Source organism: Camellia sinensis, chromosome 5 (genome assembly GCF_055761805.1).
Source record: "Camellia sinensis isolate YWXY chromosome 5, ASM5576180v1, whole genome shotgun sequence".
In the NCBI taxonomy this organism is placed as follows: domain Eukaryota; kingdom Viridiplantae; phylum Streptophyta; class Magnoliopsida; order Ericales; family Theaceae; genus Camellia; species Camellia sinensis.
The window spans coordinates 40,367,930-40,440,018 of NC_138965.1; the positions used below are offsets into that span (position 1 = coordinate 40,367,930).

The 72,089-nt window shown below is 36.5% G+C and overlaps 3 protein-coding genes and 1 long non-coding RNA gene across 7 annotated transcripts in view; 2 read left to right on the forward strand and 2 right to left on the reverse strand.

Annotated features, from left to right (window-relative positions):
* Positions 1 to 744: 744 nt before the first annotated feature.
* Positions 745 to 3,543, reverse strand: LOC145790090 (uncharacterized). Of its 2 annotated transcripts, XR_014328732.1 has the most exons (5): positions 3,170 to 3,543; positions 2,517 to 2,587; positions 2,290 to 2,327; positions 2,009 to 2,121; positions 745 to 1,428 (listed from the first exon to the last, which is right to left on the reverse strand). XR_014328732.1 is itself a non-coding variant. In XM_082867935.1 (4 exons), the coding sequence occupies exons 1-4, from the start codon at positions 3,398 to 3,400 to the stop codon at positions 2,111 to 2,113; spliced, it is 351 nt and encodes a 116-aa protein (XP_082724061.1). In that variant the 5' UTR covers positions 3,401 to 3,543; the 3' UTR covers positions 745 to 2,110. The 2 variants fall into 2 exon arrangements, 1 of the variants encoding a protein (XP_082724061.1); XM_082867935.1 differs by having other exon boundaries at positions 745 to 2,121.
* Positions 3,544 to 20,827: 17,284 nt separating this feature from the next.
* On the forward strand, positions 20,828 to 45,554 carry LOC114272978 (disease resistance protein RUN1). 3 transcript variants are annotated; one of them, XM_082868676.1, is made up of 6 exons: positions 20,828 to 21,029; positions 22,086 to 22,470; positions 42,059 to 43,160; positions 43,267 to 43,716; positions 43,830 to 44,750; positions 44,797 to 45,554. In XM_082868676.1, exons 1-6 carry the CDS (start codon positions 20,981 to 20,983, stop codon positions 45,466 to 45,468), a joined length of 3,579 nt encoding a protein of 1,192 aa, XP_082724802.1. In that variant the 5' UTR covers positions 20,828 to 20,980; the 3' UTR covers positions 45,469 to 45,554. The 3 variants fall into 3 exon arrangements, with proteins under 3 accessions (XP_082724802.1, XP_082724803.1, XP_082724801.1); XM_082868677.1 differs by having other exon boundaries at positions 20,844 to 21,029; positions 22,027 to 22,470; XM_082868675.1 differs by having other exon boundaries at positions 20,851 to 21,029; positions 21,920 to 22,470.
* A 3,111-nt stretch (positions 45,555 to 48,665) lies between these two features.
* LOC145791362 (uncharacterized) lies at positions 48,666 to 52,943 on the reverse strand. Its single transcript, XM_082871713.1, has 4 exons — positions 51,431 to 52,943; positions 50,562 to 50,893; positions 49,927 to 50,174; positions 48,666 to 48,948 (listed from the first exon to the last, which is right to left on the reverse strand). The coding sequence occupies exons 1-4, from the start codon at positions 52,941 to 52,943 to the stop codon at positions 48,666 to 48,668; spliced, it is 2,376 nt and encodes a 791-aa protein (XP_082727839.1).
* Positions 52,944 to 69,154: 16,211 nt separating this feature from the next.
* The window catches only part of LOC145790582 (uncharacterized), a 4,271-nt gene continuing 1,336 nt past the window's right edge, over positions 69,155 to 72,089 (forward strand). The window contains exon 1 of the long non-coding RNA XR_014329407.1: positions 69,155 to 69,743. This is a non-coding gene — a long non-coding RNA (uncharacterized LOC145790582). The remainder of the gene's footprint in view (positions 69,744 to 72,089) is intronic.

Below are 72,089 nucleotides of genomic sequence, written 5' to 3' on the forward strand. Positions count from 1 at the left end.
GCTAGCTGCTGAGGTGTGGCCTTGGTTGCTGGATTGTGGCCTTAACTGCTCTGCCTTATCACTGTAGCCTTGGCTGCAGCTGTCTAGTTTTCACTGCCTTGACTGCCGTGGCCTTGGCTGTAGCTGGCTGCTGTGGCTGATCTGTATCACACACAAGGATACCAAATAGCCATTCTCACTTTAATGAGATCACACAGCCACCCTAACCTTCACTACTTCACCCAAAAATGAGTTAGCCCATAAAACCACCCTAACCTTCACTACTTCACCCAACTCAACACAAGAAGGCTGCCCATTATTAAATACACAGTCATTCCTGAGTTTCCATCTCCTCTCTTCTCTCCCCAAAAACCTTCATCCAATGTTCCTAAATTGGAGACCATTGTTGAAGAAGGATCCAACAAGTTTGACCTTGATGTATCTTCTTCATGTGGTTCTTTCTATTGTTTCCTACATATTGATAGACAAATACATCATTGCTTGAATTGTAGTCCTTTTCAAACATATCATATCCCTCCTTTGATGGACGAAGAACCCCTTTGTTGTTCTGCCTCAAAGCAATCCTAACCGTTTGATCATTTGATGACCTGAAGACATGATCTAATTGCTATGAATATTTCGGGACAACAAGACAGATGAGGTGAGATATGTCTGTCTATGAATTTGGTTGAGATTGTATCGCCCTTTCAAATCTCTCCAAAGACATTCATTCTATAAAAATAGACACATTTATTGAGGAAAAGATCTAACTAGTTTGATGTTGCGCACATTATGTTTATGTGATCCCGTGTTTCTATCTTTTCTCTGTATAGCTAAATAGATATGTTCTTAATTGATGTCAACATGATTGTAAAAGGGATAAGAGAGATGTGAGCTGCAAGAAAATTAGATATGGAGAAGTGTACTAACAGATTATATGCCCCCACAAGGGTTAGGTGTTTCTAAAGATAGCATCATAAAAATAAAAATAAAAAATCCCATTCTATTCATAATATATATAGAAATAAAAGAACTCCAGTTTTAATAAAGTAGCATACAATTAATCATAAACACGATTAAACTAGAATAAGGCTGCAAAGATAAAATCAAAAACCTCTTGAGAGACGGGAAAGCTTAACAGCTTCTTTAGGCGCAAAAAATATTTTACACAAAATCAAGTTGTCAATGGAGTCTAAAATGCAATATGAAGCAAGGGATGATATCAACAAAGCTCACGTTTTCTTTCCTCCCATCAGCAAAACAAGATTAAGACAGTCAATATGTACGCAAATAGCATTCTATTGAAAAGCAATCCAAGCAAAGTCGAAAAGCACAAATTAGAGATGCTGGTTATCAAAGAAATATCACCCTAACACGCAACAAAAACAACCCAACTCCATAAGTTTTCAACCGTCCAAGAACCATTTACTCCATAATCTCTGAAGAAGCCTACAAAAAATGCAGCCATAATTAACAACATTACTTCATTCATTTATACGAGTAAATTTCCTTGCACCTTGAAGAAAAAAATTAGTATGTCTCTTTAATTAGGTTTGAGGGGATTGCTAAAATAAATTATCTTCATAGTTAAAAGTAACTTTTTCCGAGCAAATTTTTTTCAACAAAATAGAGTGTCAACTTGCCTATTTGCTACAAAGAGAAACCAAGAGGGCCAAGATATTGTGGGGGCATCGGCATGGATTCTCCTGTCATTGTGTGGTGTGTTGTCATCTATGAAAAGAGCAGTTTGAAGTCAAGTCAATGTTTCTTTTCCATTACTTCGGTGCATTCTCTAACAAAACAACATCCTGTTCTGTAGGATTTTGTTTTCCTTTCAAGATTCAATGATTGATTATAAACAAAATATGATTTAATAATTTCCACAACTAAAAAAAATACATGACAATGTGCATATAGTGCATCCAAGTTAGAAATGTTTCAACATAATTCTGCTAGCTCAATAAGCAAATTCATCCAATTGTAAATTAAAATATCCAAATAAGCATAATTTTCAATAGTAAATACTTACCAAATCATCATAATTAGGCCCAAAAAATAATTTTTTTATAGGAATCAGGCCGTCAATTTTCACCAAATCAACACCACCAAGTTCACATACTACTTCAATCTCTTAGTCATATCCTATAATCAAGTAACACACAAGTAGAACTCAGAATTTGCACGATCAATGCAAAAACGTGTGCACAGCAGTAGATATATAAACAATAAATGCACAGGTCACCAGTATAATCAACGCTGCAATAGCACGAACCGTCAATTTGCTGCCACAAGACAGAGTGGAACATATACCTTGTTTGCTGTGCTCTATAAAGGAACATATCCTATGTCTGATAGCAAAAGAAAAGCTAAGACAAACAGCATTTTCTAGTAAAATAAATTATGAATGGAAAAGAAAATTAAGGTAGGTTCTTTGAGAAGCAGATTAGCCAGTGATTAATGAAGAACACTACAGCAAACATCAATTGTGGGGCAAAAAACTGATTACAAAATATTATTATAAACAATATAAAGCATACCTGCAAGAGGGCAGTGATAGTACCAAAGTGTTCGACAACAGTGGATCCAAATCTTGAAATAATTCTCTCTTCTAAACATATAAACAAAGACAAACACAAGGCATGAGTAACAAGGCATAGTACAAAACAATTCTCTCTTCTTTCTAAATTTTTTCCCCTTCTTGGTAAAGTACAAGAGGAAGGGGAAAAGTTGACACAGTAAATGAGCTTTAGCTCCAATTTTAGAACCTGGTTCGAACCTTTAATCCAATTCTTTATCAAAACCCTCAAGCCTTGAATTCGGATACCCTGAATTGGTGTGAATTTGAAACTAAGATTTCATTGACTAAAAAGAAAAATTAACTTAATCAAATCAACAAATTGTCACAGTATTTGACCAAAATTTCGACCAATGAACCAGTGGATAACCCAATATGTGTGAGAATGAGGAAACATATCAAAAGGATCATTATCAAAGGTCAAAAAAAAACTTGATGTAGCACCAAAAGATCAGAAGAGAAAGAAACTATGGAATCAAATCCCAAATTAATATACCAATATTCAAAATCATATCCTAGTCCAATAAAACCCATTATATAATGCTACCAATGCCTTTTCGATCCCCTTAAGTAATAGAAAAAACATGAGAAAAAGAAATTAGGAGAGGGTCATACCCTTTCCAGTTTGATGCCAATAAAGCCCCAAATTCCCCTGTTTAATGTCAAATAGTGAGCAAAATGAAGAAAATAATTAGCCCCAAATCGAAGGAGACATAGAGAGGAAGACAGAGACACACACACACACACACAGAGAAAGAGAGAGAGGGTGAAATCCACGCCTAACAAACCCACGGCCACGCCCCTCCCTGCCTCATCTACGCCAAGCACCTCTACCGTTCTCGCCATTCGCTACCTAGCTCATGCTTGACAATCGTTTGGGTATGCTATTTGGACTCTTGAAGTCTACTATTTGGATGTTGAATGAGAAGAGAAGAGAATAGATGAGTGCGTACTGTTGATTGCCACCGCTGCCGAATCAGTTTCGCCGTACCGTCGAAGTGTGCACAAAGAGAGAGATTAAAACCCTACCCTTCCCTTCCATTCCCTTTTGAATCCTCTATTTTCTGCCTCTCTTCTCGTTTTCCTCTGAATACAATGAGATGAGGCTTGGGTGTGTTTATTCAGTAAAAGGGTCGGTCCAGACTTTAAAAGAAAAAAAAAAATTGAAAAATGCAAAACGACGTAGTTTCGTTTGCTAATTTATTGGCGACAAAAATTCTTCTGTCGCCATAAGTACCGTTCATCTTTTCCGCGACTATTTCATTTCTGTCGCCAAAACTTTACAATCGGCGACCAAAATTTCGTCGCTATATGTTCATTTGGTCGCGAAAATATTTTTGGCGCTCCCGCCTAAAAAATTAAGTTGGCGCCAAACTTTTTGGCGACTAAAAATATTAACTCGTCGCCAATAGTGTACTTTTGGCGACAAACAATTATATTGTCGCCGATTATGTAAAATTGGCGACTAATTTCAGTTTGGTTGCTAAAAAGCGTCGCCAAAGATGTTTTTTGTTGTAGTGGTGGTTATTTTTGTTGATTTTTTGGATGGTTATTATCATGTAATAGATTGTTGTATTTGTTGTTAACGGATATTTTGGATGGTTATCATATAATGGATGGTTATTAGAATTTTAATATGTAATTAATATGTTTAACATATGAAATATTTTTAGTTATGAATTTTTTTGATTTATTGTATTGGTTTAATAATGACATAAAAATTGTCGCAATATTTGACTTTTGAAAAAATAAAAACTAATTTAACATAAATAAATATTAAAAAAAATTAAAAATTATTTCTATCCTCCCAAAAGATAAAATTATATAAAAATGATGTATTTTTAATTTTTTTCACCAATTTAATTTTTAGTTTCTTAGAAAAAAAAATTGAAAACCAAACCAAATAGAATTTTATAACCAAGAAAGTTCTAGTATTATTTATTTAAAAAAAAGGCCATCACATTTCAAATAACATACAAGCTAACTAACACAAAATAAGTTATACGATGACTTTGCCCTTGAGACCGTTTGCAAATGAAATATCTTTTATTGTCCTTATTTGGAACAAGATTCAAAATCTAGAGTCTAATATATCACAATTGAAAAGTCATGAACCAAAGTGACTCAAATCCCAAACTACATTGACTATTAGTGTAATTCGTCCATAAATTATTGAAGCAAAGGTATCTCAATTTAATATTTAAATAAAAGTTGGGGATTCTCTCAAATTCAGAATTTAAACTTGACCGTTATGTTAGGTCGATCTGATAATTATAACATTTTTATTGCGTATGTTTTCAAAAAATGGATGATTTATTTTTAAAAACATAATTATCGTTCATTTTTTCAGAGACAAATGTGATAAAATGAAAGATTGCAATTATTAAATAGACTTAATTTTTTTCATAAATGATATACACGAAGTGTTTTTTATTAGAGGGTGTTTTATATGTACAGCGACTCCGATTTTGACCGTCATTTGTGGTGTTCCGGACTCGGGTTAGTATGGCTTTGAATGGTTATTCATGTCTTGTTTCCCTTGTCTTCCCCTTATGTTGGCTATTGGGATGTAGTTGTGCGTTTGGAACAGGTTAGTTGCTTGTTTTTCCAAACCTTAGTTGCCCAGAATTTGGCTCTTCCGCTCGAGCAGGCATTCTGGCGCTCGAGCGGGGACCTGGTCTACAAAAATACTGGAAACGTGTATTTCACGCTCGAGCAGAGATTTTCACGCTTGAGCGGGAGTCTGTGTCTGACGCTCGAGCGGGGCTTTCTACGCTCGAGCGGACCGTGTTATATCAGTTCGTGAAAGTGATATTTCATATCACTTTTTCAGTTTCTCTCTCTATAAAACTCTCCAGAATTTTAGATCTAGAGATTCTCTCACTAGAATACACATTCTCTCTAAGATTTCATGTAGATCCATTGTGTTCTTCACCCTAGTGTCTTGGAGAAAAAGGTAGAGCATCTCAAGAGCTTCATTTTGATCCAAGTAGAAGTGGGTTTCGTCAATTTCGGAGTTCAACCTTGCTTTGCTCGTCTTCTACACTTCAGGTAGGGATTTTCCACACTTTAATATGGTTTTTAGCTTAGTTATTTGCTATGGCGTACAAATGATGAGATTTGGTTGTGGTTTGGACAAATCTAAGATTTGGGTGTGAAATGAAAAGAGAAGTTTTTGATGAATATGAGATAAATGGGTTTGGAGTTTGAGTATGAGGTATTGTTGTGCCAAAATAGTTGATTTTGGTGTTTGGGTTGATATTTGAAAAAAAAAAAAGGGATTTTGCCCTAATTTTGGTTAAATCATTATTTTATATAAATAATTGAGATTAACATTGAAAATGTGAAATTGGATGGTTGCGGATGTAGATGATGAAATAGATATTTATTATCTTACATCTTTAAAAGTTTTGAATAAACTATTTATCTTGTGATTGAATATCTGTTTAGAGATAAATGTATTGGGGTATCGGAGGAGGATAATCATGATTGTTGTAGAAATTGCATGAGGTTTAAGTGATTTAATGCTAATCCGTTGTTGGTTGTCATTAAATATGACCATGATATAAATACATTGTATATGTATATTTGTTTGGGAGGAGAAAGGGGATGGACTCTATTTTAAGCAAGTTGGCCGAAGTGTTCAGGGTGAAAAACCCGAAATCATATATATACATGGGTGCCGGTTCCGGCGGATGAAATCTCCGTAAAATGGCAAGTTTGAAGTGTTGATGTGTATTTTGCATAAATTTGTATATTTTGCATAATTGGAAAACCAATGAGTTGTAATCTCAATTTGGTTGTTGAAAGAATGATGATTTAACTCATGAATTGAGTAGAATAAATGAATTGAAAGATAATGGTCTTGACTCATGAATTGGGATTACAGATGAACTTGAATGAATGGAAGGAAAATGGAATAAGGGTTGATCTTAGTATCATATGAGAATAGAAATTGGTGGATGTTTTAGTACCGGCATTGTTTATGCACATGGTACTTATATCTTTGCTAAGTCTCATATATTGTGCTAGACTATTTCTACTGGGCTATTGGCTCATCCTATATGGGAATATCATTTTCAGGTACAGGTGATATGCTTCCACCAAGGTAATAGCGTGGATGGATTTGTGTGAAGCAAGGCTTCTTTATTATGTTTTTTATTTGTAAAGCCAAGGGCTTAAGATGTAATGAGTGAGACTCTCTTTTGTGTAACCAAGTGACAACATGAGAATATGTAAGCCTACAGGGCATTTGGCAATATGTTAAGCTTTTATAACTAAACTCTGATGTATGAAAGTATGTTGTTTCTCATATTCTTCCGCATGACAGTTGGATTTATTCTATTATTTTGGGGGCATTACAACTTGGTATCAGAGCGTACCGGTTTTGAATACTTTGGGTACGTGGGAAGTGGTTAGTACCACAATGGGTTCGTCTCGCTTGATTGACGTCAGGATGTCTTGTATACTTACATGATAACATGTTTACATAACTATGTGGGTATGGAATTTAGTTCCTGAGATGTTGATTAAGTCTACGGGTTTGTGGAAGTCCTATTAGAAGAGCACTTGATCACTGTTATTTCTAATTGAAACTCTAGCAACGTCGTGAGATGGTCATTATCTAGGAAGGAAATTCGTATGCGTTTATGTGATTACATGCCTATGTGGAATGATTTGTTGTTGTCCTTTGTGTGAATACGTTAGTGAGTTAGCTTGGCATGTTTGAAAATGTGCTAATACTTGTTGTTACCTTTCTTAGGATGTCAGGACGTGGATGTGGTGGTGGTAGGCGTGGTAGGCCTAGAAGGCACGAGGTGCCCATACCGGATGATATTCTAGCACAAAAAGAAGGGGTTGGTCAGGCCAATGTAGCCGAACCAGTTGGTTAGCAGGCTATGGGCACCTTAGCGCGTGAAATAGCCAGAGCATTGAGGGAGCCTATGGACATTCTCCGAGCTGACCAGGCCCAAGTAGTTGAAGCAGGGCCATCTTTCTTAAAGAGGGAGTTTTTCTGGTCAAATCCGGATGAGTTTTTAGGTTATCCTAGGGAGCCATTGAAGGCAGACGAATGGCTAGAGTAGTTATTGAAAACATTCGAGATGCTTGGCATCGAGGATAACCAGTTGAGAGTGACCTTAGCATCTTTCCAGCTGAAGGGGGATGCGGGTCAGTGGTGGAAGTATGCGCATGGACGCATTGAGGTGACTTGGGAGGCTTTTGTCAATGCTTTCCAGGACAAGTTTCTACCTCCCACAATTAGGGAGAAGTTGAGAGATCAATTCTCTAAATTGGTGTAGTTGAATACACCAGTGGCTGAATTTGAGGCAACCTTTACTAGTTTGTCTAGGTTTGCACCAGAGTTGGTGGCGACAGAGGAGCGCCGTTGTTTGGAATTTGAGAAGCTGTTGAGGACCGGACTCAAGCTTCGAGTGGCCAGGTCCATGCTTAGAGATTTTAGACGCCTTGTGGAGGCAGCATCCCATCTCGAGACTATTATGCAAGAAGAGGATGAGAGAATGAGGGGCTCCAAGAGGAGTTAGCATAATCAAGGGGACAATAAGAGGCAGATGAATTTTAACCCTCAGCAGTCCTAGGGAGTTCAGTCAAGGTCTACTTTTTCAGTATCAAGTTCGGGTTCTAGGAAGGGTAGCTAGGGAGATTTCACCTATTTTAAGTATGGTCAGTTGGGCCACAAGTCTCCAGCTTGTCCTCAGAGAGGAGGAGGGCAGCGAGCAGCATCTTCTTCGGCTCGTTTTCAAAGCTAGAATCAGGGAAGAGGCCAGCCGCTCACTTGTTATCAGTGTGGGCAGGCGGGACATCTGAAGAGGTTTTGTCCACAGTTGGGTGGCACACCTGGTGCATCTGGTTCGAGGCAGACACAGAGTCACCAGCCAGTACAGTCAGCACAGGCCTCGAGGGCTAATCAGGGAGCCTCATCGGCTCAGTCAGTGCATCAGGCTTATGTTCCGAGGGGTAAGCAGGTTGAACAGAGGCCTACTGGACGTATGTATATAGTCATAGGGCCAGTCTTGTACCCGCTCCTTCTGTAGTAAGAGATACCTTTTTTTTTTTTGTAATTCAGTTGCTAATGTGTTGATTGATATGGGTGCATCTCATTCTTTTATTTCATCTACATTTGCATCGGTTTTGGGTTTGGAGTTGGCACAGTTAGCATCTCCTATTTGTGTAGAGTCACCTATTGGTGGTGAGGTTAACTTAAAACAGGGATGTCGGGGTTATGACATCGAGTTTGCTGGTCGTCGATTACCTTTTGCATTTGTATTACTTGACATGCCTAGTTTTGATGTCATATGGGGTATGGACTGGTTATCGTCATGCCAAGCTGTTACAAATTGTTACCGTCAGAAGGTTACTGTATGTACCTCGAGCAGTGATTGCTTTTATTTCTTGGGGGACCGAGTAAATAGAGACTTATCACAGGTGTATGATCCGCATGGGCGAAGTGAACTTAGTTGTCTTCTTGCTAGCTTTTTGGGTGGTGAGTGTGATGAAATTCGGATTGAGTTGCCAAGAGTGGTTTGTGAATACCCAGATGTCTTTCCTGAGGATCTTACTAGTTTACCACCTCATCGAGAGATTGAATTCTCTATTGATTTAGTGTCTGGTACGGCATCAATTTCTATGGCTCTATATAGATTTGCACCTGTTGAATTAACTGAGTTGAAGATTCAACTCCAAGAATTGCTAGATAAGGGTTTTATTCGCCCTAGTACTTCACTTTAGGGAGCACCGGCTCTTTTTGCCAAAAAGAAAGATGGAGCCTTGCGACTTTGTATTGATTACCGAAAGTTAAACCGGGTTACTGTTAAGAATAACTACCCAATGCCTCATATAGATGATCTGTTTGATCAGTTTAAGAGGTCTTATTGTTTCTCTAAGATAGACCTGAGATCGGGTGATCATCAGTTAAGGGTAAGGGAGGAGGATATCCCGAAAACGGCATTCCGTATGCGGTATGGCCATTACGAGTTTCTTGTGATGCCTTTTGGGTTAACCAATGCTCCAACAGTGTTTATGGATTTAATGAATCGGATCTTTCGTGAATTCTTAGATCGTTTTGTAGTCGTCTTTGTGGATGACATCTTGATTTATTCACCCTCCGAGGAGGAACACGAGGAACATTTGCGAGTAGTACTTGAGTTACTTAGAACTCACAAGCTGTATGCTAAGTTTGCGAAATGTGAATTCTGGCTGAGGAAAGTTAAGTTCTTAGGCCATGTGGTATCCAGGGAATTGGTGACTGTAGATTCATCCAAGATAGAGGCAGTGCAAGATTGGGCACAACCTAAGAATGCTTTCGAGATTCGTAGTTTCTTGGGGTTGGCTAGGTATTACCGTTGATTTGTGAAGGATTTCTCTACGTTAGCTTCACCTTTGACTAAGTTAACGAGGAAAGAAATCAAATTCGTGTGGAGTGAGACTTGTGAAAAGTCGTTCCAAGAACTTAAGGTTAGACTCACCACTGCTCCTGTATTGATTATACCGGAGAGGGGTCTGAGTTATGCAGTATATTGTGATGCTTCACGAGAAGGTTTGGGTTGTATATTGATTCAAGAGGGTAAAGTGGTAGCCTACGACTCACGGCAGTTGAAAACAAATGAGATGAATTATCCTACCCATGACTTAGAGTTAGCAGCAGTGATATTTGCCTTAAAAATTTGGAGGCACTATCTATATGGTGAGAAATTTGAGGTATTCTTTGATCGTAAAAGTCTGAAATATCTGTTTACACAGAAAGACTTAAATTTGAGACAGATGAGGTGGATGGAATTCATAGAGGACTATGATTTTGAGTTGCATTATCATCCGGGAAAGGCCAATGTTGTGGCCGATGCTTTGAGTAGAAAGTCGGTTAGCAGTGTAACTTCTATTGCCATTCGAGAATGGGAAATGTTAGGTACTCTTAATGAGTTTGACTTGCAACTGGACGAGTCTATTGAGTCTACAGCCTTGTTTTCAGTAGTTGCACAACCTACACTCATGAACCGAGTGTTAGAAGCGCAGAGGGGTGACCTTGAGGTAGAATCCTTTCGAGAGAAAATTTTCAATGGGAAGGTAAAGATAGGCTTGACTATGTATCCCGACCTAAGTATGAGATACCGTGACCGTTTGTTTGTGCCGGAGGCTTACCGAGAGGAAGTACTCTGAGAAGTTCACCATTCGCGCCTTACGGTGCATCCGGGAGGCACAAATATGTATAATGATCTTAGATGCCAGTTTTGGTAGAGAGGTATGAAAAAGGATGTAGCTGTGTTTGTATCGAAATGCCTTACATGTCAACAAGTGAAGGCCGAGCATTAGAGGCCAGCAGATTTGTTGCAACCTTTTCCTATAGCTGAGTGGAAGTGGGAACATGTTATGATGGACTTTGTTGTGGGCCTTCCAAGGACTCAATGGGGTAGTGATGCCATTTGGGTGGTTGTGGACCGGTTGACTAAGTTGGCGCATTTTATTCCTATGCGTGTAAATGATTCGGTAGAATATCTTGCCGACCTGTATATTAGGGACATAGTGAGATTGCACGGGGTCCCTATGACGATTATTTCGGATAGAGATCCGCGTTTCACTGCTCGGTTGTGGCAGAGTGCCTTGGGCACTATATTGACCTTTAGTATGGCGTATCATCCTCAGACTGACAGGCATTCCGAGCGTACTGTTAAGATCCTTGAGGATATGCTTCGAGGTTACGTCCTTGACTTTACGGGTTCGTGGGAGGGGCACTTTCCCTTAGTGGAGTTTGCTTATAATAATAGCTTCCAATCGAGTATTGGCATGGCACCATTTGAAGCCTTGTATGGTCAACTATGTAGATCCCATGTATGTTGAGCCGAGGCGGGTGATGCACCTTAGTTAGGTCCAGAGTTGGTTTGGGAAGCAATGGAGAAAGTGATACTTATCCGTAAAAGGCTAGCTACGACTTTGAGTCGCCAGAAAAGTTATGCCGACCGTAGGAGGAGACCTTTATTTTTTGAGGTGGGAGATCATATCTTTTTAAAGATATCAGCTAGATGAGGTTTGATGAGGTTTGGGAAGAGTGGGAAGTTGTCCCCTTGATTTATTGGCCCATTTGAGATCCTTGAGCGGATTGGGGAGGTTGCTTACCGTTTGGCGTTACTGCCACAACTTTTCGGGGTACATGACATATTTCATATTTGTATGCTTCGAAAATATGAGTCGGATCCATCACACGTGTTGGATTGGACCGACTTAGAGGTAGATGAGGATGTCTCGTATGAGGAGAGACCAGTGAGGGTCTTGGATAGACGGGACCAGGTCTTGCGAGGCAAGACAATTCCCTTGGTAAAGGTATTATGGAAACATCACAGAGTCGAGGAAGCGACTTAGGAACGTGAATTGGGAGTCCGAGAGAAATACTCGGATTTGTTTGTTGATGCATGAGCATGTATTGGGACTTTGATTATGTTAATGAAAAGTATAAGCATTGTATATGTTATAGTTGTTTGGGAAAAACATTGGTTCAATATAAACATTGTACATGTTCTGAGAATATGGAATATTGTGGGTATTGTAACACTTTTGGAAGCATTATATATGCTATGTAAAATTTTTGAAAATTTGGACTTTGATTAAACATTGTAAATGTTTTGGGAAATTGTAAAATGTATTTTAATATGGGACTTGTGAATCGAGTCGATGAAAATGAATGATCGGAGAATGGGTCATGGTGTTGAACTTGTGGAAATAACATTGTTATAAGTGACCTAAGTATAGTATTGAACTTGAATTGCAATTTCGGGGATGAAATTCTTTAAAGGGGGGAGGTTATAACATCTCCGGTTTTTAGCATCATTTGTGGTGTTCCGGACTCAGGTTAGTATGGCTTTGAATGGTTATTCATGTCTTGTTTCCCTTGTCTTTCCCTTATGTTGGCTGTTGGGTTGTAGTTGTGTGTTTGGAACAAGCTAGTTGCTTGTTTTTCCAAACCTTAGTTGCCCAAAATTTGGCTCTTCCGCTCGAGCGGCCATTCTTGTGCTCGAGCGGGCTTCTAAAATTTTGCTCCACACTCAAGCGGGCATTTTGGCGCTCAAGTGGGGATCTGGTCTACAAAAATACTGGAAGGGCGTATTTCACGCTCGAGCGGGTGTCTGTGTCTGACGCTCGAGCGGGGCTTTCCACGCTCGAGCGGACCATGTTATATTAGTTCGTGAAAGTGATATTTCGTATCACTTTTTCAGGTCTCTCTTTCTTAAAACTCTCCAGAATTTTAGATCTAGAGTTTTCTCTCTAGAATACACATTCTCTTTAAGATTTCATCTAGATCCATTCTGTTCTTCATCCTAGTGTCTTAGAGAAAAAGGTAGAGTATCTCAAAATCTTCGTTTTGATCCAAGTAGAAGTGGGTTTCGTCAATTTTGGAGTTCAACCTTGCTTTGCTCGTCTTCTACACTTGAGGTAGGGATTTTCCATACTCTAATATAGTTTTTAGCTTAGTTATTGGCTATGGCGTATAGATGATGAGATTTGGTTGTGGTTTAGACAAATCTAAGATTTGGGTGTGAAATGAAAAGAGAAGTTTTTGATGAATATGAGATAAATGGGTTTGGGGTTTGAGTATGAGGTATTGTTGTGCCAAAATAGTCGATTTTGGTGTTTGGGTTGATATTTGAAAAAAAGAGAGATTTTGCCCTAATTTTGGCTAATCATTATTTTGTATAAATAATTGAGATTAACATTGAAAATGTAAAATTGGATGGTTGCAGATGTAGATGATGAAATAGATATGTATTATCTTACATCTTTAAAAGTTTTGAATAATCTGTTTATCTTGTGATTGAATATCTGTTTGGAGATAAATGTATTGGGCTATCGGAGGAGGATAGTCATAATTGTTGTAAAAATTGCATGAGGATTAGGCGATTTAATGCTAATTCGTTGTTGGTTGTCATTAAATATGACCATGATATAAATACATTGTATATGTATATTTGTTGGGAGAAGAAATGGGATGCACTCCATATGTAATTTTGTTTATAAATACATTGCATATATATATTTGTTTGGGAGGAGAAAGGGGATGAACTCCATTTTAAGCAAGTTGGCCGAAGTGTTTAGGGTGAAAGACCCGAATCATATATATACATGGGTGCCGGTTCCCGCGGACGAAATCTCCGTAAAATGGCAGGTTTGAGTGTTGATGTGTATTTTGCATAATTGGAAAACCATTGAGTTGTAATCTTAGTTTGGTTGTTGAAAGAATGAGGATTTAACTCATGAATTGAGTAGAATAAATGAATTGAAAGATAATGGTCTTGACTCATGAATTGGGATTACAGATGAACTTGAATGAATTGAAGGAAAATGGAATAAGGGTTGATCTTAGTATCATATGAGAATAGAAATTGGTGGATGTTTTAGTACCGGCATTGTTTATGCACGTGGTACTTATATCTTTGCTGAGTCTCATATATTGCGTTAGACTATTTCTACTGGGCTGTTGGCTCACCCTATATGAGAATATCATTTTCAGGTACAGGTTATATGCTTTCACTAAGGCAATAGCGTGGATGGATTTGTGTGAAGCAAGGCTTCTTTATTATGTTTGTTATTTGTAAAACCAAGGGCTTAAGATGTAATGAGTGAGACTCTCTTTTGTGTAACCAAGCAACAGCTTGAGAATATGTAAGCCTACAGGGCATTTGGCAGTATATTAAGCTTTTATAACTAAACTCTGATATATGAAAGTATGTTGTTTCTCATATTCTTCCGCATGATAGTTGGATTTATTCTTTTATTTTGGGGGCGTTACAATATGAGTTTCCTTGGTGTATAGAAGGTGATCGATTGATCAACGAACTGCAGGTTGTCAAACATTAAGGGTTGCTCTTATTCTTTTGTTCAAAAAGAGAGAAGCATTCTTCGGTGGATTCTGGGGAACATGGGCCTGAAGCTTTGGTAGCATCCGGAGTGGCTTTTCGTCGTGGATTCAACATCAGCGTTGTGGATTCAGCATTGGGCACGACAATTCCGAGGTGAAGACGGTGGTGGAAGAGACACATTGGGGTCGGTTCAATTCAGACATGGATTTGCTAGGTAATTGAGAGTACACATGTGTAATTCCTTTTTGTCTTCTTAGTAGATTGTTTTGTAGGTTTGGTTTGTGGTTATGCTTATCACAATTTAAAGAGCTCCAATTGTGGTTTTTCCATATTAAATCGTTGTGTCAATTTGTCTTTGATTGTTTGATTAGGATTGTTATTTACTGTTTAAAATTGATACATAATCACAAATCAATATCTCAGGAGTTTTAGATTTTTCAATTGGTATCAGAGCAAGTCGCTCTATTTTTATTTTTTCAAAACTAATGGAGTAAGATCTTGTTTGATTTGTGACAATGGATTCAATTCGTGAGAGGAATTCTACGGTTCGACCACCCCAACTTGACGGATCTAATTATTCTTTTTGGAAAGCTCGGATGAGAGCGTTTTTAAAATATATTGATGAAAAAGTTTGGCAATCCATCATGTGTGGGTGGACTGAACCAGCGATTACCATTGATGGAGTAACTTTCCCCAAACCAATTGATAAGTTAGACACAATTGATTACCAAAATACTAGCTGGAATAGTAAAACTATCAATTCTCTCTTTTGCGCCGTCACACCAGAAGAGTTTAGTCGTATTTGCAATTGTGAAGTCGCAAAAGAGGCTTGGGATATCTTATAAACTATTCATGAGGGCACTCCTTTGGTTAAACACTCAAAACTTTGAAGGCTCACGTCTAGTTTCAAAAACCTTTCATTGAAAAATAGTGAGACCTTTGATGAATTTTATGCGAAGTTGAGTGACATTGGAAATTCCAGCTTCAATTTAGGTGGCAAAATACCATAATCCAAGTTTGTAGGAAAAATTTTGAGGTCCTTGTTCGATCGGTTCCAACCAAAAGTTACGGCTATTAAGGAGGCTCAAGATGTTGACAACCTCAAGATGGATCATTTGGTTGGAAATCTCCAAACCTATAAAGCACATATGAATTTTAAAAAGAAACAAAAAGATGATATTGCTTTTAGTAGTGCTCATAGAGTTGGAAAGGATTCAGATGATGATTGTGAGATTGATTCCAAAATTACAGATACTTTTGTAAAACAATTTAAAAAGTTGTTCCTAAAAAAGAAGCCTAATCTTTTTGAATCAACTCATAAATCGAAAGGCAAAGAAAAACTTAAAATTGATTCTAAAACCAAGAAGAAAAAAGGAAAGATACAAGAGAACTCTGAAAAAGTCCAATGTTATGAATGCCAAAGATTTGGCTACTTTGCTCAAGAATACCCTAATCATTTGAGGAAGAAGAAAGCCTTCGATATCTCTTGGGGTGATGAATCAGAGTCTGATAAAGATGAAAGTGACAACGAAGCTCAAGGCGAAGAGGGGCATGAAAAAGTTCTTGCTTTTATGGCTTGAAGGACAAATGGAGTATCCTAAGAGGCCGATTTAAGAATATCATTGATGATGAATCCTCGGAGAATGAGGATGATGTAGATGCTGAAGAGCTTCAACAAGCTTATGAAAAGTTGTACAAGAAATCTCTTAACTTGTCCAAATTGAATGACAAGCTCACTGTCAAACTCAAAGCCTATAAAAGTGAGAATGTCAAACTAAAGGAAAAGATTTTTCAAGACCAGGAATGATGCCATCAAGATCTTTAATAATCGACAAGCTCTTTGTACAAAACTCTTGACTTGTGAGACAGAGAAGAATGAGCTGCAACAAATCTATGCAATATATGAAGAAAAGATTAAAACTTTTGAGATGTCTCAAGTTTCCTTGGAAGAGCTAGTCATCAAGAAAGAGGAAGAGCTCAAGTGTGCTATGGCTACCATTAGTCTTTGAAACAAAGGATCAAAGACTTTGGACAATATCATTGGGTCTCAACAAATGTGTTATGACAAGCGTGGCATTAGCTTTTGTGGTGAAAAAGAGCAAAAATGGAGTGCATCTACATCTCATGATACCAGAACTCAAGGAAAGAAAGAGCAAACAATTCAACATGAGGATGGACTTCTCAATTTTCCTAGAGTTGGTATGGTCAAAGAAAAGAAGGTACACCCTGTTTTTATTTGTCATCATTGTGGTATGTATGGTTATATTCGCCGTTATTGTTATGAGTTATATGGGAGAGTGTCTCATACAAATAGAAGAAATTCTAATACCTCTTCGGGTAAGAGACATTTCATTGGTCGTAATGAAGTTAAGGATCAACTTAGACCTTCTTATTTTGATTTTCATGAGACCAAACATGAAGCGAGCTTGCATTTGTCTAGACCTTGGAGTAGGAGGTTAGAAACCAAGTCGAGATGGGTTTCCATTAAAGAGGAAAGAAACCACAACATCTAGACACCACTTAATAACTGCAATTCCCACAACACTGTTAATACTAAGCGGTTTGGGTGAGAAAGCTTAACTCGATTTAACATGTTTATTTAGTTTTTTTTTTTCTCTATGCTTTTGGGTTTCTGTTTGTTTTTCTTTTTGGGTCGTTTTTGTGTGTGCCTGTTCATTTTTTGTCTTGCTTCGTTTATAAAAAAATTTAAAAAAATACAAAAAGATTTTCTTTGTATGGTTTTGCAAGCTTGAAATTTTTGAGAAGTTCTTGGTGCATATTGGAATTGATGAGAATATCTATTACATGTTAATATGTGTGTGCTTTCTATGGTCATTACTCATTTCGGAGTGTGTACTTTGATTAGTATGTCTCATTCTGTACACACTCTTGGATTAGCAAATATCGGACTCTTCCGCATAAGTGATCAAATTTCTCTATGGACTTCTAACATTGTGTCTTTTGCATTTCTAGAATAATTGACCTATACTAGCACATCATGGGTGATGTTGAGTCTCTTAACCACCTTTCATCTTTTTGCATCTCTACAGCTTTCCCCTCAATTCTTTGTAGTCAAGGCATGCAGAAAAGGCTACCTCATAGTCACCTACCGGGCTATCCTTATTTTATCCATGCTTCTCTGGTTCGGTTTCCATACTCTTGAGTGTGAAAGCCGTCAATGAGTGCGCAAAAGAAAGAAAGAAAATTCAAAAAAAAAATTTGATTCATTGATTGAGGGAGAGCCTCTGCATTTACTCAACGAATATCCCTTGATTCCTAATGGTTTGACTTTCCTAAGTTGTGTATAGATTCTCTTTCCGAAGGTCCAACTATCATATCACTACTAGGATTCGAATCTAGTGTTTTTCTAACTCCAAGAGCTATACACACACTTTTATCATAAGATCTATGCTTTTCACATGTTGCATCACATTTTTTCAAGAGGAATCTTCTAGAGGTTGTGCATTTTGTGTTTTCAAGTAATTGTGTTTCTTGGATATTCTTGTGAATTTTAAGGTACAAATTTGAAATTCCTTACTTGCTCCACCATATTATTTTTGTCTTTCTCTTTTTGTTCATTGTTTTCGGTGTTTGTGGTTGCTTTTAGTGAGGGGAGTTTGGTTAATCATTGCAAGGGGTTTTTTAGCATGAACCTACATTAATTGGTTTGGTAAGGGAGATTGGTATTAGTTGGTTTGCATGTTGCTATACACTGCTTAGTTATTGCTTACTTCATGCATGCTATTGATAATTACATCATCTTATCCTTGCTTATGTGGTTTATGCTCTTGCTTTAGTTGATTTAGCTTCCTTTGACAATTCATAACAAAAAATGGGGAGGATTTTCAGTGTTTTTGCATGTTTCTTAAAAATTTCATCTACTCATGCTGTGCTACATGTTCTTAAAGTCTCCAATTTTCATCTATTCATATTTCCATCTCATGCTTCAAGATAATCTTGTCATATGTCTATTGCTTTTTCATAAGCACTAATAGTTGTTTTGCAGATCATGACCTTGAGAAAGAAATTTGTTTTTGTTAGCTGTAATGGGTTGGGGTGATTAGGATTTTATTTGTTAGGTGTGTTTTGTCACGGAATTGCCAAATGGGGTGATTGTTAAGTTTTTGTTATTAACAATCACATTTGACAAAACTCATTTCAGTTGTAATTTTATTCAAATTTTTTTTTTATATCAGTGAGGCTATGAGTAGTTAGATGTGAATCCAATTCGAATTATGCCTATGTAGAAGAGTTTGTGATCTGAGATATTTCATGTTTGCCACTTCACTGACTAAGTACCGGGATCGAGCTACTCAGTCAGCTCGCAAGGGTCTATGGGGCAGCACCCCATGGCGAGTCCGAAGCAGAGCCCAGGCAAGGTTGAGGGGCAGTGCCTCCAAAGCAAAAAGCAAAATTGTAATTGAAGTTGTTTAACCGCTAGAGCGGTCATTTGTGTGCTTGAGCGAAGAAAAAGATCATCCAGTACTTTTGTAGAGCGTCTAAACTTTTGGGAAGAAAATTTTACCGCTCGAGCGGTCAGCCTATATGTTTCGCCCCGCCTTTAGTCACAATGCTCGAGCGGTAAAATGTGCGCTCGAGCGGTCTGCACAATCTTGTTTTCTATAAAGTGCATTGTTCGTTGTTTTTAGGGTTTGAGCCGTCCAGATTTTCAAAGAAGAAGAAAAAACAAAGTGTTTTCTATTAGAGGGTGTTTTATATGAGTTTGCTTGGTGTATAGAAGGTGATCGATTGATCAACGAACTATAAGCTGTCAAATATCTAGGGTTGTTCTTATTCTTTTGTTCAGAAAGAGAGAAACGTTCTTTGGTGGACTCTGGGGAACTTGAGCCAGAAGCTTTGATGGATTCTGAAGTGGCTCATCGTCGTGGATTCGACATCAATGTTGTGGATTCAACATTGGGCAAGGCAATTCTGAGATGAAGACGGTGGTGGAAGAGACACATTATGGTCGGTTCAATTTGGGCATGGATTCGCTAGATAATTGAGGGTACACTTGTGTAATTCCTTTTTGTCTTCTTAATTGATTGTTTTGTGAGTTTGGCTTGTGACTTTTATTTATTTTTTTATCACAATTGGAGGCACTCTAATTATGGTTTTTCCATGTTAAATCGTTGTGTCGATTTGTTTTTGATTTTTTTATTGTGATTGTTATTTACTGTTTAAAATTGATACATAATCACAAATTAATATCTCGAAGGTTTTAGATTTTTCAAAATAAATAAAATAAATAAAAATACTCATTTGATGGTCGAAAATATATTTTTGATATTTAATTTTATCAAATTAATTTCTATTTTTAAAAAAAATTAAAAATCAAACCAAATAAAGTGTGAAATTTCTATATTAATTTTGGTTTATATTACATACAAAGGTTTATGTAAAGGAGTGGTAATATTTTATTGAATTTAGGTGGTGGATGGTTGAATGATTAAAATTGTAGCTCATATTTTTTAAGTGACATTTTTTAATAAATTTCTCTTTATTTATTTATGTTATATTTAGTTTAAATTATTTTTTTGTATTTCAATAAGTTATATGAGTGACTTAATTACTAAAATACCTCTAATAATAATAGGGTGAAGCATGCATTAATATTTATATTGACAGTGAATGTTTAATAATGTGAACATTCACATTGTCAATATAAATATTTACACTATTAAATTTATTTAATGTAAATGCTCACATCACCAAGTTGCCAAGAGTTCAAAAAATATTTGTAAGGGTAAAATTATCCGTAAAATACTTTAAATATGATAATTATGATTTGATGGACCAAATGTCCAAAATATGACTTATTAAAATACGAGTACTTGAAAGAAAATTTTCTAATAAATTTCCCACTAATGATTTTTTGTTTTGTTTTTTTTATTTATTTTTAATGAATAATTCTATATATACTAACAATCTTATTAAAAAACATATTAAAAATACAAATGGTTAAATGCGATTGGTTGTTAAAAAAAAGTAATATTTAAACTTCCAATAATTTTTAGACATGAATACTTTTAGTAGGATTGTTAATAAAATTTTAAGTAGATGTGGCATTATATTTAATTCTTGTTAAAATAGGGGAAAAAAAATTGTCCAAATAGATAGAGAAGTGCGTGCATTAATACTAAGCAAATTTGGCTTTTAAAATCGCACACCATGGGCAAAAATTTCATCAATTATAATAGGATTTATATTAATATCTCTTAAATTTTTAAAAATATATATATAATAACTTTTATAATTTTAATATAATTATATTGATAATTCTTATAATATGATTAAAATAATTAAATATAATTATATTGTTCATTCTTATAATATGATTAAAATAATTAAATAAATACAGATACTGTAAAAATATAAAAATAAACAAAATAAATGATACATTTGAGACTTTCCCAGTCTATAACTCATTCAGAACCTGTTTGTTTGTCTTCCCCTCTCACACACACACTTTTTCGATCTTGTTTTCCTCTTTTATATTTCTGCTTTTCTGTGATTATGCATTTGTTTTTGTTATCAAATAATTGTTAAAATCTTGGTGGAAGTGATGAGTCCAATACTAGTCTGGAGGGATCTTTCATCTTCAAATTATTCAGGTAAAGCATTTCTACTCCATCTCTCCCTCCCTCCCTCCCTCCCTCTCTCTCTCTCTCTCTCTCTCTCTCTCTCTCTCTCTCTCTCACACACACACACACACACACACACACACACACACACACACACACACACACACACACACACACACACACACACACACACCCTTGTTTAGGATGTTGTGTGTATTTATGAGCACTACTTGTGTTCCTAATTAAGGTGAAACCCATGTACTATACATATATTAACTTCATAAGCAGAGCCTTGCTTGATCTATGGTCTCGATTGTTTTTTTTTGGGGGGCAAATTACACCGCTAATAGTTGCTGTAATTTCAATTGGCTCAATTTTGATCCTAAATTTTTGCCTTGTCTCAAATTGGTTCAATTGATTCTAATTATTACTATTTTTTATAAAAACATGTGCATATAAGTGTTTTATTTTTATAGACAAAATTGTAAACTCGATCAATTCAATACCTTAATTCAACTAAAGCTGTGATCATTTTCTGTCAAAAATCCTAACGCATTATCAATTGGACCAAACTGAGGCAAAATCTAAAATTAAGGTCAAAATTGAGTCAGTTGAAGCTATAGGTGCCAAAATGGCACAAGCAACAAAATATAGGGACTACCAGTATAATTTTTCATTTTTGTTTTTTGTGTGTTTATTTATTTATTTTTTGGGTGTGATTAATTGTGTTTTCACATACTCCCCAGGACCCACCTCGTGTGAAATCCATAAAATCATTTGTTATTTCACAGTTTCTTTGTAGCTTTTGGTCTCTATTTTGAACTTGATTGACTTTGATTTGACCAAAATTTCAGTACTTCATTAGATTTGTTTATCCATTATTGACATATATATAAAATATCTTATGCACATACATACAGGTTGTTAATTCTCATATAGTAGAGCTTTGATCAATGGCCACTACAAAAGTCAAAGAAGCCTCCTCATCAATGTTTCGATGTTCTTACCACGTTTTCTTGAGTTTCAGGGGTGAAGATACCCGCAAGACCTTTACCGATCATCTTTATACAGCTTTAGTTCATGCAGGAATTCACACGTTTAGAGACGATGACGAACTTGAGAGAGGAGAAGAAATTGATTTAAACCTACATAGGGCAATTGAGGAATCGAGGATTTCAATAATTGTTTTGTCAAAAGACTATGCATCTTCGGGATGGTGTCTTAATGAACTTGTGAAGATACTTGAACGGAAGAGAACTGTCGATCACATAATATTGCCGGTGTTCTACCATGTTGATCCATCACATGTCAAGAAGCAAACGGGGAGTTTTGCAGAAGCATTTGCAAAACATAAAGAGGAATTGAAGGTAGAGAACAATGAAAGAAAACAAAAGGGGCTCGCGAAGGTAGAGAGGTGGAGGGCGGCTCTTAGAGAAGTTGCAGATTTGCCAGGGATGGTCTTTAAAGATGGGTAATTTTCTCTAATTCATTTGAGGCACCATTCTGATTGATCATATAGATGATATTCCTTTATTATATTAGTGTCCTTAGATGCTTATGTTACCCACCCTAGTCCATATTTCTTAATTGGAAAATTTTAAAACTTGGTAGAAAAGACATGATTAATATTTTCTATGAGCACTTTGAACTTTCCCAAAACTTTTTTTACAAACTCTGTTTATATTAGTAACAGTTAAAAAATATCAGTTCAAAAATAGAAAGTTAATTTAATAGTAATAAAATAATTTTGAGTGTGTAAAACAATTGGCAAAAGTTTGCATTAAATAAACATTTCATATGTTAATTTAACATTACACATTTTTTAAGGCAAAAATAAAATTAATCAATTAATTAATTAAATGATAGAGGAATACAAAGCTCCCAGATTTTGGAGCTAATCTCCCATAATCAAGAAAACAAATGGACAGCCCCTTTACCAGTAAGAAAACAGAAAGACATCAGCTATGCTGCTAGAAAGAACAAGCAAAATATACTTAATCCCCAAACACCTATTACAACTTTGAATTTCTAAACCTTTCAGTGCATGAAATGATTTACCCCTTATAAGCTTTTGAATCAGCACAAGCTCTCAGTTCTCGCTCCAATTTGGAGCATTATGCGCTAGCCATGAACTCCATAATGTTGCACTGTGGGCTCCTAAAGTATGCACTCAGTGCCACTATGGTTTCTAATGTTTTGATTATGCGATTAGGTCTTTCAAGTTTTTAATTTGATTTTAACTATTATCAATTATTAACACCATTTAAATTACAAACAAAATTCAATTTCTAAGGACAACTACGGAATTTAAAAAAATATCCCTCTTCCCTTTGTTTGGTTCCCGCTTTCTCTCTTCCTTACCATCAACCTCCACAAAACTCCATGTCATCCTTTCCTACCATCGAACCCCTCTCCTTTGCCCCTTGCACCTTCCCTCTCCACCACCCCACTTCATAGTGTTTCCCCCTCCCCTAGCCCCACCATAAATGATCGCTCTCCCCACATGGTGTTATCACTATCCAACACCACCATCACTGCCATGATATCATCACCGAAGAACTATCACCGCCGAAGAACTATCACCGCATTCCATGCCCACCCACCATCTTCACCTACCATACAATTTCCCCATAATTGACTAAAGCTCAATTCTCAAACCTACTGCCAGACATAATAGTTATATGTATGTATATTTGTGTATGTATATATATATATATATATGCATACAGAACCACCCTTGTCTTAAACCCACTGCTACCATCTGTCACCGACTAGTTCCAAAACTTTCTCATGAAATACATCTAGCCTTCATCTCTACCTATGTAGCACGGACACAAACATGTGATATAACAAGGACATGACACGGACACGCTGACGCGTTAATTTTCAAAAAATGAGGGACACGACACGCTAAGGACACGTTAAAAATATATATTTATTTTTATGATATACTTCATATATATAAATAATTTTTTAAATTATGATAAAAAAATATAATTTAATATTAACTAAAAATTTAAATATTACAAAATTACCCACACTCACGTGGTGCACAGTGATCAATATAAAAAATATATATATAAATATACATATTTTGAAATAGCTATTTTGATCATTTAATTAGTTGGTGGATGCTAGCTGTTTTGACCCTTTGACTAGTAGGTGAAAAGGTGAGCTTTATTCGCTGGTATGGAGCAGCTTTCATGAGCATTAACCCTTTTCTTGGAAGACAATGTAAACAAACATTGGTTACAATAGGAACAAAAGAAAGCTTGGTCTTGTCTCTCTTTCTTTTCTCTATATTGCAGCAGGATGGTTTCTTCTCTCTCTCTCTCATCCCTGTGTTGCAGATGGATCTCGTAGAAGCATTGGTTTCATCGCAGTAGAAATTTGTTTTTTTCTCTCTCTCTTATCCCTGTGTCGCAGATGGATCTCCTCTCAAGCATGTCTCTGAACAGAGACCATGGAGCTTCGATTCAGGGACTTCTTTTTCTTCTCTCTCTCCTCTCTCTTTGAGGCTAGGGTTTTGAAAAGCTTCAGGCGTGTCTCAAATGTGTTGGAGTGTCCAGACGTGTCTGAGATGAAAAAAAAAAGAAATAAGAAATAAAAGAGGACACGTTAGACGGCGTGTCGAACATGTGTCTATTGCGTATCGGTGTCCAACACGTGTCAGACTCTGATATGCAGCCTTGGGAAGCGTGTCGGTGCTTCATAGATCTCTGCATCTCCACATCCTGAAACTTTCCAAGCTCCTTGACCTTTGAAACCACCTCACACAGAGAAAAATAGTGATCGGGTGGCGACAAATCCGCCATCAAAACATGCAAATACATATTTTATATAAATTGAGAAAGAGAAGTTCCAGTAGTGGTTGAGGATTGGGCGATTGAATGGGAATAGGCTTGTGGGAGGGAGTTGTAGGAGAAGACAAAAATAAGATAGGAAAGAGGTTGCTATAAAGAAGAGAGAAGAAAGTAGGAGTAGAAAAGCCGAAGGACAAAACCGTCATTTTACCTAAAATCAAAGGTTTTTGTTATCAATTTTGATGGAAGTTAATAATTGGACTATTTAAAATTAAATTAAAAACTTGGATTAAAAAAGCACAATCATAACATTGGGGACAAAAGTGGTGTTGAGTGCATACTTTAGAGACCAATAGTGTATGTGTAGCTAAGTCATTGGAGAAGATATAATTGAAGTGTTGCTATGAGCCCAGCCTTCTCCAAGGCATCTTTCTAGCTGTCCCCAAAGAGAGAGTCCTACAACTCCAACACCTACTTCTTATACTCCTCTCTAGCCTCGTAGTCAGTCTACGAAGCGGTCCCCTCGACAACTCGAAGCTTTTCCATCTTCAAATATGCTTCTTCTAGCTTATTCTCAGAAGACTTTGCCTTCTCTTCGGCACTAGCTAGTACCTTCTTCGTAGCTACATTTACCTTAGTGAGTACCCAATTGATCGTCTCAACTTTGCTCAATTGCTAGAGGAGGTGGTGACTCTTCTTGAAAACCCAAACAACCTCCAACCTTTCCAGCCTATGCATGACCACATACATTTGTTGCATTATTAGCAAAAATAATTGAGCTAACATGAGACAAGTGTAAAATCATATCAAACAACTGATTGCCGAACAAAGGGAAAGGAACTTACCACAACAACATTCTAGATTACCGATTTAAAAAGCAAGGGATTGGTCTGACCTTGATACTTCTCCACATCAAGGGGAAGAAGCAGTGAGTGGCCAATGGCATAGGGGAGCTGAGGACACTGCCCCCCAAATCCACTAGGCGTTCCCTATATTTCAACTTAGGGCACCAAGGAGGATACTTCACTACATGAATAGGGGCTGAAAAAGCTATAGCGGCCATCTTTTGTTTCTGTTGCAGAGGCCACTGAGGAGACTAATCGTCAATAGGCTGTTCACGGGTCGGATCGGATCGGTTTTTTCGATCACCGACAATCGAATTGACAACATCGGTTTGGAGAAAATATAAACCAAACTCATCCAACTGTTGCTTTGAAACCGGCGTCTTTGGGTTGCAGAAAAAACAGCCGGGCTTCGATTGGTGGTGCAACACTAGCATCTTCCTTAATTCAACAGAATCATAAGAGAAGGGAAAGGGGGGTTCGAGAGTTCTTGGGAAGAAGATTAGAGACGGGAGAGAGAAGGGGATGGGGTTTCAAGAAAGGATAATCAAAGATGGAGAGAGGAGAGGATTTAGGGAGAAGGCGATCGAAGGAGGAATGAGAAGATAAGGGGTTGGGGGGATAGAGGACAAAGTGAGAGACAAAAGAGTAACCACCATCTCTGCCGTTGCAATATCTCTGCCGTGAGCTCAACGTACCACCGCCATCTCATATACAATATTTATATCTATATATATTTTTTAACGGAATGCACACAAAAAAAGGAGATACGGATGATAGGGGAGAGAAAAAGTTTCTTTGGACCAAAGTAGAGAGATGGGAAAAAGTTTATTTGAAATATTGAGAGAAGAGAGAGTTATTGATAAGAGTAAAGAGGTGACGAAAAGTCAAAGAGAATAATTAGAGAGAGAGAGTTAGCCACCAAAAGCAAAGAGAGTGAGAGAGTTGTAACGTAATAATGAGAGAGAGGCGAAAAAGAGGAGTTATTTTTTGAAACAAATAAAGAGGAGTTATTGACAAGAGTGAAAGGAGATGAAAGGTCTAATCTAACAGAAATAATGAGAGAGGAAGAGAGAGAGAAAGAGACAAAGACTTTGAATAATGGAACGGACTACTACTGGAACTTTCTAATCAAAGAGAAATGCATTAAATGTGAGGAGGCGAACGGTCAAAACTATTTACTATTTTAATTGATAAATTTTCATAGTTGGTCGGATTTAATTTGGATTAAAACTTTTGAATTTGATGACCGAACCGAGACTCGAATTTTTGCCTTATTTACACCCGTATCCGACCGAAGTATGTAGCGAAATCGACCACATAACGGCTGGTCGGCCCGGGTCAGTCGGGTTGACCAGGTCGGACACATTTACGAACAGCCCTAATCGCCAACTTCCACCACCTATTGTTCGGTGGGAGTAGGGGTATGAGATGGTAGAGGGGTTTGCACAAGCGGAGCGGGCAGGTCAGATGGTTGAGCAGATGCTAGGGATGGTTTTCTGCCCCCAATAAAGTTTGTGATATTGAGCAGTCTCTTTTGTTTGGCCATCTTTTTCTTCTACCTTTGGGAGCTTAGATGTGTGAGTACTTGACATGGCAGTGGGGATAGTAGTTGGAGGAACAACAACCGTGATGGAGTCTCATCGCCCGGGTGGGTGATTCCTCTTTTGATGTGGCATTTCCACATTTATTTCGTGTCGCTCTCTCATAATGCATAGATTGCCTCTTTAGCTTGTTCTAGTTTGGCTCTAATCTCATGGAACTCCAATTTCATAAGAAAACGTAATGATCAGGTGACCCTTGAGGTTACATCTTTGTTATATTTGCTTGATGGGGGTGGAGTCTCATTGCTTCCAAATGTGTGTAATAAACGGGTTTGGTTCATTAATTCTTTTTAGAGTTTTTTCATGCAAATCCTTCTTTCATAAGATCATTGATAAGCCCAACGTTCCTTCTATTCACAAAAAAATCTAGAAAGCAACAGTGCCACTCTAAGTGAACATATTTTTGTGTCTTTTGCTCGTTGAAGAATCATGGCCAGTGACATATTTCAGAAAAGGAGGGCTAATAGTTGTCTCCGTCCTCAATGGTGTATCATGTGTGGGAGGAGTGGGTAATCTTTGGACCATTTATTTTTGCACTGTCAAGTGGCTTTGAATCTTTGGTATAGGTTCAATAGTTTGGTTGATACTCTTTGGGTGGTGCCAGGCGCTTGTGTTCAATTGATTTTTAAATGATTCAAAGGTAAAAGGAGAGGGTTGTGGTTTTGTGTGGTTTTCACAATCTTTTGGGTTATTTGGTTGGATATGAATGCGAGGAATTTTGAGGACAAGTTCGGAAACTTGGAATCAATGTGGGATAATGTGCTAGTTGGCATCATTTTGGGCCTCCATTTCGCTGGCATTTGAAGGGATCCCATGATTTTTGATTTCTAGTGATTGGAGACTGTTGAAAATGGGAAGAAAATAATTCTGCCAGGATATGGCTGAATTCTTCGGGATCTCACGGCTGTAAATATTTAGATTTAGTCAATACTATAGAATAGAAAAGTTTATATTAGCATCATAATTAGTAGCTAATCAGTCCCTAATTTTATGCCTTGTATCTCCTATAAATAGAGGTGTTGTGTACATTGTTTAAAATATGAGAATAAGAAATATTATTCTTTCTAGCTTTCATGGTATCAGAGCTAGGGACTTATTCTCTGACCCTTCTGAGTTAATCTTAGAACTTGCTAGCCGTCCTTCACCATGTCAGAAACCACATCCGAATCCACTTTTACTGCTTCACCGAAAAACATTGAGAAACATGCCTCCAACACTGATTCTCACTCGGTGCAAATCACCAGGATTAAAGTCAATGGTGATAATTTCTGTTAAAACCTATCACCTACTTCACCCACTTAAACCTACTCCACTAAACCTAACCCACTACACCACTACCACCTCACCTACTCCACTAAACCTAACCCACTACACCACTACCACCTCCACTTCACCTACTCCTTACCTACTACACACTCACCCTCTTCTATATATAGGAATCATGAATCATTGTAATCAACAACATATATCAATCAATAATACAATTCTCTATTTCTTTTTTATACATTGAATTTTTTCATGGTATCAGAGCCAAGTTAAGAAGCTAATAATTCTGCTTCACCGGCGGGCGGCAGAATCGCCTTGGCCGCCCGCCGGACCTCTACACATACCTTCACTCCGCTGCCACCAATTATTCTTCTTGATCTTGATCTTCTTGTTGTTGCTGATTCAAATGTTTGGTTTTCATCATATGAGGAAAATTCTCAGATGACATAATCACTACTGTTATATTTCTCAGAGATGAAGATTCCTTAATTTTCTTGAGCAAATCATAGCCTGTCATTCCAGGCATACAGTAATCTGTAATAATCAGATTCACTTCCAATCCCTAATAATCAGCCTCGCCTTGTTCGACAATCGGTGAATTCGCATTCTACGACGTCGTCTTCGTCTTCGTCTCACATTGCTCATCATCAGAGTTCACAGGTCGAAGGATCGAATCCACACAGCAACACTTCAAGCTCAAGCTCGAGCTCGGTCTCGTCTGCGGAAAGATCTCTTCTTCCCAGGGGACATCAAAGAAGAAGCTGTTTCATGCGTCCTCCAGGGGCTATTCTTGCTCCTGGTGAGACTATCATAGCAACTGTATTCAAGTTTGTGGAGCCTCTAGAGAACAATGAAGAACCAAATTTTGGGGGACATCAATTCAGCTTGACCCTGTTGGAACTCTAACCTTGGAGTTTGATGATGGTGATGTTTTCCAGTGGAGCAAGGTCACAACATCCATTTGTAATCTTATCCTCGGTAAAGTGAACCTCAAGTGGTCTAACTTTTTTTTTTTTTTTTATTACTATTACTATTATATCAAATAATCAATGCACTCCTGTTCCCCACTCTACTTTCTTTTCTTTTTTTTTTCTATTTATTTTAATCCATCTTTTTTGCAAAGCAAACGAAAGTTTGCACACCCATCATCATTTTATTTTATTTTATTTTAACCCCCTTATCCTATTTTGATCATCATGTCTCCACTACCCAATTTTCTTTATTTTATATATATATATATATATATCTCTTTTTATTATATTATAATAAAATAAAAAAATAAAAATAAAAAAAAATCATCATCTCTCCTCCGTTTGATTTCAACCTCCATTATTTTTATATATTTTCTCCAAACCACTTTCCTTATTTCCCCCATCTTTCATTTTTGATTTCAAATATATTTTTATTATTTCTTTCCTTATTTTTCTTTCACATTATTTTTAATCTTTTTCCCATTCCATTCCTACCATATAGCTTTGCACACAACACCATATTTTATTCATCTCAGGGATCAACCCCGATCACAATTTTACACACAAAAAAAAAAAAAACAAAAAAAAAAAAAAAAAACACCAAAAGCTTTGTTTTCTTTTCTGCAGCCAGCCACCCACCGACCTCACTTCTTCGCCTATTCCGCCGGTCTCTTCTTCTTGCCTCCGTCCTGGACGGCCCTTAACGGTGTTGCCTCCGTGCTTCCTAGACCACCAAGCAAGTTTCCTCCTCTCTGCTCCTCCACTACAGCATATGGTGGACCTCCAAATCGGAACATCACGGTGGCCTTTCGCTTCAGCTCCTTATTTTCCGCCTTTAGCACACTTATCTCTGCTCGCACATCCTTATACATGCGCTGGAGCAGAGCCAGTTGGGCGTTTAACTGCTGCACCTCATTTGTCCTACTCTGCAGCCGGTGCGACAGGTTTGTGACCGCAGTCATGGTTTCCACACATGACTTCAATGTATACTGATTGGCTTCAATATCCGTTTGCACTGCCATTTTTTGCTCCACCGACCGCATCGGAAAGTTCAACGGAGCAAAACCAGAGGTGTTTGGTTGAGGTTCACGAGCCACCGCACCAGTTATCTCTCCTGTTGACTCGTTGAGGTCGAGAAAGAGAGTGAGCAGACCACGGGAAGAAGAGGCCATGTTCTGGGTAGCTGAACGGGAAGAAGAGGCCATGTTTTTGGGTTGCTAAGTGTTTCAGAGAGGCCGCGATTACCGATTGGTACTGTCAGACAGGGTTGGTTACAGAGTGTTTCAAGATTTGCAGCTCTTAGAGACAAGCTCTCCGAGAGTTCAAAGGATTTTAGCAGGTTTTTTGTCTCAGCCTCTGCCTCAGCCTCAGCCTCCGTCTTGGTTAAATAGCCGAGGCAAACACGCGTATCGTGCGCCGCTCGGCGCTAGACGACAATATGGGCGCGCAAGCCAAGTCACGCGCATCGCCATAATGTCTCCGGCTCACCTTTTGATGGCTCGACGCTTTCTGTCGGGCACGACTTTTGATGAAGTGGGCACGCCTTTTGAGGGCGCAACTTTTGATGGCACGCCTTTTTATGGATTGGGCACGCCTTTTGATGGCACGCCTTTTGAAAGATTGGGCACACCTTTTGAGGGTGCGACTTTTTAAGGGTCCGACAAGACTCTGTAAACTGTCCCGACATTGATTCCGGTTAGCTCCTTCAAGGGTCCGACAAGACTCTGTAAACTGTCCCGACATTGATTCCGGTTAGCTCCTTCATGGGTCCGACAAGACTCTGTAAACTGTCCCGACATTGATTTCGGTTAGTTTCTACAAGGGTCCAGCAAGACTCCGTAAACTGTCACAACAACTATCACAACATTGTCTGCTACAACGGTCCGACATGACCCCATAAACTGTATTCTACATCGGTCTGACACAACCATCCAGTGTCCTCTACAACGTTATGACACCACCATACAGTGTCTTCACCATCGGTCTGACACGACCATACAGTGTCTCCTATCCTCTTTTCTTTTATGTATTCGTCTATTTTCTTGTTTTGTTACTCTCTCCAAACTCAAGTTGGCTAGTTCCTATCCCCCTTGAGTTTGCAGGGGGCTGTTAAAACCTATCACCTACTTCACCCACTTAAACCTACTCCACTAAACCTAACCCACTACACCACTACCACCTCACCTACTCCACTAAACCTAACCCACTACACCACTACCACCTCCACTTCACCTACTCCTTACCTACTACACACTCACCCTCTTCTATATATAGGAATCATGAATCATTGTAATCAACAACATATATCAATCAATAATACAATTCTCTATTTCTTTTTTATACATTGAATTTTTTCAATTTCCTGTGTTGGTCTCAATCAATCCGGATGTACATTCGGGGTTGAGGAAAGATCGGATACTTGACATGAGAGAAGAAGGCACCAGCAAAAGAGGACTCGGCTTATGCTACCTAGGATGCTGAAAACTCCATGGTCATGACATGGTTAGTGAATTCCATGGAAGAAGACATCAGCTCCGACTATATGTGTTATCCAACAGCCGAAGAACTCTGGGATAATATCACCCAGATGTATTCGGATTTGGGAAATTAGTCCCAAATATATGAGTTGACAATTAAACTTGGTGAAATTTGTCAAGGAGAGGACAGTGTCACTAAGTACTTCAATTCTCTGAAAAGGCTGTGGTAAGATTTGGACATGTTCAATGATTATGAGTGGAAGTCAACAGAGGACTGCAATCACAACAGAAAGATGGTGGAGGATCACCGTATCTACACATTCCTTGCCGGCTTAAACATCAAATTTGGTGAAGTCAAAGGAAGAATAATTAGCCATCAACCTCTGCCTCCTATTGGTGATGTCTTTGCTAAAGTTAGGAGAGAAGAAAGCCGCAAGAATGTGATGCTTGGGAAAAAGGGAGTTGCTGCACCTGTGGAAAACTCAGCCATGATTGCATCGGATGCAAGTGCAAACAATGTTTTTAAACCACGGCAGAATAAAAAATCTCGAGTATGGTGTGATTATTGTAATAAACCACGCCATACTTGGGAAAACTGCTGGAAGATTCATGGGAAGCCTGCAACTTGGAAGAGAGGCAAATCAAGTGACAGACCAATTCATGCATCCTCTTATGCCAACGAGGTTGAAGCAAGTTTGTTCAGTAAGGAGCAGAAGGATCATCTTCTTAAAGTTCTAAAATCCAATTCTTTATCCAGCACTCCTAGTGGTTCTCTTGCATAGACAGGTAGCAATCCTTATCCTCTATCTTGTAGTCAAAATTCTGTCTCTTGGATCATTGATTTGGGGGCATCTGATCACATGACTTCTTTCTCTTCTTTATTCAATACTTATTTATCTTGTTTTGAAAGTGAAAGAGTTAGGATTGCTGATGGCAGTTCTTCACCTATTGTAGGAAAGGGTCAAATAAAAATTTCATAAAATATTACTCTTCACTCCGTCCTTCATGTTCCTAAACTAGCCTGCAATTTGTTGTCTGTCAGTAAATTATCCAAAAACTCTCACTGTCGTGTTGTTTTCTTTGACTCTCATTGTGAATTTTAGGACCGGAACTTGGGAAGGATGATTGGCAATGGTTTTTACTACTTTGATGATGACATATCCAGCAATAAAACAACTCAAGGCTATGGTTGTAGTATTAGTTCAATTTCGGCTTGCGAGCAAATAATGCTTTGGCATTTTAGAGTAGGACATCCCAATTTTCCATATCTTAAACATTTTGTTTCCTAACTTGTTTAAAAATTTGGATTGTTCGTCTTTTCAATGTAAAAGTTGTTATTTATCTAAAAGCCATCGAATTACTTATCTTACAAAACCCTACCGTGCCTCTAAACCATTCTACTTAATTCATAGTGATGTGTGGGGTCCCTTCAAGGTTACCACCATGACTGGTGTAAAGTGGTTTGTAACTTTTATAGATGATCACAATCGACTTTGCTGGGTTTATTTGATGAAAGACAAATCTGAAGTAAAAAACGTGTTTCAAGATTTTTACAAAAATGGTTGACAATCAATTTCATTCAAAAATCAGTATTTTTCGATCTGATAATGGAAAAGAGTATTTCAATGAATATCTAGGGAATTTTTTAAGGGAAAAAAGGTATTTTTCATCAATCTACATGTCGTGACACTCCTCAACAAAATGGTATTGCTGAAACAAAAAATAAGCATTTACTGGAAGTAGCTCGAGCTATAATGTTCTCTATGTATGTTCCCAAATATCTATGGGGAGATGCCATTTTGACAGCCTCTTATTTAATTAACAGAATGCCTATCCGGGTTTTACAATATGTCACACCCCTAGAATATTTCAAAAAAACCTTTCCTAATTGCAGAATTAATTCAGATTTGCCTTCAAAATTTTTTGGTTGTACTGTTTTCGTTCACATACCCAACCAATTTCAATCCAAACTTGATTCTAGAGCAGAAAAATGTGTTTTCATCGGGTATGCTCCAAACAAAAGAGGCTACAAGTGTTATAATCCTCAAACAAAAAAAATTCAGGTGACTATGGATGTCTCCTTTCTTGAAACTCCATCCTTTTTTACCAAAAATTCTCTTCAGGGGGAGAAAGAGAGAAAGAAAGAAAATTTTTGGCAGACAACTTCCGATCCCTTACCAAATCCTATTCTGTCATCTCCATCCCTTGTTTTTGAAAAACAAGCACAGAAACAGGGTGTTCAAGATATGGAGAACAAAGGAAATCCCAGTCCAACTTCTCAAAATATAGAAGGCTCACAAGCAGGGAGAGAAATTCTACAATTGGAACAAACTGTTCCCGAACCTGAGTTTTTTGTTTATGCTCGGAAAAATACTCAAAGAAAAAGTAAAGACCAACCACTCAGCTACAAAGTCAATTAGAATCTCTTGGAAAAGATCCCTCGAGTAGTTTAGGTAATCCTAATATGGTTCCTACTTCATCTGTCTCTACTTCATCTCCATTTCCTTCAGCGGTTTTATCTAATGTTATGCCCACAGATTGTGATCTTCCTATAGCCATTAGAAAAGGAGTTCAAAAATGTACCCAACATTCCATTGCGAAATATTTATCCTATGATAAACTTTCCAATAGTCTTAGAGAATTTACTTCAAAAATATCTAACCTGTTTGTTCCTAGAACTATTAAGGAAGCCTTGGACGATCCTAATTGGAACTCAGCAGTTATGGAAGAGATGAATGCTCTGGAAAAGAACGGTACTTGGAAGTTAGTGAATTTGCCTAAGGACAAAAAGACAGTAGGGTGCAAATGGGTATTTATAGTGAAGTGCAAAGCTGATGGTAGCGTGGAAAGATATAAGGTGAAACTCGTGGTAAAAGGGTTTACACAAACCCTCGGGATTGACTACTAAGAAACCTTTGCTCCGGTTGCCAAGATGAACTCAATTCAAGTTTTACTGTCACTAGCTGTTAATTACAGTTGGCCTCTACATCTACATCAATTAGATGTAAAAAATGCCTTGTTAAATAAAAATCTAGAAGAGTCTATATGAACCTAGCTCTAGGTTTTGAGAAGAAGTTTGGTGTAGATAAAGTTTGCAAATTAAACAAGTCTCTATACAGCCTCAAACAATCCCCAAGGGCGTGGTTTGAATGCTTTGGGAAGGTTGTAAAAAGCCTTGGATACAGTCAAAGCCAAGCAGACCATACTATGTTCTATAAACACTCAAGAGAAGGTAAAGTAGCTATCTTGATTGTTTATGTAGATGACATAATTCTAACAGTAATGATAGTGCCGAATTGGAAAAATTAAAGAAGGGACTTGCTAAAGATTTTGAGATAAAGGACCTGGGAGCACTAAAATACTTTCTTGGAATGGAGTTCGCTAGATCTAAGGAGGGCATTTTTGTCACTTAGCATAAGTACACACCTGACTTGCTCAAAGAAACAGGCTTGCTCGGATGTAAAGCTGCTGAAACACCAATCGAGCCTAACTTGAAGCTACAACATGCTAGAATTGAAAACGTGGTGAATATAGTCCAGTTTCAGAGACTTGTTGGAAGATTGATCTACTTATCTCATACACGTCCCGACATAGCATTCGCAGTAAGCAGAGTAAGCCAATTCATGCATTCACCAGGATAGGAGCACTTTGAAGCAGCATTCACTGACCGGAAATCTACCTCAGGCTATTGTACCTTCGGTGGAGGAAATTTGGTTACTTGGCGGACTAAAAAACATAATGTAGTGGCTTGAAGTAGTGTTGAAGCTGAATTTAGATGAGTGGATCAAGAGCTTACTGGAAGACTTAAAAATTCCAAGAATATCACCAATGGAAGTGTATTGTGACAACAAGGCAGCAATTGCAATTGCTCATAATCCTATTCTTCACGACAGAACTAAGCATGTGGAAGTCGACAAGCACTTTATCAAAGAAAAGATTGAGAAGGGATTGATCTGCATGTCTTATATACCCACTGCGGAGCAGATTCCAGATGTTCTTACAAAGGGACTACACAAGAGGCAGTTCGACCACCTAATCAGCAAGCTAGCCATGGAAGACATATTCAAGCCAGCTTGAGGGGGAGTGTTGGAAATGGGAAGAAAATAATTCTGCCAGGATATGGCTGAATTCTTTGGGATATCACAGCTGTAAATATTTAGATTTAGTCAATACTATAGAATAGGAAAGTTTATATTGAGAATCAGAATTAGTAGCTAATTAGTAGCTAATCAGTCCTCAAAATCAGTAGCTAATCAGTTCCTAATTTTGTGCCTTGTATCTCCTACAAATAGAGGTGCTGTGTACATTGTTTAAAATATGAGAATGAGAAATATTATTCTTTCTAGCTTTCATATTTGTGATGCATATTTCATTTTTTCCTGTTTGACTTCTTGTTTTTGTTGATTGTCATTTCGAGAGACTCATAGTTAAAAAAATTAAAAAAATATAGCAACTGCAATGGCAGTGTTCAGAGCAGCTCTCAACTAGGCTTCATAAGGTGTATCGGCGAATGTTGGGATGCAGTAGACTGGATTGTAATTGAGAAGGATGTGAGAAGCTCATTTAGGTGCTTGGATATTCCAAATGTTGTTTAGATTATCGATCTGGACACTCCTCGGTAGCAGCGATGTAGGTTTGTCAGGTATCTGCACAACAGAACACCAAAAATCTAAGCATATTCGAAGGAAAACAAAAATCAATTCTACAAAAAGAAAAGTGAAGACGTGGATTGTTGTAATAGCATGGGTGTAAAACTCGTACTCCTAGTTGTTGGATAGAATGGTCTATGTCAAGTATTTTGCTGGAGGTTTGGTCAATTGTTTGCAGTTAGATTGTTTGGGTGTAAGGTAGAACTTGTCCTGACACAGTTAACTGGCATTATAGAATAGCATAAGCCTGTCAACAGGTCGGATTGGCCAAGATCTGATCCGATTCGACTAACCATTAATTTGAATCCGAATATGAAAAATCTGATTACGCATCATCCGATCTGATCCATTTTAAATGGATATTTGATCTGTACAATTTGATCCATACTGATCCGATCTTTTTTTTTCCTTCTTCTTCTTCTTTTCCCTCCTGTGTTTAGCCAGCCATATAAAGTTAATAAAATACCAATTATAAAAAATAAAAATAAAAATTTGTTCATAACATCAAATTTTGAATACTTTACTACTCATAAGTTTATACAAAACTATTTTTTTAAGTATCTAACACATTCAATGCTTTTTTTGGAAAAGAAAAATGCTAAATCATTCAATATCTAACTTATAAAAAATAATGCACCTAATAGCCAAAATAAAACAGTAAACACTTCAATATCTAACTCATTCAAAGCTAAATCATGAAACTTAATATTTTTTCCGCTGTCTAGCTCATTCAATGCTAAACCATGGCAACCATCGACCAAAAAAAAAAAAAGTTATAATAGTCGAGAATTGATTTATACATTTATAACCACATTTCACCACAAAAACAAAATAAAGTAATTAATGACAAATTATCCATAAACTTCTCCTAAGTTAATTGTCTTAGACTTTCTTTGTATGCATTTAACTGACTCCTCCATCTCTTTCTCCGTCAACAACATTATGAAGTCCTGCAAAATTGAAATAGTAAATAGTTCAATTGAACTTGGGTTCAAGGACAAAACAAAAACAAACCCTTTTAATTCCAATGAGATGACAATAAAAAAAAAAAAGGGTGTGTAGATAACTTCTATCACGATGCAAATGACATATCAAGTGATTCAATCCATCTGTTTTTCTCAATTCCACTCATATAGATATTTCCAGGCTTCAACCCAATTAACTCCAGATTCTGTTAGTTAAAATTCATTCCTAATAGTCATAGAAAAAAAGAGAGATCAGTTTCACCATTCTTCAAATCTCATCTCAATTAATTCTAACTAAGCAAACAATAAACTTTACTATTGCTGTGAAGTTTCACTACAAAAACATAATAGATGCATTGTGAGCCACTAGGACAATTCTGAAAACCATAAAAAAATATCCAAGGACGTTCACAGATAATTGAGGAATGACCAATTATAAGCTATATGTGACTATGTTCTGAATTATCATTATAATCATCTGAGTTAAATGAAGCCATATCCTACTATTAGGAAGTGGGTGATGGCCATCCAAACAAAATAGCCAAACTAATTCTGTTGAAGGCCAAATCAATGTGGAAAAAAAAAACCCTTCTCTCTCCCCCCCCCCTCAAAATTCTTTCTTTGGGTGAGCAATCAAAAGCATAACCAAACTATGGAACCATCATATCCACAACAATCATTGTCAATACAAGTATGATGATTGTTGAACTCCATAAACTACAGTTGAAATAGCAAGAGCAGAACAAAATTAATAATTTTTTGGGAAAAGAAAAGCACTTTATTTAGGAAGCAAAAGGAAAGCCCAGAAGAGGGAAGAAATATATCGACCTACATGTGACAATTAAGCAAACAACAAAAACTGCACCTGTTAAAGAATCAAACAGACTTGATCAATGCTTTTAAAAGGTGGGCAGAACTATAACCTGACAAATGCACATCTGTAGCATTAACTTGGGTTTCATCATGGTTGATTAGGAGTGATAAATGAACCAAACAACTCAAGCTCGACTCGTGTTTGGCTCGTTATTAGCTTGGTTTGTTAAATAAACAAGCCAAGCTTGAATACATTTTAGAGCTCATTAAAGTTTTCAAACCAAGTTTGAACAGTTAATTGCTCGTTCAGCTCTGTTCAATAAGCCTAAAATTATATAAAATATCAAACTGCTTGAGCTCGGCTCGATAAAAGTTCGTTTGAGATTGGTTCGAAAGTTTAACGAACCAAGCTCGGACAAATTTTAAAGCTTGTTAAAGTTATTAAACTAAGCTTGGATAGTTAACTGTTCGGCTGATTTGGTTCATTTATCACCCCTATGGTTGATAGCCACTTATGAAATGGTCAGAACTGAAATTCATTTGATATCAAGCCACTTGCGGGTTTTCAAGTTCACATGGCTTGAAATTCATTTGATAACAAGCCATGTCTAAGATGTATATGTATGTGTGTGTGTGTGTGTGAGAGAGAGAGAGAGCAACTCCTCAAAGTATTGCTCCACTTCTGATTTTTGTTAGGCGTAAATGTTAGAAGCACGTTTCTGGACATACCACTTATGAAAACCAGCCAAACTTTTTTGTTTCGAAGAATCGGCAAGCATTTGACTACCACTTGAGCTGCTATTTTCAGAAACAAGTGAGATGGAACTCATGGAATCAGAAGAATCACTCCTATACTCATAAAAGGGATCAACAAAACCATTACGGAACCTCTGAATATGCTTATTAGCATCAGCACCATAAATAAGCCCAAAGCAGTATTCCACCAAGTCTAGCTTGTAACAGAAAACAAGCATATATTTCAAGTTACTCAATTGGGTTTTTTCCCCTTCAAACCAATCTGAATCTAAAGACAAAAACAGAATCATGCAGATCTTACAAACACAAAAATAGACTTAGTTGACATGAACAAACAGCCTGAAAATTCATGGGCTTTTTAGGTTTATATACAATGATTGAAACTAGAAAAAGATCCAACACAAAAATAACAAGAAAAAAACCAAATTCATCTAGCTTTTTTCACGTAAAAAATCCTCAAATAAAGCTAATGTAGACTAATATGAAACCAAATTATGTTACAGAGCTCGTTACCGGGAGCCTTAAAATGTCCCAAAGCCATGGTGCAATCGACAAATCAAATTCCAACAAAAATCACAATGAACAAACCCACTTAACAAATTGATCAAACACACAAAAACTGATCAAACCCACTCAACAATAATCACAAGCAACAAAACTCACTTCAAATTTATCATAACTATAGCAAACCCACTTGAGAACAATCAATATAAAGCCAAACCCATTTCATTGAAACTAAAACCTAGTTAAACTAACACCCTAATACTGGGGAAAGCAATGGAATTCACAGAAAATTACAGACTCTGAAAAATAGACAGATGTTTGATGTCTAATTCTGAAAGTTGCACTTGCTTCAAAGTCTCCGAAATTCGAGTCACAATCGAAGATGGTGATTTGATGATGGTCAAACTCAAAGAATTGCGGATGATAGACGTCGCAAATGATGATGATGATTCAATGATGAGCAACAAAATCATAGATGATGATAATGGTGATTCGATGAGTCGATCTCCAAAGAAATCTCTGATGGTGATTCGATGAATCGATCTCTAGAGAAATTGCATGAGAGAGACAAGTGTTTTGATCTTTCTAGGGCAATTGTTCTACTTCTTAAATGGGATGTAATATCGGATTCGGGTACATAAACGGACTGGAATTGATTTATCTGAATCCGGTCCATTAAATTCTGATCTGGCAGATTCGGGTTACACGGATTATCGGATCCGGATTTCCGCAAACAAATTGGATTAGACAGGTTGGATCCGAATCAAACTCAATCTGTTGCCAGGCCTAGAATAGCAACACTCAAGTTCGTGGAGGTCGAGCTAAAGACCAAGCAATCGATTTAGCTTGACCATACCCATAATGATTCGATAACTATTGGGAGTCAACTACATTGGATTCAAGTTCCAATGGCAGAGGCACTCTCAAAGAAGTGGATGATGATGGAGCCTAACATTGGCCTCTATAACGGCAACTAATGGGACAGTATGAAGTCAGGACCCTCAATCTTGAAGTCGACATGACTATTCAAGCTGACATTGTTATCAGGGGGAATCTAATACAATTTAGCAGTGGTCATTGACTCCAGCATGTACTATAAATGCCCTATTTTTCGGAGAATGAAGAAACAATGGACAAATTAGATAATACAAAAAAAAAAAAAAATGATAAAATAGAAGAGATTGAGAACTTATAAAATGGAACATCTAAACTAAAGGAGTTACTTTAAGGGATAGACAATGACAGATGCAAGAGGTATGCAGCTTGAAGCAGAGTGACAATGGTGGACGGAAAGAGTGAAAAAGCCCGAAGGTGCAAAGAGTAAAGGTGAAGAATATGAAGTAAGAAATAGAAGTTTAAATACAGAAAAAGTAGAAGAGAGAAAAGGGTAATATTGGTGTTGCCTGAAGTGGATTGTACCCTATACATGTCCTTCCATGATGGACAGGCATGACGATGCACAACCAATAACAGGATGATACATCATCAATGCAACAGAATCGTCAAAAATAAAGAGATTGAAGCCCAACATTATCTAACACCTTTATACCTATAAAGATGCTCTTTAGAGAATGACGGGCAATTGATAAATTTATGAGAATGTGTTTTCAAATATATTGTTTGTTGTTGACAACTTTCTGCCACAGACATTGCTTTTACCGTTGAAATGCACACTCATCGCTCCATTTTTAAGACTCTTCGTATTTGTTCATCTACATTTTGTTGTTATTTACTATTGTTACATTTGAAAAAAAATTCCATGAAACGTGGGGGTTCTTTTGATTTTGCTATAAAGTATCTTGGTAAGCTTAATTTATGGATGTGTCTAAGTGTGTTAAAGAAGTACCAATATTTGACACATACTCAACACAAGTACAACTCCTCTATAAAACTACCTGTGTTTCTTATATCACATTGCTAGGATTGTGCATCCCCCTTAGGAGAAATCCAACTGAATGCTGCTGTGTGATAATAACAAAAATAGTTTAAATACACATAGGGAATGCAATGAATAACAAAAAAGTCAAGGGATAGGTTGATAAAGTTTAAAAATGTAAATAGCGTTATGATTGTGAAAATTATGAACTTCTTGTCTTAAAGTTGATCATTCAAGTGGGAGTTGGAATTTTGGTGAATGTCATTGGATTTTCTGTTGATTTTCTTTCTTTTGAATACATATGATGTTGCATTAACTATGTAAATTGCATCCATTTGAGCATAATGGCCAGGATTAACTATGTAAATTGCAACCAACATTTATTTCATTTTGTTTACACTCAAAGTGGTAATGGCCAATTTAAGCATTGTGAAATTTGTTTGAATTTGTCTCATGTATGTTTGAATTCTTATTTGATTTGAACTAATGATCTGTCAATTATGTGTTGCTTTCATTTTTGTTGTTGGCCATAGGCATGAGGCAAGGTTTATTCAGCAAATCATCAAGGAGATTGCAAATAAATTGAATAGAACAATCTTTAGTCTGCCCCCCTACCAAATTGGAATTGATTCTCGTGTAGAAGAAATTAATTCTTGGTTACAAGATGGATCAGCAGATGTTGGCATTGTGACAATATGTGGGATGGGTGGAATGGGGAAGACAACCATTGCCAAAATAGTTTATAATCTGAATTTTGACAGATTTGAAGCTAGTAGTTTTCTAGCTAATATTAGAGAAATATCAGAACAACACAATGGCTTGGTTTGTTTGCAAAGAAGACTGCTTCAGGATATTTTGAAGGGGAAACAAAAAAAAATTTGTAGTGTCCATGAAGGTATTGTTAGGATTAAAGATGCTCTATGTTGTAAAAGAGTTTTGCTTGTTCTTGATGATGTGGATCAAGTGGACCAATTAAATGCAGTGCTCGTAATGCAAGATTGGTTTTATCCAGGAAGTAAAATTATCATAACTACTAGGCGTGAGCACTTGATGAAGGCACAAAAACTGTACAAGTTGCATAAGGTCAAGGAATTAAATGACGATGAATCACTTGAGCTCTTCAGTTGGCACACCTTTCGACAAAACCACCCCATTGAAGGTTACAAGGAGCACTCAAAAAGAGTTGTGAGCTACTGCAGAGGGTTGCCTTTAGCCCTTCAAGTTTTGGGTTCTTCTTTATTTCAAAGAAATTTAGATGTATGGGAAAGTGCATTAAAGAAATTGAAAGCGATTCCTGATAGCCAAATCCTTACAAAACTTAAAATAAGTTTTGATTCTTTGCAAGATGACCATGACAGAAATTTGTTCTTAGATGTTGCTTGTTTCTTTGTGGAAAAAGACAAAGATTTCACAATTACAGTGCTAGATGGATGTGATTTCTACACTGAAGTAGGGATTGACAACCTCATTGATAGATGCCTGTTAATAATTGATCAAAAGAACAAGCTGATGATGCATCAATTGCTTCAAGATATGGCACGAGAAATTGTACGACAAGAATCAACTGAAGAACCTGAGAAAAGGAGCAGACTATGGCATCATAAGGATGCATTCAATGTATTAATTGAAAAAACTGTAAGAATTGTGCTATTTCATGTCTATTTGTATATGTTTTTTGCCCATGTGCACACATATCTAGCCTTTTTTTTTCCTGAATTTTTTTATTATTATTTATAATCAGGGGACAGAAACAGTTGAAGGCCTCATCCTCAACATGAACGGGTTTAACGAAGAGGAGCCATCCAGGAGGGTAAATAATTCAAAAAGACATCATTCTGAATATTTTCATGGCAACTCATCATTCCTTTATAAAGGCAGTTCATCATCATCAAAGCGACGTCGTCTAAGCTTCTCTTGGCTCTCCATGAATTCTTCCTCAACAGAATCATTTCCTACATCTAAAGAAGTAAATATACACACTGATGCATTTTCAAGAATGCAGAGACTGAGAATACTCCAGCTCTATAATGTATGGCTTACTGGATACTATGAAGAATTTCCTAAGAAGTTAAGATGGCTTTGTTGGCATGGGTTCCCTTTAAAATCTATACCCAATGATTTTTCTTTGGAGAGCTTGGTTGCACTTGATATGAGCTATAGCAACCTGGAACGAGTTTGGAATGGAACAAAGGTTTGACAATAATTTTATTATTTTATTATTTTGTTTTTGTTTTTTATTGTTTTTAATGTCTTGTGGATTGGTATGACTATCCATATAAACTAATTTCTATTTTTTGGTGTTAGTTGCTCAGATTATTAAAAATCCTCGATCTCAGTCATTCTCATCGCCTCATCAATACACCTGACTTCTCAGAACTGCCTAATCTTGAGAGATTGTTTTTTAAAGATTGCATAAATTTGATTGAGGTTCATGGATCCATTGGAGAATTAGGGAGACTTGTTTTGTTAAATCTAGAAAACTGCAAAAACCTTAAGAAGCTTCCACACAATATTGGTCACTTAAAATCCCTTGAAAAACTCTCTCTCTCTGGTTGCTCAAAGCTGAATGAGTTGCCTACAGAGCTGGGCAAGATGGAATCTTTGAAGGTGTTTGAGGCAGATGAAACTGCCATACATCAGTCACTCTCTATCATTGGTGAGGAAAAATCATGGGGTTCAGTGTTGCGGTCATGGATGTTGACACCAAGAAAGAGTCCTACATCCATTAGATTTTCATTGGCTTCTTTGTCATGCTCATTAGTAAGCTTAAGTCTTCAAGATTGCAATCTGTCAGATGATGCTATTCCAAAGGATCTTGGTGGCCTATCCTTGCTGCAGCACTTGGATCTAAATAAAAACCCCATTTGTAATCTACCAGATAGTATCAGGGGCCTTACTGCACTCCAGAAACTTGAGCTAGCACATTGCACAAAACTCCATTCACTTCCAGAGCTTCCAATGAGTTTAAATAACTTAAATATACATAAATGCAGTTCGTTGGAAATGGTAACAAATCTTCCAAACCTGTTGAGATCACTGGTACTGGCGATAACTTCTTGTGACAGCCTAGTTGAGATTCAGGGATTATTCAAGCTAGTACCCATAAAGAACATTAATGCAGAGATGTTCAATAATATGGGTTGGTTCAACTTGGAAGCAATGGGAAAGGTCGAGGTGACTTTATTCAATGTCATGACAATAAGAACAGTGAAAGTTCCCCTTCAGGTGCTTCTTCTTCTTAAATGCTAATGATATGATTTCCGTGGCGCAGGGACTTTATGAATTTATTATATTCAACACTTTTCTTCCTAGAAATGAGGTTCCAAGCTGGTTCAGCAATAAGAGCACGGGATCCTCAATTTGTTTGAATGTGCCTTCACTTCCTAATCTCAAGATCCGAGGCTTGAATGTATGTGTTGTGTATGAGCAAACATATGCAAAATCTGATGACCGAAGAAATGAGTACTGGGATAATATTTTTATTAGAACCAGCAATAAGACCAAGGGTTTTAAGTGGATCTATAGTCCCACTTTTGTGGGACTTCCAAAAGACAATGAACATATGATATGGTTAAGCCATTGGAAGATCGGGAATCAATTGGAAGGTGGTGATGAAGTGGATGTTACAGTGTTTTTGTGGGCTTATATGAAGCTAAAAGAGTTTGGCATTCAAGTTGTGTTTGAGCAAGAAGAGAACAATACACAACAGGGAGACTTGTATCCTTCTTTTCATAATGTTGTCAATGAAGATCTGTCGGCATATCAAGTCAGCACAGGCATGTACTTCCTCTGCCATCATGATTTTGACATCTATCAAGACTGCTCAAAAAGTGGTGGCTGGACTTCCAAAGGCTGGTGTGACTTCTTATTTGGTGACTCTGTAACGACTGCACTGTGTAAATATTTCAATAATATTTCGGTTGACTACCCTCTTGATTCATAATTAAAATATACAGACACCAGAACTATAAATGTAGAGTTCTTATGCCATTCAGTTTACATCAATTTCACAGAATCTCTTATTCATCTTCTACATAATGTTCCTATGTTATTTTCTTGGGCAAATATATGCTTTTCACTCCTATAGTTTGACTCAAATTTTATTTAATTTGCTCACTATTGTTTCAATTTAAACAATTTGGTCCCTACATTTTAAATCTAGTTTCAATTTGGTTCTTTCATCCTAATATGCGCACCTTGGGAGACTTACACTGTTACAAAATTGTTAATTTTAACGTTGGAAGGACCAAATTGACATTGGATTTAAAGTGTAGGGACAAAATTATTTTAATTAAAATAATAGGGATCAAAGTCAAATTTAGGTCAAATTATAAGTGTGAAAAGTATAATTTTTATTTTCTTCCATTCTCTGTGATATTATGGCAACTTGAGAAAGGTTTGGCATTCTATCGTGTTATGTGTCAAACATATTTTTGAGATTTGAATTGTATTTTGGAGCGGTATTCGTTCACTAGTATACCTGCACAAAGAGAGGCAAATACGACTTTAGGATATGAGAATTTTTTCATTGAACCATGGGTATCATTTTCCAAACCATACATATATAAAGACACAAGAATTGTTTGGTTCTTTGTCAAAATAAAGTCTCAAATCAGTTTCTTTTTGGTTTTCTATTCAAATCTTTTACTTTGTTTCATTGAACCACGGGCCTTCATTAATTCAATCTGATTTTATAAGTAATATTGGTTTTGATTTTATTTTGAACCTTACTTAAGATTGCATTTTATGATTTTTGTTTCTTCATCCATTCACGAGCCACATCAACATAACTAGATGCGGTTAATTGTTTTGTGATAGTTTTATTGACTGCATATTGTAAAGTTATGACATTTTATGGTAAAAAAAGTTGATATTTTGTTTTTATGTACAATATTTTGTAAATTTTTGTAAAAATGTTACGAAGGGCATGTACTGTATGCATGATGAGGCATTATAACCTTTCTTTCAACTATGATTGTTAGTTGTATGTAATTCACCTAATATTTGTAATCTGTCTCCAACTTATTTCAAACCTTATAAATACAACCATAACAAACTCTACTTTGTGGTTATTGTTGGGTTGGGTTGGGTTGGGTTAGGTGTGGGTTGGGTTAGGTGTGATTTCTTTGGATTGGTTGTTGGATTTGTAGATATATATATATATATATATTTTATATTTGTAATTATTATCTTATCAATTGGCAAAAAAAAAAAAAAAAAAAAAACTCTAATTATTTTTTATTTCACAGTATTGAATGCCGGCTTTATATTTCAAATGTGCCTCCATCACTTGGTTTCTTGCCATTTTATGCATTGTGAAACAAAAGTATCACAATATGAAATTTTAGTTTTTATTTTCTAGATTAAGTGATGTCTCAAGAAGATAATTGGTTGATAATTAAATATTCTCTAATTATTAACTAATCATTTTCTTGACACATCACTTAGTCTATAAAATGGATCTAACAAATGGACTGGTATATCATTTTATTTATTATTATTATTGTTCATTTTTTTTATTTTTGTAATTGAAACATTCAGAGTACTAGGAGAGAGAATCTGTCACGTCCCAAGCTCCGTGACAATGCCGCACACTCATGTAAGTGAGCATGCAAGGCTAAGAGTCCAACACATAACTAACAATGTAAAATACTCCAATCAAATCCTTAATTATCATAATACTAAAATCCATAAAAAAAAATGATTATTCTTATCATATGAAATTATCCACCAAGTCCACTAATAAAATCCATTAACAAAACAAATAATCCAAGTACTTAAATCATAGTCCTACTCTCGGCACTCCCATATGTAAAAAAAATCCCGCGCAGCTCTACTCTTCAGAATCTGAAAAACAAAAATAAGGGTAAGCTAGATAGCCTAGTAAATAACCAACCATCACTGCCAGCTGGATCAAGTATTAAAAAATAAATAAATAAATCGATAATCAATAAATATAAATTTTTCTACAGCTCAATAAATGAACAATTATTTTGTAAGATGGTTTCATAGCTAAAAATAAACAATGTACAATACATTTTAAATGAAAAGCCAACAAGATAATTCATTGTTCAAATCGATGGTTCGATATTCAGATGGTTCAATGATTTGATTCACAAAACCCAAGTCTTATTGACTACGGTCACATAGCCCGTGACAAGGCCCAGAACCACACATAGGCCGGTGGTAAAGCCCCAAAAGAAACTAGTTTCTGTGCCAATAAATAACCCCCATTGGCTAGGGTCCAAATCATAGTCAGACTAGAGTGATGTTCAAAATTCACACAATACACAAATTTTAAATAAAACATTCGATATTTTCAGAATAAACGTTTAGTATAATTTTCAGAATAGTTTCACCGAATATTCAAATAATTTTCATAATAATATTCGATGTTGTTTTATACTTGACCCATATTTTATTTTAAGAGAACAGGAAAGCTACAAATAAATATTTATGATTTTAAACGATTCGATAGGATTAAAAATAAACCAACAGTGATAGAGGGTTACTTACCTCAAACAGCTAAAATAATATTTCCCAAGCTAATCTCAAATTACCAAGATCCACCTCAATCTCACAAACCTAATAAAATATTATACCACATAAACAATTATTATTGATCACCATGATGCATCTATCATTCTTTTCTTTATAATGTAATAATCTAATCCTATAGTCTACAAGTAAATTCCAAAACCCCAAAATACATACACCCAATCAACATACAAGATACTATGTCTAAAGAAATAGTTAGGAGTACCATAAAAACAAATCTTACCTCCAAGAGATGATTAGATCAAAGTCACCAATCTATGAATCTTCTTTCTTTTCTTTTCTTCTTCTTCTTCTTCTCTCTCTCTCTTTTTTTTTTTTTTTTTTTTCTCTACTCCTAGATCTGCCGCAGCAGCCACTAAATTGTCAATACCTCTATTTGTTTGCTTCTATGATTCCAAGACCTAAAGCCCAAGTGGGCCTATAACCCAATCTCCCAAAATTACAAACTTAACCATCTAAGTAATAAAAATTTTAAAAAAACCACCTCATAACTAATTCCTTGATGTTACTAAAATGACCCATATAAATTAATTTAATTACTACTTTATCCAAAAATAATTCTACACATAAAAAATTTGGATTTTACATTCTTTCCCACTTAAAAGAAATTTTGTCCTCGAAATTTGACATACCTGGAGTCTCAAAAAGTTGTGGATACTTTTGTCTCATTTCATCCTCAAGTTCCCAAGTAGCTTCTATTTCCGAGTGATTACTCCATTGAACCTTAACATAGTGAATGACTCGACGCCTCAAAACCTGTTCTTTCCTATCAGCAATTCGTATAGGGTGTTCCTCATATGTCAAATCCTCCTTAAACTGCAACGGTGCATGATCAATCACATGACTAGGATCCGGTATATACTTCCTTAACATTGAGACATGAAAAACATTATGAACTCCAACTAGTGAAGGTGGTAGGGCAAGTCTGTAAGCTACCTCACCAATTCGATCTAAAACCTCAAATGGCCCAACAAATCTAGGACTCAATTTACCACTAACACCAAACCTCATTACTCCTTTCATAGGAGACACCTTAAGGAATACATGGTCTCCAACCCCAAACACCAAATCACGTCTCCTGTTATCTGCATAACTTTTCTGTCTACTCTGTGCCGTGCGAAGTCGCTCTCTAATAAGATTGATCTTGTCCGCTGTTTGTTGCACAATCTCAGGCCCTAACAACTTCCTTTCACCCACATCATCCCAACAAATAGGTGATCTACACTTTCGTCCATATAAAGCATCATATGGTGCCATCTGAATGCTCGCATGATAACTGTTATTATAAGAGAATTCCACTAAGGCCAAATGCTCATCCCAAGAACCTCCAAGATCGATAACACAAGCCCTCAACATGTCTTCCAAGGTTTGAATAGTTCTCTCTGACTGTCCATCAGTTTGAGGATGAAAGGCAGTGCTAAAATTCAAACTAGTGCCCAAAGCTGTATGCAAACTCTTCCAAAACATAGATACAAATCTGCTATCTCTATCAGACACTATGGTCACCGGAATACCATGCAACTTCACAATCTCCTTGATATACAATTTTGCAAACTTCTCTAAGGAGAACCCTACCTTAAAAGCTAGAAAGTGAGCGGATTTGGTCAATCGATCAACGATAACCCAAATAGCATTGTTTCCACCTTGGGTCCTAGGCAACCCTGTCACAAAATCCATGGTAATATGTTCCCACTTCCATTCGGGAATAGGAAGAGGTTGTAACTTACCTGCAGGTCTCTGATGTTCAACTTTCACTTGTTGACATACCAAACATTGAGCAACATACTGAGCAATTTCCCTCTTCATATTATTCCACCAAAAGTTCCTCTTCAAGTCTTTATACATTTTAGTGCTTCCTGGATGTACAGTATATCCTGAACTGTGAGCTTCTCTTAGGATTTCTCTCTTGAGCTCTAAATCATTAGGCACACACAACCTCTCTCCAAATCTCAAGGTTCCATCTTTATGCATACAAAATTCCATCTGTAGCCCTATTTCCATTTCAGCCTTAAGTTTTTGCAACTGAGGGTCTCTTCCTTGAGCATCTTTAATTCTATCAATCAATGTGGGTTGAACCCTAAGGTTTGCCAACTGCACTCCATGGTTGTGCCATCTAATCTCAATATTCAACCTCTGTAAGTCCTCCAAGATATTCTTTTGGTTAGTGATCAAGGTAGCCAAATTACTCGGGGTCTTTCTACTCAAGGCATCCGCCACTGCATTAGCTTTTCCTGGATGATAATTGATAGTCAACTCGTAGTCCTTTAATAGCTCCAACCATCTCCTTTGCCTCATATTCAATTCTTTTTGAGTGAAAATATACTTCAAACTTTTATGATCAGTGAATATCTCACATTTCACCCCATACAGGTAGTGCCTCCAGATTTTCAATGCAAACACCACGGCAGCCAACTCCAAATCATGCGTAGGATAGTTCTGCTCATATGGCTTCAACTGCCTAGACGCGTATGCCACTACCTTATCATTTTGCATCAGGACACAACCCAAGCCCATCTTCGATGCATCACTATAGATGGTAAAACCTTCATCTCCGGACGGAACTATAAGTACTGGAGCACACACCAATCGACTCTTTAGATCCTGGAAACTCTTCTCACAATCATCAGACCACTCAAATTTAACCCCTTTTTGTGTTAAACGAGTTAAAGGCATAGAAATTCGGGAAAATCCCTCAACGAATCTTCTATAATATCCTGCTAAACCCAAGAAGCTACGAATTTCAGTGACACTAGTAGGCCGATTCCATTCCACCACCGCCTCCACTTTCTTGGGGTCAACAGACACCCCATCTTTAGATATCACATGACCCAAAAATGATACACTCTCCAGCCAAAATTCACACTTCTTTAATTTAGCAAATAATTTCTTCTCCCTTAATATCTGCAACACTATTCTCAGATGTTTTTCGTGCTGCTCTTTACTCTTTGAGTACACAAGAATGCCATCAATAAAAACTACCACAAACTGATCTAAGAAGGGTTTAAATACTCTGTTCATTAAATCCATAAAAGCTGCAGGCGCATTGGTCAACCCAAACGGCATCACTAAAAATTCATAATGCCCATACCTAGTTCGGAAGGCTGTCTTAGGTATATCTTCCGCCTTAACCTTCAACTGGTGATAGCCAGAACGAAGGTCAATCTTAGAAAAGACTTGTGCTCCTTGCAACTGATCAAATGGGTCATCTATCCTAGGCAAAGGATATTTATTTCGGATTGTCACCTTGTTCAACTCTCGATAGTCAATGCAAAGGCGAAAACTACCATCCTTCTTTTTCACAAATAAAACGGGCGCACCCCAAGGAGAAACACTAGGCCTAATAAAGCCCTTATCTAGTAACTCTTGTAACTGTTCCTTCAACTCTTTCAACTCTGCTGGGGCCATCCGATACGGAGCCTTGGAGATAGGACCCGTGCCAGGTATCAATTCAATGGCAAACTCAATCTCTTTATCTAGTGGCAACCCCGGTAACTCTTCAGGAAAAACATCGGGAAATTCCTTCACAACTAGAATATCCTCTAACTTCAATTCAGGCTCACGGGTATCTCTCACAGAAGCTAAATAGCCCTCGCAACCATTCCTTAACAACCGTCTAGCTTGCAAAGCTGAGATTACCAGAAGAGGAGTGTTAACTCCACTACCCACAAAGCAAAATTCTGGTTGATTAGGAATCTGAAATACTACCCTTTTGCCTCGACAATCAACAGAAGCATAATTGGTTGCCAACCAATACATTCCAAGAATTATGTCAAAGTCCCGCATATCTAAAACAGTTAAGTCTACAAGCAATTTCCTGTCATCTATACTAACCACACGAGATTTGCAAATTAAGTCAGCAACCATAACCCCTCCTATCGGGGTTTCAACACATAAGTCGATCTCTCTAGAGACACATTTCCATCCATGTTTCTTAACAAATCCCATAGACACAAATGAATTTGTAGCGCCAGAATCAAATAACACATGTGCATAAACAGAAGACACTAAAACAGTACCTGACACCACCGTGTTAGAAGTCTGAACATCTTGTTGCGTGAGTGCGTACACTCGACCCTGAGTCTTTGGCTTATGACCTCCATTTTTCTTTTGACTTCCTGAAGACCCTTTGTCTGTTGATGCTCCTTTATTTGTCCATGCTTTCTGTTCAATCTCATGCCCCTTCCGATTAGGGCAATCAGCTATCCTGTGCCCCTGTTGCCCGCAAGAGAAACAAGCCCCAGTATTCCAACGACACTCACTATCCCGATGGAATCCATTACACCTAGTGCATTGTACCCGATCATTCTTCTTATCAACACTACTACCCATAGTTCGACTTCCCCAACTCCCAACCGAAGAAGTGTTTTGTCTCTTAGCATTGCCCTTCGAATTGTTAGTTTGGAAGTTGGAAGAACTAGGCCTCTTCTTATAATTCTCTTCTTTCTCTTCTTGGGCTCTGGTAAGGCCACTCTCAACTAGCAAAGCCTTATTCAACACTGCTCCAAAAGTAGGTAACTCGAAAGGAACCACTTGTTGCATAATGTTCGTTCTTAGTCCACCTTCAAACTTTCGTGCTCTGCTATCCTCATCTGCTTCAAATGCTGATGCAAATTTAGACAACATCGTAAACTCAGCTTCATATTCTACAACCGTCTTATTCCCTTGCTCTAACTTCAAAAATTCCCTCTGTTTTTGTAGACGAACACTCCTAGGGAAGTATTTCTCATTGAATGCCTTCTTAAACCTTTCCCATGTATAGGGGTTGGCATCATGCTCATGTATGCGCTTCTCCATCTGCCACCAATCATTAGCTATCCCTTGTAGCATAAACGTAGCATAGGTCACCTTCTGATCATCCATACACTCAAAAACGGGAAACAACTTCTCCATTTCTGTCAACCATTTTTCAGCCTCCAAAGGGTCTGTGGCTCCGTCAAATGCCAAGGCTATCTTCTTAAACTCGGTAATGTTACAACGTGGCCTTGGTTGTGGCCCAACACCTGGCTGCATCCGCTGTTGTTGCTCCATAAGTCTAGTCAAGTTATTCCCTATGGTGGTTTGTTGTTGCACCACCCCGGCCAACGTTTGAAGCACTTGAACCATTTCAATTGGATTGGGGATTGCAGCTTGTTCTTGGTGTCCCAACTCTTGCCCCTGATTTCCTCCGACTGCTTGAGAACCACTACCATTATTAGTCACATTCCCTCGCCGATTGTTATTACCAGTCCGTCGATTCGTTTGACCCTGGCGTGTATTCCTAGCCATATTTGCCAATGTCTCCTCATGTTCCATTGCAACCTAAATGCATCAATAATAAAATCTCATCTTATTCTATTCTCAAGTCCCTATAACAAGTAAATAAAAATAACATTATATCAAATTATAAGCGTTCCCAATCCTATATCTACCCAATCTCACCACTATTTTATACCAACCTTTAAAATTACAACCTGGCTCTGATACCACTAAATTGTCACGTCCCAAGCTCCGTGACAACGCCACACACTCATGTAAGTGAGCATGCAAGGCTAAGAGTCCAACACATAACTAACAATGTAAAATACTCCAATCAAATCCTTAATTATCATAATACTAAAATCCATAAAAAAAAATGATTATTCTTATCATATGAAATTATCCACCAAGTCCACTAATAAAATCCATTAACAAAACAAATAATCCAAGTACTTAAATCATAGTCCTACTCTCGGCACTCCCATATGTAAAAAAAATCCCGCGCAGCTCTACTCTTCAGAATCTGAAAAAAATAAAATAAGGGTAAGCTAGATAGCCTAGTAAATAACCAACCATCACTGCCAGCTGGATCAAGTATTAAAAAATAAATAAATAAATCGATAATCAATAAATATAAATTTTTCTACAGTTCAATAAATGAACAATTATTTTGTAAGATGGTTTCATAGCTAAAAATAAACAATGTACAATACATTTTAAATGAAAAGCCAACAAGATAATTCATTGTTCAAATCGATTGTTCGATATTCAGATGGTTCAATGATTTGATTCACAAAACCCAAGTCTTATTGACTACGGTCACATAGCTCGTGACAAGGCCCAGAACCACACATAGGCCGGTGGTAAAGCCCCAAAAGAAACTAGTTTCTGTGCCAATAAATAACCCCCATTGGCTATGGTCCAAATCATAGTCAGACTAGAGTGATGTTCAAAATTCACACAATACACAAATTTTAAATAAAACATTCGATATTTTCAGAATAAACGTTTAGTATAATTTTCAGAATAGTTTCACCGAATATTCAAATAATTTTCATAATAATATTCGATGTTGTTTTATACTTGACCCATATTTTATTTTAAGAGAACAGGAAAGCTACGAATAAATATTTATGATTTTAAACGATTCGATAGGATTAAAAATAAACCAACAGTGATAGAGGGTTACTTACCTCAAACAGCTAAAATAATATTTCCCAAGCTAATCTCAAATTACCAAGATCCACCTCAATCTCACAAACCTAATAAAATATTATACCACATAAACAATTATTATTGATCACCATGATGCATCTATCATTCTTTTCTTTATAATGTAATAATCTAATCCTATAGTCTACAAGTAAATTCCAAAACCCCAAAATACATACACCCAATCAACATACAAGATACTATGTCTAAAGAAATAGTTAGGAGTACCATAAAAACAAATCTTACCTCCAAGAGATGATTAGATCAAAGTCACCAATCTATGAATCTTCTTTCTTTTCTTTTCTTCTTCTTCTTCTTCTTCTTCTTCTCTCTCTCTCTTTTTTTTTTTTTTTTTTTTTTTCTCTACTGCTAGATCTGCCGCAGCAGCCACTAAATTGTCAATACCTCTATTTGTTTGCTTCTATGATTCCAAGACCTAAAGCCCAAGTGGGCCTATAACCCAATCTCCCAAAATTACAAACTTAACCATCTAAGTAATAAAAATTTTAAAAAAACCACCTCATAACTAATTCCTTGATGTTACTAAAATGACCCATATAAATTAATTTAATTACTACTTTATCCAAAAATAATTCTACACATAAAAAATTTGGATTTTACAGAATCAAAGCACCGATCTAATGAGTAATGATAAGTAACTAGAGAAATAATACAAAAAAATAAAAAAGTAATGTTACGGACATAGAATTTGTATATAATTTTATTTTATTTTATTTTTTTAAATGTTGTTTAGATTCAGTTAAGATGTAAGTTACATCATAAGAGCATCTCCAAATATTTCATATTTTCTTTTGTCAAGTTTATATTTGATGAAAACGTACTAACAAAATTAGGAAAATGTTAAGTTTCATTAAAGAAATACAAGGAAATAGTTCAAGAAGCTTTTAGAAATAATCTAGTGTAGTAGGTAATAAAACAATAAAAACAATAAAAGAAACTAAGCCCTTTTAAGTTTTTAAAAATGATAAAGTAGCCCTAGGTTATTTAAAATAGTTTCATAGTTAGACTTTAATTTTAAGTTTTAGGTTAAGATTTTAAGTTAATTTTTGTAAGATCCTGTGAGACCTTCAATCTTGGTATAGAGCTTAGAAATTGAGTCTAGGAATAATTTTATTCATGAAAATTCAATGTTTAATGCATGCTGTAATAGATATAAATAAAAATTTACATCTTGATTAATGTAAGTATGTTTTAATATTAAAATCTTAGTTTGTAAATAATATAAATTTAGTTATGTCTTATAGTGCTCTATGATTAAGAGGTTAATGTGATTGCATAATATACAATAAAACACAAAAAAAAAAAAAAAACTAATCTAAAGGTGGACAATCTTCATGACCATCTTCCTGAAAATTTTTCCTAAAACGTAGCATTGCTCAAAAAATTATCTCCAATCCTTTTATCAAATATCCATCAAATTAAAGGAGAGTCATTTTTTTCACACCAAATTGAGAAATCATCATATCCTTCATGAAAATTTTAATTTGATGATATCAAATATTGATAGCTGATTTTTTTTCACCAAATTTGGTGATAAGTAAAATTTGCAATATTATAGGACTTTTTACTAAACTTTATGCTCAAATGGCGGGTCATTTTACTAAACTACTTGTAAAATTAGAAGACATGCAAACGACATTCCTAACTAATTGTCCAAATAATTGGAGAAATTTTGGTATGTTAATAGGATATTATGCGATATTACCTCTCACCAATTACAAATGTATATGTCCTTATTTCTCAAACACCTAGCATAATTGTAAATTGTAATAGATCCTATTGTCAATCCAATCACAACAGTAGCACCTAAAAATTCCTCAGATAATTGGCTAAAAGAAAAACAAAGATACAATTAATAGAAGAAAAACAAATGACAGAACAATTGTCACATAATACATCGTCACTAAATTACACCAGAGGTCCTATAGTTTTCCTCAAGTTTCATTTTGGTTAATTTGAACACATTTGTACTCCAAGCTCTTGTGTCAAATAAGGACAATTATGGATGGAAGTTCAATTTTTGGATGAAAAATGGTCACATGCATTGCACATGAACATCTTTTAAGGATAAAATAGTCTTTTTATCGTTTCCTCTCTATAATTCATCTTCTTATTTCTTCTACCATCACCATCCACAACCACCAACCACCACCTCTAAACATTACCACCCTACGCATAGGCACCAACCACCACCTCTAAACATTACCACCCTACGCATAGCCACCAACCACCACCAAAACACCTCCTCTTCCATGCCACCACCTCATCAAGGTAACTTTAAACTAGCAAAAAATCCACCCCAAACTAGTAGCAAATCTTGTCACTCTACCAACCCAAATTTACCTTTCCACCACCCTTGAACCACCATCAAAGCATCACTACCAAACTCTCTCCACCCCGCCACCCATACCACCCTAAATCCAACTTCAAATCCTCTCATTGAAATTTGCCTCTTCAACGAAGTAGACCAAAGACCAATTTCAACATAATGCGTTGGCCTGAAGAGGGGGAGGTGGGTAGGGTGATTTTTGTAGAAAGGGGTTGTGGAATGGTTTGCGCTGAGAGGAGAGGAAAGATGGTTTGAGCAAGAGTGAAAAGGAATTGATGGATGATACTTTGATCTAGGAAAGGAAGAGAGAGAAAAGTGAGGTTGTAGTAGAGCTATAGCCCCCCGAGCCAAGTGATGCATGCATGAAGGAGTCAAGTGCTTCTTCTATTCTTTTCCCTGGTGCAACTAGGCCATCGTGGACTTGAAACAGAGACCTCATCCTATATTGAATCAATTATTTTTAATGAATCGATCGGATTGCAACTTCGAATATGGAATTCAAAGGGATCAAATGGGAAAGGATACTCTAAATCATAGAACTATAATGAAATATACAATCAACCAACATTTATTGAATTTGAAAAAGATATTGTTCGATCTATCAATCTACTTTATATCGTTGATGATTCCATTCTAAAAGAAATAGAAATTTAAAGGAGATGGAAGGAGGAACGCGTGTTGGTTTTATGTTGCCATGTGAAGTGGTGAATCTAGTGATATGGGGTTGGTGGGTAAGCATGGTGAGTGAGACAACTCAATAAGTGACTCAAAGTGAATGAACTCAATAGGCTAGTATATATTTCCATTTACACCCCTAAAAAATGGTCATGTGCAATGCATGTGACCTTTTTCCATCCAAAAACTTAACTTCCATCCACAATTGTCCTTATTTGACACAAAAACAAAACTTAGAGGGCAAATATGTTCAAATTCAAACATTAGGGACCAAAATGAAACTTGAGGGGAATCTATAAGACCCTTTGGTATAATTTGCCCTTGTTACTATATTATTGTGGGCGCTCAAGTCAGAAGTTTAGGTTTTTTTAAAAAATTAAGTTCTATTTTGGTTTTTTTGTTTTGTTTATAAGAACAATACTACGAATTTAAAAGACCACAATATCCTTATTTGCCCCATTCCATGTCCTACTTATCTATCCATCTATCTCTCTGCGTGTCCAACTTCTTGTTGGTAGAGCCTGAAACAAGACTAAACCTAATCAGATTAGGTAAAGGAAATAAGGAAATTAGTGTTGGATTAGATTTTGACTCTAAACTATATCCTTGTTGGTTGAGGTTTTTCCTTGATTTAGGTTTTGGTTTCCTTATTAATTCAGGATTTGGTTTGAGGCTAGCCTATAAAAACACCCATGTATATATTTTTTATTCATTAGTTTGTGATCATAGAGAGAAATACACAATAGTGAGGATGAGAGATAGATTATTGTAGAGAGAGAGAGAGTTTATGAGATTGAGTGTTAGAGACTTTTGTAACTCTTTTCATATTGATCTTGGTAAATCCATAGTGACTCTGAGGATGTAGCCTATGATTTGGGTGAATCATGTAAATCTCATGTTTCTTTGTGATTTTGTTTTTATCTTGTCCTTTTACTTCTCCGTTCTAGATTCGTTGTGTGCATGATTGTTTGCTCATGATTAATAAAGGCAATGTATTCCTTTGGGCAAAACCATCTCATCGATGGTTTCATGGAAGACTCAAAAAGGGTGGGTAGATTATTGTGGAGGGCTTCCCTTATCTATAAAAGTGTTGGGCTCTTCCTTGTCTAGGAAAAGCTTAAATGTATGAAAAAGTCAATTGGAAAAATTGAAAACATTTATTTATTCTTTGAGATATTTTAAAAGGAAGAAAGGACAAGATACACAATGTTGACGAAAGAATTGTTAAGATCAAAAATTCCATAGTTCTCGATGATGTGGATACACTGGATCATTAAAAGCAATACTTGAAACTGGATCAGTAAAAGCAATACTTGAAATGAAGCCTTCAAGATGTAGAGGGATGAAAAATTAGATTATGATAAATCCTTAGAGCTCTTTAGTTGGCATGCCCTTGGGCAAAACCATCCCATCAATGGTTTCATGGAAGACTCAAAAAGTGTGGCAGACTATTTTGGAGGACTTCCCTTAGCTATAAAAGTGTTGGGCTCTTCTTTGTCTAGAAAAAGTTTAAATGTATGGAAAAGTCAACTGGAAAAATTGAAAACAATTCCTAAAAATGAAATTCTTGAAAAACTCAAAATAAGTTATGACTCTTTACAAGATGACCATGACAAAAATTTATTCCTCCATGTTGCTTGTTTCTTTGTTGAGATGGACAAAGACCGGGTAGTTACAATTCTAGATGGATGTGATTTTTGCACAACAGCTGGGATTCAAAATCTCATTGATAGACGTTTGTTAAAAATTGATGAACATATAAGCTAGTGATGCATCAATTGATTCAAGAAATGGGAAGGAAAATTGTTTGCCAAGAATCACCTAAAGAGCCATGAGAACATAGTAGACTCTGGAATTGTAAGGATTCCTTAATGTCTTGAGAGAAAATGCTGTAAGTATTAACTTTTCTCCACATGTTTATTTGTTTTTATTTTTGTATGGAATGCTATTGCATCGGAAAATGATCCATAAACAAAATATTTGTACCAAAAATAGAGAGGGCAAATTACACTCATATCCCATGAGGTTTGAGAAAAGTACAGTTAGCCCCACACTTTTGATTTAACTACACAGTCTCCCTTGAGATTTTAATTCACATAACAGTTAGGCCATTTTTCATCATTAATTTGATAACTGTATGAATGAAAAATGATACTGTAATCCTTTTTTCATTAAAATTATATATATATATATATATGTATATATATTTGTTTGTTTCAGTATTTACTCACCATCTGCATTAATTTTAGTCAGTTTAGCTTTACTAAATGGGAGGACAATGTAATTATGTCAAAAGTATGGATTTAATTGTATTTTTTTTTTAAACCTGAAGGGAGGTCAATGTAATTTACCCAAAAAAGTATGATTCATACTGATGTGGCAGTTGAAATTTTGAAATTATGAACTACATTTGTGTTATTTTAATTTCAAGTAAAAAAAATTCAGATATATTTTTATGACATTACTTTTATTGATCAATGTCATCCTCCTCTCCTTCATTGTTAGGGGACTAGAAAAATTGAAGGCCTCATACTTTATATGAATTTGTTGAAGGAAGATAAACAAGTCAGGACAGTCCTTGAGGTCAATAGAAAACGTTGTTATGAAGAAATCCTCGACACACAATTGTTCTCAAATGTAGGCAACTCATTGGCATCTTATTCCAGCAAACTGTAGGCATTGATCTAGAAAATTCAAATCAGATAGCTTTGGAAGTTGATGCATTTGCAAGGATGCACAAATCAAAATGTTTGCAGCTAAATTATGTACAAATAAGTGGAAGCTTTGAAAATTTTCCTAAAGGATTACGATAATTATGTTGGCATGGATTCCCTTTCAAATCCATACCCCGTGATTTCCCTTTGGAGAGCCTGATTGTTCTTGACATGAGATATAGTAGCTTCCAAATAATTTGGGTATGTTAGATATGTATATATATATATATTTCAATTTCATATGAAAACTAAAAGAAGTATTGATGGTAGCATACTCTCTTGTTTTACAGCTTCTCGAGTCACTAAAAATTCTTGGTCTTAGTCATTCCCATTGCCATACTATACCTCCCTACTTTTCGAAAGTCCCCAATCTAGAGTGGTTGATATTTAAAAATTGTGCAAGGTTGGTTAAGGTTCATGAATCCGCTGGATTCCTTTAGAGACTTGTTTTGCTCAATTTAAAATATTGCAAAAATCTGAGAAAGCTTCCGAGAAGCATTTTTATGCTAAAGTTTTTGGAAATGCTTGGCATCTCATGTTGCTCAAATCTTGAGGAATAGCCAACAGGAATGGGGACTATGGAGTCATCCATGCAAATAGAATTGCCATGAGTCAATTACTCGCTACCACGAAGGAGGTCAAATCATGGCATTCATTCATCTATCCTTCTCTATTGAGGCCAAGAAAAAGAATGGAAACTTCAAGGGCTCTTTTACCACAGTCCGTGCTACACTTGAGTCTTGATAACTATAATTTATCAGATGATTATTTTCCTACGGATTTTAGCAACCTATCCTCATTGGAAAGTTTAAATCTAAGTTTTAATGCAATTCGTAGCCTCCCAATTTGCATCAGAAATCATACTGGACTTCAGATCCTTCATTTAATCTCGTGCACATAGCTTCGGACACTTGAAGTGCAGCATAAATTAAAATTATTACACTTCGGAGGATGTATATTGTTGGAGAAAGTAACTTTTCAATCACTTCCTTTAACCATGGAAGAGAAGAATTTATATGGAAATCAATTTTACACATGCAGATTGCTACCAGTTATACACAATGACACGCATCAGTCTCCTAAAGGAAGGAAGTTCCCCTGCAGGTCTCTCTCTCTCTCTCTCTCTCTCAATATGTAATGGTAAATTAATTATGCTCTATGTCGCACAGGGATGTCATGAACCACATATATTCTATGCTTATTTTTTGGGAAGCAAGGTTCTAGACTGGTTTAATCTTAAAAATGTAGGTTCTTTAACATTTAGTGTGCCGTCACATCTTAATTTTAGAATCCGATGCTTGAGTGTTTGTTCTATTTATGCACTTTCCAATAATCGAAAAGAGGATTATCGCTTTAATTGTGGGGCACATACTATTATCAGTAATACCACCAAGAGTTTGATTTGGAGCCATTCCCCAAATGTCTTTGGCATTCCAGAAGCTGATGAGGATATGAAGATGTTAAGTTATTGGAAGTTTGAAAATCAGTTGGAAGGTGGCGATGAACTGCATATTTCAGTGGTTGGAAGAATAGCCAAACAACTAGTGAAGAAGTATCCCAATTACAATTCTCTCTCTATGGAAATGTCGTTCCTGGAAATGCATCTGCCCTGCATCCGGCAAGCAAAAAAGTCTTCTGTCTCGGCCATAGTTTGAGGGATTGTAGAATTTATGATGGCCTATAATCTCAACCTTCGTGCACTAACTCGACAATTGGTTGTTTTGGAGCTGTGAGATTGGGTAGTGTAGACACCCCATTTTTGACCGTCCTCAAGACTTGGACGTCACCGTTTGAACACCCGGTGATCATCCATGTTTGTGTTCGTTTGGAGTTCCCGGAGGTCTCGGCTCGCGTGCCCTGCCTCAGAATCTCCGAACTCAACCGTTTAGTGTCTGGTTTTGCACCAAGCACTTGCATCTTGCCTTTGAGAGGCAGGGAATGCCATGTAAGGCATCCCCACACACCACCGGCAGTGGCTGGAGGCCACCGGCTGGTCTTTTTCTGCCATCGGCACTTTTGTTTGCCGGTCGGCACATTTTAATGCCGGTCGGCATAGTTTGTTGCCGGTCGGCACTGTTTTTTGCCGAAATAGCATTTTTGGGCAGCCGATCACTGTTCATCCACTTTATGGAGATATTTTGTGCCAGCTGTGATAGCTGGCACCAACTCTTCTCCCCTCCATACACGTGTATGGAGGGATTTCCCTCTAGCCAAGCTTGTTGTATAAGCTTTGCAAGAGGGAGTCCTATAAGAGAGGGGCTTTCCTCTTGGTTCTAGGTTAGAAAGTTAGAAGCAAAAACCAGCCCTTAGAGATATAGATACATATTATCTCTATACCTTCCCCTCTCTCCTCCTTTGTGTGTGTTTTTTAGCTCAAAAGGTGTGTTTTACCTTACTTTTGCACCATTACACACACCATTACACCTTACTCCGAGATTGAGGGACTTGGAGGAGTTGTTTCTTGAGTTTTGGACTGGTTTTGATCCAAAGAAGGAGGCTAGACCATTTGTTCTTCAAGGGTTCTTCAAGGGTGAGCATCTTCCTTTTTATTCCCCAAACTTGCATTGGTTTTCTACCTATTTTGTTTACTGTTTTAGCTCTTGTGTATAACATGAAAAAGGCTTAAATTTTCTTGCTCTAGCACTTTCATTAAGGTCATTTTGTGGTTTGAGTGCAAACTCACCCTCATAGGCCTTGTTTGGTCTATTTTGGTGCCTCTTTGATAAGTCTTTGTTCACTTCAGCATTTTGATCTTTTCATCACTAAAAACCAGTTCATTTTTGGTGTTTAAAAAGTTGGTTTGAAGTCTTGCATAGGGGAGGGACACCCCTCTCCCTTCATGGTTTGTTTCCTTGCTTTTTGGGCTCAAAAGGATAGCATGTGTGCTTGATGTTTCTTGGCTTCATTTCAGTATTTTTTTAGGCATGTTAGGTCATATATAACCTCTGTTTTTGGTCAAACTTGTGCCTCCTTGTATGCTTGTAATACTTGCTTTGTATTGCTCTACTTTGCTTAGAAGTACATATCAGGATTAGGCCGTGATTCTTGTGAAAGTTGGCTTAGTTCCATGAAGTTCTTAGTGATGTTTTTCCATGCTTAAGGTTTATTGGTTATCCATTTAGCCATGCTTGACATGTTTGTTAGGGTTGCTTTGTATTTTAGCTTAAAAGCTTTGAGCATGTTGACCTCTAACATGTATGTTTGTGATTATCCCTCATGATTTAACATCATCTAAGGACCACATTTTAGTCCAAGAATCATGCTTGTATGTGTGCATGCATGGCCCCTTTCATACCTTGAAGGTGTGTCCTCTTATGCCTAGGAGTGAGCCTTAGCGCATTTGTTTTATAGGGGATACTTTAGCTGCCATATTAGGAGTTTTTGGGGTCCTATTTTGCATGCAAAAACTCTGTTTTTACTTGTTTTGATCATGCCATGAGAGGTCATGTTGGTGGGGGTAAGTTGTCTCCTTTTGTGCCTTAACTTTGGGACCATAAGTTTGCTTGTTAACATGAGTTGATTGTCTATCATTTTGAGCACTTTTGGCCACTGTTTTGAGAAGTGTGAGGGCCTGCCCCTTTGCCATTTTAAGCCCTCTTGCATGCTTGCTCCATGTTTGTTGCATGGTTATTCCATTAAGCCTTGTAGCATATCAATCCCATGGTCAAATTGGTCCATGTTTGCATCATGTTTGTACCTTGTATGCTTGGCATCATACATTTGTCATGTTGGTTGCATAATGCTTGTTGTGCTTTACATCTTGGTGGCATGATACATTTGAGCCTTGTTGAGCATTACATGCATGGCATTTACTTGGTTTGGGGTGTCAAACTAAGTGTGGGAATCAAGGACCATTCATACTTCAAGTGATGCAATGTGCCTTGATTCCCGGTCATCGGGACCTTCGACTCCAACTTGATAAGGCCCCGGTTTTCATGTTGTTTGTTGCATACATCCTTACATTAAGTGGCAAATTTGATCCCTTGAGTCATCATGCACTATTGATGGCTCAAAGGTCGAAGGTCATGCTTCTTTGAGTTCAAAATATGATAAGAAGTAGGACCATGCTTACATGTGTCCAAGAATTCCATACCATGCACTGTCTGTTCTCTGTTTGCTGTCAAATTGTCTTCTGCAGGAAGTTTTTGCCGACCGGCAGGATTTAGTGCCGACCGGCACTATCTGGAGTGCCGATGAATCCAATAAAGTGCCGATGGGAATTGAGAAGTGCCGGTGGTAATTCAGTCCGGCCGGTGGTGCTCTGCTGGATGCAGGGAACTTGCTCCAGTACTTTGGCAATTTTCAGAAAGACGAGGCAGTACAAACAGAGGAGGCAGGGGTACGGTATGGGTTTTTCGGGCGAGCCAAGTTCCGAGCATGCATCATCTGCGCACCCCGAGGCAGAGGCTGTGGCCACCCTCTTCTTTCTTTTGCTTCCTTTCTTTTAATTAATTAGGAAATTTTGTAATAATTTTATTTTATTTGTTCATTATTTTGGGACTGTAATATTAATTCGAACCCTCTGAGTGAGGGTAAACATGTAATAAGTGTGGGTGAGTGTGTGTATGTCTTTCAATCCCCATTTCTTTCTTCCCTTTTATTTACCTGCTTATGATGGTAGATTAGGGCATTTTTGAAATTAGCATACCTTATGATGTGCATGCGTGCATTCATGCATCTGTTGACATGCACCGGGCTCGGTACATCATACTAACCGCATTCGTATTTTCAAATTCCAAAATTGAATACATGAATCAGTTGGTTGCATATCGTATGCCATATTTAGGTTAACCGAGCCTAACTAAAATTGCATCTTGTATGTGTTGCATTAGGCAAAATAACATGAACTAGGACACGCACATTTGCTAACTAGTTTATTGTTTTGGCACGGAGTACAATGTAAGTGGTTATGCTTTAGCATCCAACATGCGTGTGAATGTTGCCATAATAGTATGCTTGCCATGCGGCTAAGTGCTTACATGAGATAAATTGCTTGAATGCCTGTGGGTGGAGGTCAAATTGCTTAAATTGGGATAGTGCGTTAAAGCTATATTTGTTTTAAGCCCACCGGATAGTGGCAAAACCGTCTTTTCTAAAAGCCCACTTGACGGTGGCAAAATCTGCATTTTAGCCTACTTGCGAGTAGCAAACCATTTTCAAAACAAACATGAAATGCTTTATTATTCCAATTTGAGCGATTTGGTCTATACTTGTTTGCTGCGCGCATAACATAGTAATTCTAGGCTAATAATTGGTTTAAGAACACATAAAGTTTTCAAAAACGGATATCACGGTTAGTAGAGGCCGGTCTTCGGACCGGGCGAAAGGGGGTGCTCATAGCTGACATTCCCCGATCGTACCCAAGCTCCCGAGCCGAGACAACTCCGGTGATGACGGACATGTGGCCTTCGGCACCGAGTCAGGGTTTCCTAAATTCTCCCATTTTAAAATATTTAGGTGGCGACTCTGTATCTGGCAAAGCAGTCCATGTTTGGCACTACTTTTTCAAAAATCTGTTTCTCAAAACGATTTGCCAGATTTGGACTCTTTGATTCAGATTTAGAACCGTGACACAAATCGAGTCCGAACTGTAGCAAGGCCCACGCGGGCGCGTCTACAGGTAGGCAATGATGTTAAGGATGCTGATTAAGTGATACGAATCAGTTATATTGATAGTGGCTCTGCTTCGTATTTTCTGTTATATATGAAGGAAAGAATTCTTAATTTGTACGCAATATATAAATTGACTAGAATTTATTTGATATTTTTCTTAAAAATAATCTTTTCATTTGGTTGACATTGCTCGTAAATCTAAATTGTCTATAGTGAATGGCCTATAATGCATTTTATAGTGCTATAAAATGATGCCATTTTGGGGAAAGGAAAAGGGAAAGAGCAATTGGGTAGGTTTTTTTCCTTTTCTTTTCTTTTCTTTTTTTTTTTTTTTTAATTTTTTTCTCCAATTCGACATTGTTATGGGGGGGAAAGGGAAAAGGATAGGGGTAGGTTTTTCTGTTTTTCTTCATCTCAAAACTACTTTTGGGGACACTATAGGATGCACTATAAATAATTTACTACAGTATTGGGCTGGGCAAGTATCTTTTTGACTTGCCAAAATCAAATGACTCAAACCAATCCGTCGCAGGATGAGCAATTTCAATAGTCCGAATAGACAGATGTGGATACAATTTTTTCAATCTGCTTAAACTCGGATGGATCGAGGATGGAAAGCCACCCAACCTAACCCAATCCGCCAACATCTTTCAAAATATGACGTTATGCTTTTATGCTTTATTTGTTAAAAAAGTGACATTTTATTTAGTAATTATATTTTTTAAATTTTTATTTATGAATATAAAAGTTGAGAATTTATTTTTATTATAAAAAATAAAGAATAAAAATTTTGCGCTTAAAATAGTAAATATTTACTGAAAAATAGTTTGAAAAAACGGCCCAAAAAATAAAACTTGAACCATCAAATCGATCCGCATCCAACCGCAAATCTACACAGCATACTCAATCCACGTCTGCTAACTAAGCAACAAATGTGAATTGATTTTTCCCAATCTACCTAAGTTCAGACGGATAGTGAATGAGAAACTTTCCGATTTAACCTGATCTGTGATCACCTCTACCAATAAGATCTTAATTCCTGGTCTTAGAGCCAACTTTTTTTCTTTTTGGTTTTTTAGCTGTGAACCCAACTTTCGCTTTATTACCACTTGCAATTTTGTCAAATTCTTCAGGCATGAGGACCATTAAACTCAATATTTTTAAATTATAAATTCTTTAAATGTAAATAATTTAGAATTTATCTTGCAAACTCTAATTTGTTTTTAAAAAAGAACAATTACCATTGAGTTCTATTTAGTGAGATTTTGTTAGGTAAGTCCCATATAAAGTTTATATCCAAAAAAATCTTCCTTTTTTTTTTCTCTAACTATTTTTATTGTTAGATGATTTTGCCCATTTTGACTATTAAACTCACTATTTTTAAATTACAAATTCTTTAAATCTAAATAATTTAGAATTTATTTTGCAAACTCTAAGTAATTTTTAAAAATGAACAATTACCAATGAGTTCTATTTAGTGAGATTGTGTAAGGTAAGTCCGATATAAAGTTTTTATCCCAAAAAAATCTTCTTCTTCTTCTTCTACTTCTTCTTCTTCTTTTTTTTTTTTTTTGTCTTTCTCTAACTATCAATTAAAAAGAGAAGGAGCCTGATATATGTTGATTCAAAAACTTGATGATGTGGCAACATTTTGTTTTTTTTTTTTTCATTTTAAATTTAAAATTTTAAAATGTCATAATTTTCATATTTCACATTTTTTTTTGTTTTTTTTATTTTTATCAAATTTATATTTTTAGAATTTATTCGTCAAAATCTATCAATGACTAATATTTAATATAAATTTGTATAGAAGAAGAAAATATTTTTTTTGCTGAAACAATTGCTTGAAACATTGTTGTGCATAATTAAGAAAATATTCTAGTTTTGACATTGAAAAAAAATTAATAGTTTATTTTAACAAAATTTTATATTTAATGTTAATCTTATTTGATAGATTTCGTTGTGTAAATTCCAAATATATAAATTTGATTAAAAATTAATGTATATAATAAAAGTGATGAAGTTTTAAAATTTTGAAATAATAAAAATTAAAGTAAATGTCACATGAATATCTTGAAATGTGCCCACTTCAGTTAAAAGAAATTGTTTAATGACCCTGGTGCATGGTCAGGTGATGCCACTGAAAGTTGTGATTAGTGGAAGGGGTGAGACTCACCATTTTGTGTTGAAACATTGAGACAAGGTCTTTGGTGATTGGTGAATAACATTACCACATGGTGCAGTCGGAGAATCTAATAATTTTCTTTTCAACTAAGACTTATTGAAATAGGAAAAAATGTATGAGACTCTTGAAAAGTACTCATAATTCTACCCATAATGATGTGACAGAGTATGTGTCAACTTCTTATTTGTTACACATTTAATGATTTTGGACCCAACTCCTATGCCACATCATTGTAGATGAATTTGTAACTATAAATATATGGGTAGCACTACTCTTGAAATAAAATATCTAGAGCAAGACCTAACTTCAAACAACTCTATAAAGAAAAATGATTATCCATTGAATTTGAGCTCGGCCTAATTATCCGAATTAGGCAAGTTGGAAGACCATTCATATGACCAACGTCATCCTCATCAACCGGCATTCATCCGGATGACCGACATGCACAAATTCAGATAATTAGAACAAATCCAAATTCGATAGATATAATATTATCTATAGAAAGTAAGACTTATCATTAAATATTTATTTCAAAAAATCACTTCGTTTTTTTAAAAAGTAAAAAATAAAAAAATCACTTCAACTTTAAAATTGTGTTTTTAAAGCACAATCAAAGTAATTTAGAATTTATTTTGCAAAACGAAGTTATTTTTTTTTAAAAAAAAATCACTTACAACTTTTCCATGACACAAATTAAAAAAATAAAAATAAAAATAAAAAGTTAATAACTTAATTGAAGTTGGTATTTTTAAAACAAAAATTCACAAAATAAAATGAGTTGAAAAATAAGTTAAAATTAATTTAAATTTCAAAAATGAATTTTAAAATAATGTCGATTTGGCTTCTTTTTTTAAAAAAAAAAAAAAATGGTTTTTGACTTTCTCAGCAGCTACATCCCACTTTACAACCACTTGCATTCTTTCCATTTTTTTGACTACCATATGCTTCCCCCCACCTACCCACCCTACCTTCGTGGCAGCGTCCTCCATGCCTCCAAAAGGTCTCTACTGAAAGTCAGATTCACATTTGGTGCAAAAGAATTAGCAAGGTGTGATATAACTACTTAAATACCCACTGTGCGCACCTTGACAGATCGCATTCATCCCATAGCCTTTTTGTCCTTCATTGGTCTTTGTTGAGCTTTAATACAATGGCAATGGTAGGAGCCCAAGAAGCCACCTCTTCCAATTCTCGTTGTAGCTATCATGTGTTCTTGAGCTTCAGAGGTGAAGACACTAGCTAGACGTTTACTGATCACCTCTGCACAGCTTTGGTGCATGCAGGATTTCGCACTTTCAAAGATGATGACGACATTGAAAGAGGAGAAAAAATTAAGTTTGAATTGCAGAAAGCAATTCAAGGGTCGAGGATTTCAATAGTTGTCTTCTCGAAAGACTATGCATCTTCAAGTTGGTGTCTTGATGAGCTTGTGATGATTCTCAAACGTACGAAAACCACTGGACATGTAGTTCTACCTATCGTCTATCACATTGATCCATCCCATGTGAGGAAGCAAATGGGAAGTTTCAAAGAAGCATTCGCATGCTATGAGGAGAGATTCCAGACAGAAAGGAGTGAAAGAAGAGTTGAATGGATGGTCAAAATGGAAAAATGGAAGGCAGCACTGGAGAAGCTGCAGATTTAGCAGGGATGAATACACAAAATCAAGCTAATGGGTAATTTCCTACCAAGTTGTTTTTTAGTTAGGCATCACTTGCATTACCCTTTTTTTGGGATTTCGTTAATAACAGTATTTTACACAAGGGCGTTTTGGATTGAGTTTTATTTGGTTCATTTTTTGGATGATTTCTTTTTGTGAGTTTCTTGAGATTTAAACACAATAGTTAAATTTTTCTTGAGGGGAAATCCTACCATCCTATAAATTGGATTCCTTTGAACTCGGCTCATGTTTGAGCCTTACAAAAAGATCTTAACTAAACCAAAAAATATAAATAAAAATTGAAATAATTAGCTATGGTTTTTGTAGATGCTCCTCCCTTTCAAGCTATTTGAAAATATCACATCTAGTTATTCATTTCCAATGACGACATTTCTTCTGGAAATTAAGCCCATTCTGAAAAGTTTTAACAACATAGCTTACTAATACTATATAAAAATGTAAAAATTGGGGAAAACAATCTGTATTAGAAAAAGGGGTATTGTTTCAAAACCATGATTGTGAAAACTCTTTTCTTTACATTTGAGACGCCACCAATTGTCTAAACAAAGATAGTAACAATCATTTTGTTCATTACTGCATGAGAACTTGTAACTAAGTTCAAGTCATGGCATTCTTATTGTGCTTTCTTTTCAATCTTGATTGCAATCTTTAGGCTCGAGTCAAGGTTTATCCATAAAATTGTAAAAGTGGTTGGAGGCAAACTAAGTCGCACAATCTTGGGCATTTCCCCCTACTTTGATTGGAATACATTCTCGAGCAAAAAACATTGAGCATTGGTTAGAAGATAAGTTCAACAATATTGGTATAGTCGCAATTTGTGGGATTAGTGATTCTTAGTGGAATAGGAAAGACAACCATAGCCAAATTTCTATATAATTCTAACTTCTCAAGATTTGAAAGAAGTAGCTCTCTTGCAAATATAGGAGAAATTTTTAAACAGCAAGATGGCTTATTCCGTTTACAAAGACAACTTCTTCCAGATATTTTAAAAGGAAGAAAGGAAAATTTGTATAGTGTTGATGAAGGATTAAGATTAAATATGTGATATGTTGCAAAAGAGTTCTTGTAGTGCTTGATGATGTCGATACAATGGACCAATTAGATGCAATACATGGAATGCGAGATCGGCTTTTTCAAGGTAGTAAAGTCATCATAACTACTAGGCGTTTGCAATTGCTAAAGGCTCATGAAGTTTGTGAGGTGCACAAGGTTGAAAATTTGAATTATTGTGAATCATTGGAGCTCTTGAGTTGGCATGCCTTTGGGCAAAGCCATTCCATTGATGGTTTTATGGAGTACTCAAAAGTGGTGGTTCACCATTGTGGAGGGCTTCCATTAGCTATAAAAATTTTAGGTTCTTCTTTATCTGGGAAAAGCTTAAATGTGTGGAAAAGTCAATTAGAGAAATTGAAAGAAATTCCTAATACTGAAATCCTTGAAAAGCTCAAAATAAGTTTTGACTCTTTACAAGATGATCATGACAAAAATTTATTCCTTCATGTTGCTTGTTTCTTTGTTGGGATAAACGAAAATTGGGCAATCAAAATCCTAGATGGATGTGATTTTTACACAACGATTGTAAGGTCCCAATGTCTCACATCAGGAATGGAGAGGGAGTTCCTAGGCTATAAAAGTAAAAATCCGGACCCTTATATAGCATCGAAGCCTTTTCCTGAGTAGTGAAATCCCTAGTAGAACTCCCCAGTTAAGCGGGCTTAGGCTATAGTAGTTCTGAGATGGGTAACCCACTAAAAGAACAAATCCATGCGGGTATGGCCCAAAGCGGACAATATCGATGACGTGTGAAGGGTTGGAGCATTACAAATGGCATCAGAGCCAACCCATGCACACAACCATGTAAGCCACTTATTCTGGGCTGGCCACGAGCTTGTCATGGTATTCTGATTGATTATAAACCCTCGCCAGGATGCGAGGATTTATAAATGGGAGAGTTTGTAATACCCTGTCTCACATCAGAAGTTTGCATGGGTGATCTTGGACATATAAATCATTACTACCTTGTTACTAAGTAACTTGGACTTAAACTTTTGGGTATTGTTAGTCGACCCACAAGTTACTTGGGCTAGCAAGTAGTGGGGAGCGTTACAACGGTTGTGTTTCAAAGTCTCATTAATAGATGTTTGTTAACGATTGATTATCGTAAAAAGTTAACGATGCCTCAATTGATTCAAGAAATAGGAAGAGAAATTGTTTGTGAAGAATCACCTAAGGAACCAGGAGAGCGTAGTAGACTCTAGAATCATAAGGATTCCTTTCATGTCTTAAGGGAAAATTCTGTAAGAATTAACTTTACTACTCTTGTTTATTTGTATGTATTTGT

What these genes read in the sequence shown, in the direction of transcription:
- LOC145790090 (XM_082867935.1), bottom strand. Translation starts at nt 3,400, where the DNA reads ATGGCGAGAACGGTAGAGGTGCTTGGCGTAGATGAGGCAGGGAGGGGC. An exon ending in TTGGCATCAAACTGGAAAGG is followed by an intron (nt 2,588 to 3,169) that starts GTATGACCCTCT and finishes TTATATGTTTAG; the next exon opens with AAGAGAGAATTATTTCAAGA. An exon ending in CTATCACTGCCCTCTTGCAG is followed by an intron (nt 2,328 to 2,516) that starts GTATGCTTTATA and finishes TTTTGCTATCAG; the next exon opens with ACATAGGATATGTTCCTTTA.
- LOC114272978 (XM_082868675.1), top strand. Translation starts at nt 21,953, where the DNA reads ATGGCCACTACAAAAGTCAAAGAAGCCTCCTCATCAATGTTTCGATGT. An exon ending in GGGATGGTCTTTAAAGATGG is followed by an intron (nt 22,471 to 42,058) that starts GTAATTTTCTCT and finishes TGTTGGCCATAG; the next exon opens with GCATGAGGCAAGGTTTATTC. An exon ending in ATGTATTAATTGAAAAAACT is followed by an intron (nt 43,161 to 43,266) that starts GTAAGAATTGTG and finishes ATTTATAATCAG; the next exon opens with GGGACAGAAACAGTTGAAGG.
- LOC145791362 (XM_082871713.1), bottom strand. Translation starts at nt 52,943, where the DNA reads ATGGATGATCAGAAGGTGACCTATGCTACGTTTATGCTACAAGGGATA. An exon ending in TCCTGATGCAAAATGATAAG is followed by an intron (nt 50,175 to 50,561) that starts GTAGTGGCATAC and finishes CATGGAGTGCAG; the next exon opens with TTGGCAAACCTTAGGGTTCA. An exon ending in CATCCAGGAAGCACTAAAAT is followed by an intron (nt 48,949 to 49,926) that starts GTATAAAGACTT and finishes CTCAATGTTAAG; the next exon opens with GAAGTATATACCGGATCCTA.